The following is a 71,937-nucleotide window of genomic DNA, read 5'->3' on the forward strand; positions in this document are numbered from 1 at the left end:
GTGGCTGCCACTTCGGACACAGCAAACCATGGAGTGGAGAAGATGGTGATTTGGGATAATGAGATCTGGGAAATTTTGTGATTGGACCATGTTTCAGGAGTTATAGCCACACTGATGGCTTTTCTTGGTCGCCAATTACAGTTTTATAAATAAGAAGGGGGTTGTTTGACCCTATCAAATTTAACATGAGGTGATACAATTAGTGAATTTAGTTGCATGTTCTTTTGAAAAGTAGTAATAAAGTTTTTTTTTAATTGGGGTATAGTTGTTTTACAATGTTGTGTTAGTTTCTACTGTGCAGTGACGTAGAGTTTCCTGTGCTATACAGTGTGTTCTCATTAGTTCTCTGTTTTATACATATTAGTGTATATATGTCAATCCCAATCTCCCAGTTCATCCTACCCCCTCCCCCGCTTTCCCCCCTTGGTGTCCATACGTCTGTTCTCTACATCTATGTCTCTATTTCTTCCCTGCAAAGCGGTTCACCTGTACCATTTTTCTAGACTCCACATCTATACGTTTATATACGATACTTATTTTTCTCTTTCTGACTTACTTCATTCTGTATGACAGTCTCTAGGTCCATCCACGTCTCTACAAATGACCCAATTTCATTCCTTTTTATGGCTAAGTAATATTCCATTGTATATATGTACCACATCTTCTTTATCCATTCGTCTGTTGATGGACATTTAGGTTGCTTCCATGACCTGGCTATTGTAAATAGTGCTTGGCATAAACTTTATTACCACTTTTCAGAGAAAACCATAATTCAAAAAAACGCATGCACCCCAAAAACACATCCTCCCCCTACACCTTTCTCCTTTGTCCACATCCATGTAGAAATTGAGAAAAGTAAATACTCGCTTTCTTAGCCTCCTCTGCAACGTTAGTGGCTAAATAAAAGAGTTCTGGCCAGTGGGACATAAACAGAAATCTGTTGAGGGCTCTGGAAGTGCTTTTGCTTTCCTTTATTAGCAGAGTCACTGGCTCAGACTCTACCTCTTCTTCCTCCCTCAAATGTTGCTGTAATGTCTGGAGACAGAGCAGCCATCCTGCAACCATGAAACAACAAACGTAAGGACCAAAGGCCAACAAGTCAAGAATGATTGAGTGGAGCGCTGGAAAACACCTGGACTTTTGATTGACATATAGAGCTGCTACACTAGTACCAACAACTGCCCGTCTCTAACCTCTACTTGTCTGGACCCAACTAGTGGCATTTTTAGACGGTTATGTGCAGCTGAAAACATCCCTAAAAAATACAACTCTTACTCCCACCCAGAGGCCAGAAGAGCATTCTTTAAAAATTCAACTCCATTGAGTATAGTATATTTCCTGTCAAATTTCAGCCTCTTTGTAATGGGTTTTCTGTTTCATATTTGTTTCAGTTGGTTTTAATTTTAAGGACGCATGCAAAGTATAATGAAGTGTAGCAATTTCCCAATTAAGTTCAGAACTTAATCTGCTATGCACAGATGAGGTTAATGACTCTAAACCTTGAATGAATAACAAGGTAAGTGTCATACCTTGCTTTGCTATTAGTTTTTATTTTATCATATAATTAACCCTGTGATGAGGGTCTGGACAATCGTTCTGCCTTCACTTTCAGTAAGATGGGAATATGGTTACCTTCCCTATATCCATTCCCAGGAGGTTTATGGTTCTTAATTTAGCACTGCAAGGTGTTGAGGTCTTCTAAGAAAACTAGGTATGACTCTGACAATGCACACATTGCTGGCGTACAGTCTTCTAATAACAGCTGCCATCCTGAATGACTGGGTGAAAAGAAACCATTTCTAATGTGTATTCCAGAACCTCCCTATTTATAGTAGTCTATGGTCAATCTTGGCAAAGAAAGGATACTTTTTTTTTTTTTTTTTTGCGGTACGCAGGCCTCTCACTGTTGTGGCCTCTCCCGTTGCGGAGCACAGGCTCTGGATGCACAGGCTCAGTGGCCATGGCTCACGGGCCCAGCCGCTCCGTGGCATGTGGGATCTTCCCAGACTGGGGCACGAACCCATGTCCCCTGCATCAGCAGGCAGACCCCCAACCACCGCGCCACCAGGGAAGCCCAGAAAGGATACTTTTATAAAGCAAATAGAATGAACATCTATTCCAGGGATTGGCAAACTATAGCCCAAGGGCCATATCTGGACCATGTGTAAATAAAGTTTTATTGGAACACAACCATGCTCAGTAGTTTTCATACAGTCGATGGCTGCTTTCAGGCTACAACAGCAGACTTGAATGGTTGTCACAGAGAACGTATGACCTGCAAAGACTAAAATATTTATTACCTGGCCCTTTACAGAAAAATCTTGCTGACCCCTAACCTATTCTGTTAATTCAGATTGCCAGTGACAGAGGCGATAAATCTAGACTTGTATATTCTCTCCTTTTATTTAAAAATCAGCATTGTAAACATGTACTGTATTTACAGCACTTATTTCATGTATAATTTAATTATTTCATCCCTACATGAAGGGATGACTACTCAGGGAATTCTGAATATAATGACACGCACAAATTAGATAACATATTTTATTCAACTCATAATGAATATGACAGGTAGAAATAGTCTACACAGCCTATCCACAGACAATGGCTAAAACTGCATGTTACACACTTTGTCACCAACTGAAAATTGATTTTAAAAAATAAAAAATTGATTAAAAAAAATTTAAGCCTTAGAAACTGGATTTGACCAAGGTGGGGTGGGAAACAAAGAAAAACAAAAGGAAATTTTGTATCTGGCCGTAAAAGAAAACTTTCAGTGGCAGAAGTTATAATCAGGAAAATTTGATAAGGACAAAAGCTAATTGATTAATCAGCTCTTCGTTATAAACTCTAAACAGAAAAGAATTTATCCTGATGAAAAGTACTTTTGAAAAATCAAAATGGAAAATGTTTCATTAATTAATTTTAGAAAAATAAAAATGATTTAACCAAGTATATAGAAATTGATTAAGGAATTAAATTGGCTTAATGGATTTTGTTCCAGAAAATACATTTTTCAAGGAAAATTCAACAGGAGTCATATAAAAATGCATACAATATTCTTATTTAAAATGGCGAGACTTCCCTTGTGGCGCAGTGGTTAAGAATCTGCCTGCCAATACAGGAGACATGGGTTCGAGCCCTGGTCCAGGAAGATCCCACATGCCACGGAGCAACTAAGCCCGTGCGCCACAACTACTGGGCCCGCATGCCACAACTACTGAAACCCGTGTGCCTAGAGCCCGTGCTCCACAGCAAGAGAAGCCACCGCAATGAGAAGCCTGCTCACTGCAACTAGAGAAAGCCCGTGTGCAGCAACGAAGACCCAACGCAGCCAAAAGATAAATACATAAATAAATTTATTAAAAAATATAATAAAATGGCACATTCTCAGGTATCCTGCTTGTTCTGTGGGTGCCTCCTTAGTTCAGGAATGGCCCTGGACAGGCCTGGGGAGACATTTCTGTGTCAGTAGAGTGAGGTGCTGTGAAAGCAGATACAGAAAGTACTATTTCTAAATCCATTTCTCCATTCAGACTCTCTTGCCCTTATACTACTGCAAGCAAGGTGGCTGAATGCCAGGTGTTTGCTTTGGCACTCACGCAGCTGGGAAAAGTCTACGGAGGACAGTTCCACTCACCATTTAATAAGTTTAGATAAGACGTGGCTGTTGAAATGGAAAAATGTTGTCACCGTTTTTCCACTGAAGCGCAGCATTGTGATGGTAGAAATTCTGTGCTGTGAGCCTGAGATGCTATCTCTTATGAAACCAAGCTCCAGAAATAATATTTATTTAATGATCGGTTTCTCTTCTAGGAAGAACATGGCAGAGAGATTTGGAAAGAGACATATTAGTGCCTTCCTACTGCAAAGGAGGAGAAGTCGGAGGACTCAGCCTGGGGGAGCCCGTCACTGTGGGTCTATGGGGGAGGCTGGCGGCCACAGCAGCAGGGCGGGGGGTTCCCAGGCACCGCTGGGTGCCCCCAACCCCCATGCTGTTGTGCAGAGAGCTAAATGGTTCCTCCTGCCTGAACATCTGTGTGAGGAGAGCACCCACCACAGTCCCTCTGCTCCTCTTCACCATGAGAGGGCCCAGCTGCCTTACAACTGGTTCAATGGCAGATGGTCAAGCCAACTGGACATAAGGCTTGGCCTTACATGTCACCCTACCAGCCAAGGTGGGAGAGAGCTCGATTTGGTTTGCACTTACAATATTTTAAAAAGCAACACCAAACGAAAACAGTTAGTTCGATTGACCACTTACATTATTTTATTATATCCTTAAACAGCAGTAGGATGCCTGATGGGTGAATAAATCTCTTCTGGCATCCTTTCTAAACATCCTTGTTCCATAATTCAATAAAGAGTCATCTGTGGGTGTTCTTCAAACTGAAAGACTCACAGAGGTCCAGATGACCCAGGGTCAGCCATCCCCTTCTTCCTCCTGTCTTCAGATTTGTCTCCCCTACTCTTCCCACAACAGGGCCTCACTGAGCCCAGCTACCATGTCTCCCCAACACTTGTCTTCCCACCTCACCATTCCCTTGGATCTCAAAATATTTTCCAAGAAGACACCTGGGCTCTCTGAGTAAGGAATAAGTAATTTGGACAAAACACCTGAACGTCCTCCCTTCTCTCTCTCTCTCTCCTAGATGGTCATGTCATGGAGTCCTTCTCAAGTCAAGGTTGCCCTCTCCATTGTCTGTACCTTGAATGATGATGAATGGTGGCACTTCCAGGCACCCCAGTGGGCCTTGGAGAGCCCGAAAATCACACCAGTGGTGCCCAGGTATGATACCCAGAAAGGACTATCTCTCCTCCTAAAGATTCTAGACAATAGGAAAATACAACTCCCCTTAGCTCCCTGCCCCAGAACATTAGTGATCCCCCGTGCCAGGAACTGCTTCTCGTACGTGAACCCAACTGGGCGGTCCCCCAGGCCAGGGCAGAGAGAGCATCTGATAGCACCAACCATCCAAATTGGGAATCCCAGATGTCTTCCCCAGGAGGCAGATATCCAGCTGCACTCAGTTCTTCCACGATCATAATCTAAAACTATCAATCAACCGTTAACAAATATTTACTGAGCACATATAAACAGACCACAGTTACAGAAGAGACTGGAAAACTGGGAGCTAATACTATATACAGCTTCATGCCATGAAGGGGGAAAACCTAAATGACATGTCACATTTCTCTAGCAAAATCCACATAATCAATACAGGCTCAAGAAGAAATAGAAATCCTAAGTAAATAACGGAGAAGGGCATAAAAAGTTCAGTCAAAGTTCTACCCCCCAAAAGACACCATGCCTGAGTGGGAAAATGGCAAGTTCTCTCCACTTGTAAGGAACCAACAATTCTCCTCTTCTGTGAATAATTATCGAGCACCTACTCTGTGTAAGATCTTGACCTAATGCCGGGAGGCATATAATACAGGAAGTTCTCCAGCCTTCAGGGGTCTTACGTCAAGCTGGAGAGGTAATATTTATACACATGAAGATGTAACCAGTGAAATATTAGCAACACTAATAAGATACTGGCACTTACCAAGCACTTTTGATGTACTTGACGTCTTTACCAAGCACTTCACATCTACTTCTTCATTTCATTCTCCATAACACGGTACACAGAACAAGTGTAGCGTGTGCTATTTGCCCTGTAGCTCTTTCAGGGCAGGGATTATTTTTGCTCTTGCATCCTATATTCTTTAATTAAGGTCCGGGAACATACCTGGCACATTTCTGTATACCCTGTAATCCCCAGTAGAAAAATTCCTAACTCTGGTTTGTTCTGAGGATTAAATTAGTGAGCACACGCATGGCTTTGGAACAGAGCCTGGCTTGCAGGGAGTGTAGTTTAAGCATTAGCTGCCCTCACTCATGAAAGGTCAGCTGGTGGCGTGGTTCTCAGCCAGCAAGCTGGGGAAAGAGAGGAGGTCCCCACGGACCTAACTCGTCCAGGCTCACAGCAACGGCAAAGCCAAGGCAGCCTGACCCTCCCCCGACCTGGAGCCCACGGCTTCTGCAATTTCTCCATCAACTACCTTGCAGGGCTCCCACTGCCCTTTGGCTGCCACTTTCCACCCGCTCCCTGGCCTTTCACCCACATTCAACAGGAAATTGATGATGCTTGCTCCCTGCGCCCCTGACCCTGGTTCCCAACACGCAGCGGACCCTGTGTAAGGACAGGTAAAAGTCTGAAATTCTTCCTGTTGAAAATGGGGAAGAGAGTCCCCTCCCATCCTTCTCCTCAGGGCATTTACCTTAGAAAACGCATCACTGTAAATACCTTCTCTTCCTTTTGAAATACAGCATTAAGGGAGATGGTGCCCTATCCTCCAGTTCAGTGGGCACCTGGCTCCAAGTTGCGAAACCACTTCCTGCCATAAAGATGTGAGAGTTTGTTTTTCCTCTGGGTGAGGCCAAGTAGCCAACACAGATGGCTCTCCAAATACCAGGTAAAGCTGGGATGAACCCTGTGTGACCAGTGGCGCAGTCAGGCCCGCTCACGGGAGGACTATTTACTGTTTATCATGAGAACATATGTGTGATTGGTTGTATCTGCTCATCTGCATAAAAAGTCAAGGTTGCTTCCTGTCTTTGCAGTCCCTTAGCGGAACGCCTGTGATGCCCATCACACTCTGGTTTAAATGCTTATTCAATAATAAAAGTGTTTGCTTTCCCAGCTGCTTGGTAGAGAGGACGTCTGGGTTGGGAGAATCCAGACGTCCTCTCTACCAAGCACAGCATCCCATGCTGGCACTGCTGGCACTTTGTCCCCAGCAGTGCCCCATAACTCGGCCTCGTGTATGCCTGGCTCGTCCCGCAGGCCTCCTGACTAGGCCCCCTGCTTCCCCTGCTGCCCCGTCCATCTGTTACTCACTCAGCTCTCGGTGTAAATCAAATCACATCATATTCCCTCCCGGAGTCAAAGTCCCCAAAGGCAGCCATTCCCATGAGCCAGCTGCTGCCTCTCTGTAAGCCTCACCCTGCGCCCGTCCCTGACCGCTGGGCTCCAGCCATGCTGACCGTCTCTGTCCCCTGAACACAGACTCTCAGTGCTGTCCCGTCCCCCCGCCCCCAGCGTGCTTTCTTCCTCCGTCTGGAGCAGAGGTCCCTCACCACTTGAATCTCAGCTGGAATCGCACCCCAGGGGAGCCCTGCCCGCCTCTCCCCTCTCAGGACAGCCTTACCTGTTTTTTAAAAATTTAAAAAGATTTTTGGCCGTGCCGTGCAGCATGTGGGATCTCAGTTCCCCGACCAGGGATCGAACCTGTGCCCCTGCATTGGTGGTGCGGAGTCTTAACCACTGGATCGCCAGGGAAGTCCCAACCTTACCTTCTTTACAATCATTGTCATCACAGGAATTGCATTATTGATGTCTGGGTTAATAATTTATGTCTGAGCTCAGTGAGCTCCCTGAGGAGTGATTTTGTTCATTGCAATATTGCCACATCTAGAGCAGTGTCTGCCTAAAGGTAAGCCCAAGAACTGGTGTGCCCACCAAGTCGCGGGGCGGGTAGAGCGGGGGCAGGCAGCCTGGGCTTTCTGGTGAACTGGTTGAGGGCTAAGCCGGGTCAGCACAACTGCAGAGAGGCCCCTAAAACCAGTCTCTCATGGGCTCAAACGAGCAATTGGCCCATTAAAAGTCAGCCCCGGGCTTCCCTGGTGGCGCAGTGGTTGAGAGTCTGCCTGCCGATGTAGGGGATACGGGTTCGTGCCCCGGTCCGGGAAGATCCCACATGCCACGGAGCGGCTGGGCCCGTGAGCCATGGCCGCTGAGCCTGCGCGTCTGGAGCCTGTGCTCCGCAACGGGAGATGCCACAACAGTGAGAGGCCCGCGTACCGCAAAAACAAAAAAAAAAAGTCAGCCCCTTCACAGGGAGATCAGCTCGGTGCTTTGTGACCGCCTGGAGGGGTGGGATAGGGAGGGTGGGAGGGAGACGCAAAAGGGAGGGGATATGGGTACATATGTATATGTATAACTGATTCAATTTGTTATAAAGCATAAACTAACACACCATTGTTAAGAAATTATACTCCAATAAAGATGTAAAAAAAAAACAAAACAACCAAATGACAAAAAAAAAAAAAAAAAGTCAGCCCCTTGTTGTGAAAACTCCTTCCAATGGAAATGATAGAATATTACTATCAACTCCCAAACTCAACTCTTTACTAGATGTTTCCAGGCACACTTCTGTGACAGCTGGCATCTGTGACAAATACTGGCAGGAACTGGTACCCAGTGATCACCTTTGGTCGTGAGGCTGTTTCTCTTACTAAGCAATTTGTGTGCATTTACCTACATCCCAAAGGCTGTCTCATTTGCCACAGTTTAATAAACCCAGTCGTACCAAAATGGTATCTTTGCTTATTGTGTGAAAATAGGAAGGCTTTGAAGGAGTGACTTTCCTCTTTCAGGCAGCAAGGGGGGACGTTCAAAGGTTCTTCCTGAGTCTTTTGTGCCTTCATTGTTTTCATCTCAAAATAATCTGCAAGCCGGAGTGACACATCTTCGGGTGGCGGCCCTGAGCCCCATCAGTTCCCTCCTCTGAAACTTCCCTGGAAGCTTCACACACAAAAAGCAGAGCTGGTGGCTGTGGAGAGAAAAATGGTATATAACCAAGTGGTAAGGAATCTGCCGAGGGAGAAAAAAACGTAGATTGGAATGAGGATCAACCAGCAGAAAAGAACAGAGTTGCCACCTAAAGACTGTCCCTTGTCATCTGCCTCTACAAGGATGACGTCACCGGCCACTGCCATCGCTGACCTTCAACACCCCCCGGAAAGAGTTCAGGGCAGAGATCAGGAATGCGGCTCTCTGTGCTCTGGGAAAAACTGGCAGAGCAGGGTTTCAGATAAATATTTTCAGCAGAAGATTTTATGAGCCCAATTCTAGCATCTTCTCACATCTAGAGAAACACTAACATCACGAACAGAAACATTTGCTCCCCATGACTAACAGCCTTCTGCCGAAATGTGTGCTTAAGTGCACACACCCCCTTCACTAAAATCACATGTATATTGACTTTCTCCCCTACTTCTTCGGATCAGTTCCTCAGAGCTATGTCCTCATTTTGCCCCAAATAAAACTTAACTCACGACTCTCATACTGTGCATTAAAAAAAAAATGATTTATTTGGTTGCACCAGGTCTTAGTTGTGGCTCGCCAGCTCCTTAGTTGCAACAGGTGGGCTCCTTAGTTGTGGCATGCATGTGGGATCTAGTTCCCGGACCAGGTATGAAACCCGGGCCCCCTGCATTGGGAGCATGGAGTCGTATCCACTGCGCCATTAGGGAAGTCCCTTGTGCATTTTTTTTTCAGCCGACAGAGCACATTTCCTTACACCCCACTGACCTAGGCCTTACCCTGGGAATGGGCCAGTCCAATGAAATGTTTCAGCTTCATTTATCTAATGGAAAATGCTAAAATTTTTTTAACATCTTTATTGGAGTATAATTGCTTTACAATGGTGTGTTAGTTTCTGCTTTATAACAAAGTGAATCAGTTATACATATACATATGTTTCCATATCTCTTCCCTCTTGCATCTCCCTCCCTCCAACCCTCCCTATCCCACCCCTCTAGGTGGTCACAAAGCACCGAGCTGATCTCCCTGTGCTATGCGGCTGCTTCCCACTAGCTATCTATCTTACATTTGGTAGTGTATATATGTCCATGCCACTCTCTCACTTCGTCCCAGCTTACCCCTTCCCACTCCCCGTGTCCTCAAGTCCATTCTCTATGTCTGCGTCTTTATCCCTGTCCTGCCCCTAGGTTCTTCAGAACAATGTTATTTTTTTTTTTTTAAGATTCCACATGTACGTGTTAGCATACGGTATTTGTTTTTCTCTTTCTGACTTACTTCATTCTGTAGGACAGACTCTAGGTCCATCCACCTCACTACAAATAACTCCATTTCATTTCTTTTTATGGCTGAGTAATATTCCATTGTATATATGTGCCACATCTTCTTTATCCATTCATCTGCTGATGGACACTTAGGTTCCATGTCCTGGCTATTGTAAATAGAGCTGCAATGAACATTGTGGTACATGACTCTTTTTGAATTATGGTTTTCTCAGGGTATATACCCAGTAGTGGGATTGCTGTGTTGTACGGTAGTTCTATTTTTGGTTTTTTAAGGAACCTCCATACAGTTCTCCATAGTGGCTGTATCAATTTCACCACTATTATTCAAGATAGTTTTGGAAGTTTTAGCCACAGCAGTCAGAGAAGAAAAAGAAATAAAAGGAATCCAAATCACGAAAGAAGAAGTAAAGCTGTCACTGTTTGCAGATGACCTGATACTATACACAGAGAATCATAAAGATGCTGCCAGAAAACTACTAGAGCTAATCAATGAATTTGGTAAAGTAGGATACAAAATTAATGCACAGAAATCTCTTTCATTCCTATACACTAATCATGAAAAATCTGAAAGAGAAACTAAGGAAACACTCCCATTTACCACTGCAACAAAAAGAATAAAATACCTAGGAATAAACCTACTTAAGGAGACAAAGACCTGTATGCAGAAAACTATAAGATACTGATGAAAGAAATTAAAGATGATGATATAAACTTGTTTTTGGTAGATGTAATTTAGACACTACTTGCCCTGTTTGATTCACATAAAATCAACTTTTTCCACAATGATTACACAAGCTCCTCCTTGCTGGGCAGTGTATCTGGGGCATGCTGTTTTGGAGCACCCCAGAGGCCAGGTTGTTAACTTCGAACTGGAGTATTTTCAAAGTTTGCATACTGGTATTGAACTCTTGTTCTATTACCATGGAGAGATTTAAGATTACCTTTTCCAATTCATAACCCCTAAAGCTTGGGAATAAGACCCTCGATGCTGAAAAGAACTTGGAGTAGTGATACACAAGGAGATTCTCTACAGTTTCTTGACTGGCACATTTATGCAGCAGAACTTCATGAACAAAGAAGCCCAGGTTTGTAACTTGGCTGGCATTTGGTGTAGAGGATTTGGTGACAGAAGAAGCCAAGTGCCCAAGTCTACATCATCCAGACCATTGAGGTGGGAACACCTTATATACTTTGTTGCCACATAAAATTAAAAAACCAGTGTGGTTTGCAGACAAGGCTAGAATGGAATCTGTAATTCCCAGTGTCTGGAGCATTCTATGGCCTTTGTCATTGGTGTCCCCAAACCTCCATTTCCCATGTGCTTCTGTCAATCTTTGAGAAAAAAACAGAATGCAAAAGAGCCAGTACAAGAGGCCTGTCATCTGGTTTTGGCAGCTGTAAAGTTTGGTTCTGTCACCTAACCAAGTTAAGTCCAGGTTTTTTAAAAATTATTTATTTATTTATTTATTTATTTAGCTGTGTTGGGTCTTAGTTGAGGCCCACTGACCCACTGTGTCGGGTCTTTGTTGTGGCATGTGGGCTTCTCTAGCTATGGAGGGCGGGCTTCTCTCTAGTTGTGTCATGTGGACTCCAGAGTGCATGGGCTCAGTAGTTGTGGCGCGTGGGCTTAGCTGCCCCACAGCACGTGGGCTCTTAGTTCTCCGACCAGGGATCGAACCCGCGTCCCTTGCATTGGAAGGCGGATTCTTAACCACTGGACAACCAGAGAAGGCCCAAGTCCAGATTGTTGATCCACCCATATATAGTTTGGGTATTGGCCAGTTTAATCATGGGGGGTAGCTACAATGCCTAAGTTGTTCAAGGGTGGCTGTGAGCCATTTGGAACATGTGGTGATTTGGCAGACGTTTGTGTTAGAGTCACTCACAGCTTTCTTGAGAGGTTTGAGGATGCCACCTGTGGGCTCAAACTGCAGAGTTTGATTGCAATATTGTCCTGGAATGTCACCCAAGAAAGGTCCAGGGTCATGTTTGTTTTCAATGCAAAGGGGAAAGTTTCCACCTATGGCCCTTATCTGGGTAAGGGACAGACAGTCCTTGGGCTTCTATAGAGTTTTCTGGGGTCCAAATGACCATCCACAAAGAAGACAGAACATGACACTGGACCTCTCCTGGAGTGTATTTTCTTCTAAAGACCCTGATGTACACCCAGTCTCCTGATCTAAAGGGATGGCGAGCCTTGTCAGTCGGCGGCGGCCATGCCGCTCTTATCTGTTGGTGATGTGCTTCAAGTACACTTGTTAGTTCTTGTATCTAGCTAGTCATAGCATTGATTGTTCACGTAAGACTCCATAATATTCATTTAATCCAGGAATGGAAGGTTTACAGATGCCAGTAGGCATTGGTTGTCCAAACACTAGTTCAAAAGACATCAATCCATGCCTCCTATTTGGAGTTTTCTGATCTCTACAAGGGCCAAGGGCAAAGCTTCTGGCCATTTAAGTCCAGTTTCTTGACAAAACTTCCCTAAAGTCTTTTTATGTCTACATTTTTATGTTCCACTTGCCCCGATGATTGAGGATGATATGGGTATGAAAATTTTTTGTTTTAATTTGGTTGCACTGGGTCTTATTTGCAGCACGTGGGCTCCTTAGTTGTGGCATGTGAACTCTTAGTTGTGGCATGCATGTGGGAATCTAGTTCCCAGACTAGGGATTGAACCCAGGCCCCCTGCATTGGAAGGTGAAATCTTAACCACTGGACTGCCAGGGAGGTCCCTCATTTGGCGCCCTTTTGTATCCATTTGTCTTTTTCAGATTGCAGGGCATTTGCCCCATAGTCAATAATGTCAGTCAGGGATAAAGGCTCGTTTAAAAATTGGGTGGGGGGGCTTCCCTGGTGGCGCAGTGGTCGAGAGTCCGCTTGCCGATGCAGGGGACACGGGTTCGTGCCCCGGTCTGGGAAGATCCCACATGCCGCGGAGCGGCTGGGCCTGTGAGCCATGGCCGCTGAGCCTGCGCGTCCGGAGCCTGTGCTCCACAACAGGGGAGGCCACAGCGGTGAGAGGCCCGCGTACCGCAAAAAAAAAAAAAAAAAAAAAAAAAAAATTGGGTGGGGAAAGGATCAGGGGCTCCCTATAGAGCTGCATATTTAGCAGCTCTGTCTGCCCTATCACTTCCTAAAGATACAGCATCTGTGTCCTTAGTAGGGGCTGAGCAAGGAACAATAGGAATTTTAGAAGGCAGGTGAATAGCTTGTAATAGGGCAGCAATTACATGCGCATTAGCAATAGGAGTTAATGATCTGCGGGATTTCCACATTGTGGCAACAGCATGGCAGACTCCAAAAGCATATCTGGAGTCTGGGCAAATAGTGGCAGTTCTCCCTCTCGCTAATGTACAAGCTCTAGGAAGAGCTATGGGTTCAGTAGCTTGGGCTGATTTCACAGTCGACAAAGAACAAGCCTCAAGGGTTTCATCAGGGAAGCTATGGAATAACCAGGTATTATGTTTCCCCGGAAATTTTGCTTAGAGGAGTCCTCATGAAATAGAAGTGAGTCTGGATTGTTTAAAGGGCCGTCTGAGACATCATCTCATGGCTTAGAGACCACTTCTGTGGTTGCAGGGTGATCATATGGGAGAGAGTGGGTTCTCTGTAATCTGGGAGGTGCAGCAGAGGACTTGGGGTCAGGGGGTTACAAGACTGAGAGGATGGAGGGTTAGTTAGAAGAGCCTGCCCAGAAGTGGTCTGTGCTGTGTAGAGAGGTGTGTGTCCTATGGACGCGTAAGATGGCAGACACAGCCTGGGGAACACAGAGACGGATGCGGTCTAAGGTTACAGCACTGGTGGCAGCTGCAGCCATCATATGGGGCAAATCTGATGCTATGGGATCTAACTGCCATGAGAAATATGCTATAGGACAGATCCGAGAGGCACAAGCCTGTCCTACAATGCCTGCAGCAATCCCATCATTTTCATGGTGGTATAGATGAGGAAGTTTGTCAAAAGTAGGTAAGAGCTGGGGGTGTGGATAAAGCTTAGTTTAAGGCTTCAAAGGAGGTGCATGTCTCTGGAGGCCAGGAAATGGGCTCTGGAGTGGCATCTGGGAGGCATGCCTACAGAGGCTTAGCAAGGGCTGCAAAATTAGGCATCTATCGGCAGCAGTAGCCACCAGCCGCCCCTAAAAACTTACGTAACCATTTTTTCGTTTTAGGGAGAGGGATGGACAACAATGACTCTCCAGGTGTTTGGGGTGAGCCTTTGAATGCCCTGAAATATCTCATGTCTTGAGTAGGTAACAGTGGTTTGCACCCATTGAAGTTTAGATCTGGAGGCTTTATGGCCTCGTTCAGCTGGTCCCTTTAGGAGAACAAGGGAGTCTGTAAGAGCTGATCACAAGGTAAAAGGTTGAGACTTCCCTGGTGCTACAACAGTTAAGACTCCACGTTCCCAATGCAGGGGCCCCAGGTTCGATCCCTGGTCCGGGAACTAGATCCCACATGCCTCAACTAAGAGTCCACATACCGCAACTAAGAGTCCACTTGCCTCAACTAAGGAGCCAGAGAGCCTGCCTGCTGCAACTAAGACCAGGCGCAACCAAATAATTAAATTAAATTAATATTTTTTAAAGAAAACAAAGTAAAAGGTCAACATACTGAACAAACATTGGAGACTTGGGTAAAGACTACAGGATCTGGTTTGCCTTAAAGACTTGGGAAAATGCTGAGGGAGACACAATATCCATGAGGTATGAGAGTCCATATTAATTGTCTCCCTTTAAAGGTAAATACAAAAACAAAAAAAAAAGAGAATGCGAGTCAGAGTGCAAAGAGTTTGAGAAGAAAACTGAACAGAGGTAAATTACTGTAAAGCAGGAGTCTGCGTCAGCAGGAATTATTTCTGTGAGAATAACAGCTGGACCAGGGACCACAGGATGTCAAGGAATTGCAAAAGAGTTTTTGGCTCTTGCATCTTGTACAAATTGATAGATTTGGTTCCTGTCAGAATCAAATTTGACTTCTTTCTCTGTTGGCAAGATTGGGATGTTACAGGGTGAGGAAGTAAAGACTAGTATACCCTGCTTCAAAAGGGAGTCTATTATATAAGCTACAATATATAAGCTATATTGTACACCACAGGGAATATGGCCAATATTTTATAATAACTATAAATGGAGTATAACCTTTAAAAATTGTGAATCACTGTACTGTATACCTGTAACATATACAATATTGTATACCAACTATACTTCAATTTAAAAAAGGGGAATCTATTAGAGATTTAATTCCTTGCTTTGCATCCCTAGACAGAGGGATTAGGCTATGTTTGTGATACCGAGCAGAGCCCTGTGGGACTCCTGGACACAAAGCCTTTCTGTGTCCCCCTATTTCTTTGATTACAGGAAACAGCCTTCATTCGGCCTCCATGACCTTCCCTGAGTTCCAATGGGCAGATCCAAGCAGTTGCTAATCAGGGAAGGAAGGGGATGCAGAGACAAGGGAGGAGCAGCCAAGAAACAACAGTGCAGCCTTGGGACAGGGTCCTGGTTCCCCCTCAAGGGATTCACACAACAATATCTTTTGGACTCTTTATAGAACTAAAACTCCAATAAATGGAAGATGAAGCAATCCTCCTTCCAGAGAGAAGGTCACTGGATTGATAGCCTCGGAAAACCAGAGAAGCTTATCTGGAGACCACCTGAGGCCAGATTAAAGGAGTGCAGGTCCTGCATACACCCTAATCTTATCAGCAACCCCACCCTTGAACTATTTGCTATAAAACTCCTCACCAGGGCTTCCCTGGTGGCGCAGTGGTTGAGAGTCTGCCTGCCGATGCAGGGGACACGGGTTCGTGCCCCGGTCTGGGAGGATCCCACATGCCGCGGAGCGGCTAGGCCCGTGAGCCATGGCTGCTGGGCCTGCGCGTCCGGAGCCTGTGCTCTGCAAGGGGAGAGGCCACAACAGTGAGAGGCCCGCCTACCGCAAAAAAAAAAAAAAAAAAAAAACTCCTCACCAAAACCTCCCGGCTTGGGACACATACTTTTTTTTTTTTTTGGCGGTACGTGGGCCTCTCACTGTTGTGGCCTCTCCCGCTGCGGAGCACAGGCTCCGGACGCACAGGCTCAGCGGCCATGGCTCACGGGCCCAGCCGCTCCGCGGCACGTGGGATCTTCCCGGACCGGGGCTCGAACCCGTGTCTCCTGCATCGGCAGGCGGACTCTCAACCACTGCGCCACCAGGGAAGCCCGGGACACATACTTTTTGAGGGGCCTGACCCCGCTGTGTTCCCCTTTGCCTGGCAAAGCAATAAAGCTATTCTTTTCACCCAAAACTCTGTCTCCAAGATTCGATTCAACACCAGTGCACGGAGGTCGAACTTTTGGCATCAAATTCAATAAGCCTATTTATGATAAAACCCAGAGGTAACTTTCCAGGTTTAGAATAAATCTTTACCATGGATGCAAGGGGCATCCCTGGTGAGGGGGTAGATGTAGCCCTCGTGATTCAGAGGTTTACTCCCAGAAATAGTCTAAAAAAGTAAAGACCTTCGTTGCATAAGTGGTAAGGATGGTATATATTTGTGGTCTCTCACAAAAATGTGTGGCACCTTTGCCTATAAACCCACTATTTATATGGCACTGGGCAGGTACTACTGGAATGGGACTTTTCCAACACTAACAAGCAACAAAGTTTGCGACAACGAAGGCCCCTTTCAGACTGGGACCCCTTGTGAGAGCTGGAATGGCTGGACAAAGAGGGTGCTGTTTGTGACTTAGTGTCTCAGAGCCCCAGTCTACTTGACTGGCCACAGGATGCACCCCCGTAAATGCTCCTTCTAGATGGCAGAGACAAGAGAGAGGTTTCTCACTGGCCAACAAGCCAAACTCTTCAGGACATAGAACAAGACAGAAAGGAAAACTTCAACTTTTTCTTATCTGCACATTAACAGTTTGCCTGGGTCTTGAGTTTCTTGGGGTCATACTAATTCCTGGGAGGGTGGGGATTGGGTAACATTTTACAGAGTACTTTGTTGCATGGAAATTTTCTTGAGGTTGGTGGGTGACCTAGTGTCAACCTGACAGGTTCTGTGACCAGCTTACCCCCTCGCGGGTGTCTTCTTGAGGTGGTGGGCACCCTAATGTCTATTAAATGCTTGCCTTGTACCCACCAACGGGGCAGCTGTGGCTTCCAAAACGTCCCTTAGCTTTAACCTCGTGGGTCTATCAACCCACAGCAGTGTTTGTCTACACAGACTCGTGGTCTGTGAGGTTGGCCTGAACAACAGGATTATAGGGCCTGTGCCTGTATCCCACCCTATGGAATTTCCTTCTTATGACAAATGACACAATACAGACGAAGAAAGACAGTAATCATCTCTGGGGGGCTGAGGGGCAGGGAGGATCAACACACCAAGAGTGTGCTACCAAATTCCCAACCAAGTGTCACTGAGCCAGGGAATTAGTTCCACAAATGTTTTCTCCTGCTAATCTAAATTTAGAGACAGAAAGAAGGAGATTCTCACCACATTCGTGCCCCTGAACCCCACAGACAGATGCTGGGAGGCCGGCATGCTAAGAAGTATCACCTTCTGCTGGCCTTTGTCAGGTGTCCCAGCATCTCTTCACCTGCATCCGTCTTCAGGAGGAAGCAGCTTTCCACCCAGAGAAGGCAGTTTTTCAGCCAGATGTTCCCAGCCAGGGAAGTATCCTTCCAACTACGCCAACTGTGGGGAAGGGGAAATTTCCCCTCTTTCCCCTCCTCGTTCTTTTGTCTGGCAATTCAAATGACCTAGGGAGAGTAACAGGAGAAACTCATCTATGTTACTTGTGCACAGGGAATCCACATAAGTATGAAGAATTCCAAAAGCAGTGAGGCCAGGTGAGATAAGGAGAAGGAAGTAGGGGTTTGAAGCCTCAAGGGGAAGTAAGGTAACTCACAGAAGATACAAAGTTATGTTTGGTAAACAAATGTTTTCTGGGCCATCTTTTTTTTTTTTAAATAAACAACTTTATTGAGATGTGATTCACACAGCACAGACTCACCTGTTTCAAGTGTACAATTCAATGATGTTTAGTACATTCACAGGTATGGGCAACCATCACCAAGGTCACTTTTAGTACCTTTTCATCACATCAGAAAGAAACTCCACATCCTTTAGCTATCACTCCACCTCGCCATACCCACCCTCCCACACTCCCCCAGCCCTAAGCAACCACTAATCTACTTTCTGTCTCTATAGATTTTCCGATGCTGGACTTTCATCTGAATGGGATCATATAATATCTTAGTCCGTTTGCGCTGCTGTAACAAAAATATCAGATTGTGTGGCTTAAACAACAGACTGCTCCAGAATCTGGGGAGTCCAAGGTCAAAGTGCCAACAAACCTGGAGAATCCATTTCTCGGTTCAGAGATGGCCATCTGTTCACTGTGTCCTCACATGGGGAAGGGACAAGGGAACTTTCTAGAGTATCTTTTATTAAAGGCACTAACCCCACTCGTGAGGGCTCTGCCCTCATTATCTGATTACCTCCCAAAGGCCCACCTCCTAATACCATCACATTAGAAGTCAGGTTTCCGCATCTGAATTGGGGAGGGACACAAACATTGTCTGTAGCACATAATATGTGGACTTTTGCGACCAGCCGCTTTCACTTAGCATAATGTTTGCATGGTTCGTCCATATTGTAACATGTATCAGTATTCCATTCCTCTTTATGACTGACTAACACTCCACTGTATCGATATGCCACATTTTTTAATCCATTCATCAGTTGATAGACACTTGGATTGTTTCCACCTTTAGGCAATGAACAATGTTGCTATACACTTTCCCGAACAAGTTTTTGTGTAGACGTATTTCATTTTGGGGGAAATATGCTTAGGAGTGGAACTGCTGGGTTATACAGTAACTGTTGTGAAATAAGACTCACATTCTATGGCAAGACCAGAAAAATTTAAACATACAAAATCTTCTTTGCCCTTTGGCCTCCTCTCTCCCCATGCTGTTCATTGTGTGTCTGCATTAGACATTGACCAAACCTCCCATGGGCAGAAATACCTGCTCAGCCATAAAAAGCAACGTTCTCCCAGCATCAACGAGACAATTCCTTAAAGATAACATGCCTTCTGATCTCGTAAGGGACCACAATAACGCTTAGATCTGGATTGTGTAAACTGTGAATAATATCTCATTTTCTGTCCAGCCCTCTGTCTCAAAAAACTTACATAACTGTGCCTGGACTGCAGGACAGTTCTCGGGGTTTTCTGAGATGCTGTTTCCGGGTTATAAGCCTCAAATTTGGCACAAATAAAACTTTCCATTTCTTTCTTAGATCAACTGATTCATTCTTTTGTCAACTCTGTTTAATCATCTGAGGAACTTCCAGACTGTTTTCCCGAATGGCTGTACCATTTTACATCCCTACCATCTCACACATTTTTAATTACCTACATTAAACAGGAAATGATATTTATAAATCAGTCATACTAACTGAACTTGTTACTGTAGTAGTTCATACCATAGTACTCAGATGAAAAGCAGTCTCATCAAAAAAAAAAGATTATTATGTTCCTTTATGTCCTCACAGCTATGACTGACAGTCAGTGACTTTATAAATTATCTTTTCATAGGAACCTAAGCTAATAAATTCCTTTTGAAAGTTGGATCATAAAGATTGCTATAAGGTTTTATGAAAGCCATTAGCTTAAAGAAGACATATAGTTCTTTCCCTGAGGCATTCATCCACAAAAACACAGCGTGTTTGCTGCTTAGTGCTCCCTTCCTAAAGTAGGAGGATACGTCATTTATGAGAATCTGACAATGGTGTATCAAAAAGAGGAAATATAAAGTGCAAAAGAAAAGACACAGGAGGAGATTCTGAAGATAAACCTTGACCACAAGAAGATGTGAATTAAATCAGATATATGTCACATATCTAAATACGCAACTGTACTTGTACGGAGAGTGCCGATGAGATATTTTTAATGAAATCAATTCATTTAATAACCCAGAAGTATTATACTTGGAGAAGATAAAAATCTCTATAATGAAAGGATTTTCTTTTACGTCTCCTTCTGCTGTAGAAGAACTTCACAAACTTTGACCTCCAGTAGCCAAGAACCTGATTTGTCAGCAGTAATTCACGTTAATCATGCTCTGGCTACTGTGCCCCTGCTTCTATGCATCAATGACCTCTCCAGTGTTCCCTGTAACTAAAAATAATAAATGCCCAAACATTCATATTGTTGATAATAGGATACAAGTGAGGAGAAGGTATCTTTTTTGTTCGGCTTATCATTTTGTGTTACTGAATCTCAAAAATCACAAGAAGGTTAGAACTGGAAACCATATGGGAGATAAGTGGTTTTGGGGTTTTAAATATATATATTTATTTATTTATTTGGCTGCATGGGTCTTAGTTGCAGCACGCGGGATCTTTCATTGCGGCACACAGGCTCTCTAGTTGTGGTGCAGGGGTTTAGTTGCCCCGTGGCATGTGGGATCTTAGGTCCCCAACCAGGGATTGAACCCACGTCCCCTGCATTGGAAGGCGGATTCTTAACCACTGGACCAGCAGGGAAGTCCCAAGATATGTGGTTTTTAACTCAAGGGGAAACAATCTCATTTGGGAATCTGGTGAAAAATGTGGACTTCTTTCCTAGAAAAATGAGTAGCAACCATAAACAGTATCAGGGTTGCTAATTAGCCATCCCTTATCCTGCTTAACCAGTAGGGTTGTGAGTGACACACTTACCCACAGGATTCTCACAGAATAGATGTCCTTAGAGTCTGTTGATGGGGCAGAAAAAATCGCAGGTGGTCAGAGACTTCTGGAGATTAGCCCCTCCGGGCAGGCACGTAGATTGCCTCCAGGGGCAAACAGCAGTTGCCAGTTTAGAAAAATACGTATTTCGGGAGCTGACAGTTCCCAGGGGAGGCAGAGACTCGGGCTCAGAGAGAACAAAGCCAGAAACAACACTCGACCCCATCAGGAGGCTGCTTTAGAGAGGTGGCACTGTCACTGCCGCTCGCAGAGACCTTGCTCTCCAGCCATCCCTTCCCTCCTGCTCCTCCCTGTCACTGGCCCTGGATCAGCCTCGTACAGGAGCATCTGATGAGCAGAGCCTGAGCCAGGAGGCCGGGCCACCGGGAAGACCAGGGAGTGCGATCTGCTTCCAGCCCTGGGACATGGGGCTTATAAAATGGGAAACTCTCCAGTTAGGAAGAAGGATGCCAGGCAGCCCAAACACAACAACTTCCACTGTCTGGGAGGGGCTGGCTGAGACTTAAGAGTTGGGGAAGCGGGACTTCCTTGGTGGTCCAGTGGTTGGGACGCTGCACTCCCAATGCAGGGGGCCCTGCAGGTCGGGGAACTAAGATCTCACATGCCACGGGGCAACTAAGCCTGCATGCCACAACTAGAGAGCCCACGCACCGCAACTAAAGATCCCACGTGCCCCAATGAAAGATCTCGCATGCCGCAACTAAAGATCCCGCGTGCCGCAGCTGGGACCCAGCGCAGTCAAATTAAATATATATACATATATATAAGACTTGGGGAAGCAACTGACATTGGAGAGACCTGGCGGGAGCTCCTCATTAGGGGAAAATGTTGGACTCAGGCTGAACCCAGGGGAATGGCAATGCATGGTCCCCAGTAAGAAACTAAGATGCAAGTTACACCAGCCTTGGTCCTTCCCCAGTGGACCGGAGGTCCTGCTCCGATGCCCTGGATGCATAAGATCTCCCCCTGTTCCCATGCCGCTACTGGAAAGAAAGGGAAAGGAAGACTATGGTAGAAATGGACTATATAGGGTGTTTAAACTTTCAAGTGACTGCTAATTTACAGACAGAGAGAGAGAGGGAGAGACTAATCCAAAATAAAAGAGTGTGTCATACAGCAAAATATAAATTGAATTTTTAGTACTAGACAGAACGGGAGCTTCAGAGCAAGAGGAGATAAAACATACAGTTTAAAAAAGTAAAGATAGGATGTTTGCACCCTAAACCATGGGGCAACTTTTTTTTTTTTAATTTTTTAATTTTTTTCTGACAACCCATTGCTCCGCCCAGGGTTCAAGTCACTCTAAGAGCTGTGTGCAGGGGCTTTTAATCTCTGGAATAAGATTAAATGGCAGGGGGAGAAGCACCGGGGCAGAAGTAGCTGGGCGATATTTATCTTTCAGCAACACAAGATTTTTTTTTACTTTATTTATGTTTAATTGAAGTATAGTTGATTTACAATAGTATATTAGTTTCAGGTGTACAGCAAAGTGATTCCGTTACACATATATATGTATATACCTGTACTCCTTTTTTTCTATTCTTTTCCATTATAGTTTATTACACGATATTGAACATAGTTCCCTGTGCTCTACAGTACATCCTTGTTGTTTATCTATGTTATATATGGTAGTGTGCATCTGTTAATCCCAACACTGGAGTTTTGAAGAGTCGAGTTCCTTCTCAGGGATGCAAGGGCAATTTCAACAGTGTCATCTGGGGCCAGGGGTTTCCTGGGGAGATTAGGCCTCTGGAAGAAGCTGTACTCCACAATAGAGCCTTCAGGCAGCTTCAGGAGTCCTGGGAAATGGAAGGGAAGTTCATGGTCTGTGTGACTCCAAACTGGAATCCCTGTGGGTCAACGGAGGCCCAAGACTGGCCAGAGAGCATGGGGGGATGGGGCGGGTGCCTGGAGATGACCTCTCACCCCATGATGCGATGCCTTTGCGAGGCTCATTCCCACACAGGAGAAAGTGGGCTCCTGCAGGGGGAGGAGTGCACAGCCCGACGGGGGGGGTGGCAGGTGTTCCAGGGGAGGAAGCGAGTCCCGCGTGGTAGCCAGGTTTGCTGATATGAACTTGGGAGGTGGAGCACAAGCTCTCACCTTCTAGGACACACCGTGACACTCGTGACCACAACTGAACCTCCTATTGCAAAGCACAGACTTCTGGGGACGGCCCAGAAAGGGAGACAGAGCTCGCCTGGAACAATGACATCTTTGCTCCGCTCTGAGCTTCAGGCTGGACTTCTAAGTCTATGGTGAGGCTTTGGAAAGCTGGGCTGTCAAGTGAGAGCAAAGGATTTCTCAGAACCCACAAAATGACCTTTTTTTTTTTAAGATCAAAGCTTGGAGGCATAACTGGAAAGTAAATCATACAGCAAATCGCCAGGGGACAACAGTCATAACGTCAAGGTCATTCCCACCTAAGAGAGAAAGCCCCCTGGGGCCGGGAGATGTGAGGACCTGAGGTGGGGAGGGCAGAGACCCTCCCCCCTGCCCCCATGTGCCCCTGGGGAGGGCGGAGGGGGCAGCGTCATTGCAGACGGTGCTTACCCTGAGAGGACTCCACTTTGGCCTTGAGAGTGACTGAGACGTAATATTTAAAACCGACCGAAAACTTACTGCGTTGGACTGAACACCCTGCAGAGCGCCAGGAGAGATGTGTGCACTCCATGCAGTTTTCGGGCTCCAGGGCCACGGGGAAGCAGGTACTAGAAAAGAGGGAATTGCGTTTCTGTACATGTGGGACACAGGGTGTGGATTTTGAGACCCCAGGCCCAGCTCTTACTGTGGAAGCTGACGATTCTCAACCTGGTTATGTGGAGCTCCTTTGTATACGCTGTGAATGCCACGTACTGGGGCACAGGTGGCAGGTGATGACCAGGACAGCCAGTAAGGGAAGAGTGCAGAGTGTTCCGTGCTGGGGGAATACAGCCACCAGGATCCTATGGAGGAGGGGCTTGGAGTCTGAGAGGGGAGGACGGGACATCGGCCAGGGCCTCCTCCCTCTGTGAAGCTGCCCTGAGGTCTCACCACCACTGGGCCTTACCCTTTCATGGGCGTCTCAACGTAAAAAGAAACTCAAGCAAGTAAGTCTAGAGGGTTACAAGTAAAAACGCATTCCCTGTACTCAGTCCACCCCTCTCGTTATGCTTTGTGTAATTTCCAAGAGAACTTCATGCGGCTGTAAACGCACATCCTGGTCCCCCTTTCTCCACAAATGGGAGTGTCCTCTGCATGCTGTGCTGACCTTGACCTATTGGAGACCTTCCGTGTCAGCGTGGAGGGCTTCCTGGCTCTGCTCTGTGGCTACCTGGTACCCCACTTCGTGATTGGCTGGGCCATAATTTTTTTTATCATTCCCCCCAGGGGTGGGCACTGAGTGTTTTCCAACTTGTTTCTAAAGTGAGCAATGCTGAAACGAAATGGATAAGCTTGAACATCTTCACTTTTCAGGGGTGCAGGTTCGTCTGCAGGAGAAGTTGCCAGGAGGGCGTGGCTGGTTTTAGAGAGTGTGTGCATTTGTCATTTTGATAGATACTAATAAGCTGCTCTCCAAAAAAACTGTACCCATTTACACTCCCACCAGCTATTAGGAGGGCATCTTTAGCTCAATAGACCCAAAGTTTTGAACCTTTCTTCCAGGCCTGCCCCCCCTTCGTTCGCTTGCTCAGGCCCGAGAGCAGGAGGCCCCATCGTGCCCCACCGTGAGGAAGCCCAGGCAGTGATTCTCCAAAGACAATCTGTCCCTTCCTCTCGCCTTCTCTCCTACCACACCTGCCCTGCTCACCTGGACACCTGTGTGAGCCTCCTGACTCGCTTCCCCTCTTGTATCTTCCGCCACCTCTTCTCCACACGCAAGCAGCGGGGCCCATGCTACACCCATCACTGCAGGCAGGCTTCTGACCATCTCCCGCAGACACCAAAACAGAGCAATGCCCACTGCAGGGTCATTTGTTTTGCATACCTGTCAAAACCTGGTGCTGGTGAAGAGTCTGCTCTGCTACTGTAACTCCTGGCCCCCTGGAGTCCAGGACAAGGTCTCTGCGCCCAGGTGAAGGTTCAGAGCATTGTTCTTGGGTTTTGCCCAGAGGCCTCACAGACCCACCCAGGGGGCTTCTTGCATCCCACTGCCCTGATACACACACACACACCACACCACCCCCGGGCCTCTTCTCTGGAGAAGGAAAAACACAGCGGCCTCTGCAAGCTGAGGGTGTGGAGAAGAGAGAAAGAAGGGACAGAATGGCCCCAGGGCCAGGGTGAGGGTGAGTTAAGCTGGAGTTCACTTTAGCAGTTGTTCTGTTCAGCGGAGGAGAATGCAGCTAAAGTGATGAGTGGTCCCCGTGGGCACCACAGGGCTCAATGCCACGCATGCCTCTAGGCTGGTGACAAGTGGGCAGGCCTTGCGACAAGCAACATGCACCGTCCTGTCCTGTTTGTGAGCAAACCCACGGGCCTTGCCCTCCGGGCGGGCAGAGCGCTTCCCTGTGTGTGTGCCGGAGCTGCGCACAGGACGCTGAGATCCCACTGGGCCTCCAGAATGCATGGCTCAAGTTCCTCTAAATATTCCATCCAGAGAAGAAGCAAAGGTTTGGAAGAGTCACCTGAGAGGCTCAGGTACGGTGTCCGCTTTCCAAGTTCCCACAGCAAATGGGCAGCCAGCTCCGACCTGCCGGGCTGAGCCGGGGCCGGGCTCAGAGGTGCTGGGATGCAGCCCTAAGTCCAGGCAGTAAGCTCTGCTAAGTGCCTGCACCTGGGACGTGGCCGGGGCACGGGCGGGGGGTGTGGACAGGTGACACCAACAACAGCACTCCTTCCCGCGGACCCTCCCTGCAGATCCTTGCAGGGGCCGGCGAGCAGGCATGCTGGGGCAGGGTCCTGGCAGCTGGCCTGGCCCCCTGCGCTGGAATGAGGTCCCTGAGAGCAGGGGTGTGGGATGACCTCCAGGAGACTAAGGCATCTCTAAGCCCTTTTAGTGTATTTCCCGCCCGCAGGCGTTTTTGCTTTAGGCACAAATGACAATGCAGTCTCTGATTACCTAGTAACTAAGATGGGCTTTAAATAAACACGGGTTCATCCAGTCCACAGGAGAGACCAACGTGGCAGGACAGGACCCCTTGCCTGGAGAGGTAGGGGCACAGTATACGCACATGCATCCCTGGAGCCTGGAGAGGGTCCGGCATCACGGAAACCCTTTACGACATTCAGATTGTGCTGAATTTCACTTCAAGGTCCTTCCCCCTAGTCTCGGGGTCGTTTGAAGGGGAAATTCTAAAAAATCTGAGCTGGTGATCATTTCCCTGACCAAGGTGTCACAGAAATGGATGGCTCTCATGCTGCTGCACCTGACTCCCTGGCTGTTCTCCTTAATCACCTGGAAACAGAGCTGTCTTACAAGACACCGGCAGTTCCACTGTCTCTGGCAGAGAATTATTCCAGAATCCTTTATGGTGTGGTCAAAGACACATAAGAAGCCTTTACTAGAGGCAGCAAAAGAGGCTCAGGAAGGGGGCTCTGAGAGCCGGTGTCTAGGGCAGGGCAGGGGATAGACAGGACAGGGACAGACAGGACAGGGAAGGAGGTACCTGCAGCTCCTGACCCGGCCCGTGGACCCTGCCGGCTGCTTTGTTCCCAGCCGCCCCTCGCAGCCCTCACAGTTGCCCGTCGTCCGCGTCACTGAGGAACCAGGGCAAAGAGGCCCTGCCCAAGGTCACCCCAGGCAAATCTGGGAGTCCGACCCAGATGCCCCCAACTTCAGTGTCTGTACATCCCTGTAGACCATATGCAGGATTCTCTGGACAGAAAGTATGTGGAGGCAAGTGAACGTTCCTAGGAACTGGGGGTCATGTGAAAACTCAGGCCACAGGCTTCTAACCACACCTATTAACTCCAGACCCCTTGACTCCACGGTGAAGCCCTTAGAAGCCCCAGGGCTTCACGCGGCCGCTCAGATTTTTGTTAAACTGCTGCCCCAGAACCTCATTTCTTCTCAAACGTGACAGCCTATTTGTAGAGTTTGGCAGGGCAAGGAATTTCATTAATATGATGTCTGTTTTTGCAACTGTTTTCCAAGACCAGCTGCCAGGAAGGATGGAGACAGAGGCATCCTTGCCCTGGAGGAGGGGCGGACGACCCCTGTGAGTGCACCCTTGTCGGGGGTCAGAGCCACCGATGAAATCCAGCCCTTCTGCTTTTGTAAGTAGAGTTGGATGGGGCACAGCCTCGCTGTTTGGTTCACACAACATCTTGGCTGCTTTTGCTCTACAACCCGAAGTTGAGTAGCTGCAACACAGACCACACGTCCCACAAAGCTGGGAAGATTTACTATCTGGTTCTTTACAGACAAAGTTTGCCAACCCTGCTCTAAATCAAAATGGGAGGCTGTGAGAAAGCTGTCCATGCAACATGGACTGTTGTGATTCACTGAGCTCTCTGCCAACCACAGAACACTGCGACTCTCTGATTTACGAGGTGATTGAAGATCACCCCGTGCCCTCTCCCCACAGCAAAGCCCGCGCTGCCTGCCACTTCGTGGACCAGTTTGGCATCTTGCGCTCTTTTGCCATGAAGCCACCCTCTCTCTCCCACCGGGGTCTCCCCCGTGCATTAAGCAGAGAGCGCTGTTCCGCCCAAACCCGGCTCAGCCTCAGAGCTCCTGCTGCGCTACAGGATCCCCTGGGAGGGCAGAGGGCTCTGTGACAGTTTGCCATCAGGGTGTGCCCCGTTTCCATCTAACAGGGAGGTTCCCAGGAAAGCAGGCAGAGGCTAAGGTCCACTTAGCCCAGTGATGCCTCACTGGCTCCTTTTGACTGGCACCTGCATCTCACCTCTCCCCATCCATCACTGACCCCGAGTCCGCTGGTCCCAGGACAGCCATGCCTTACCTCTACTGGGCCCCAGGGCCTCAGAAGCCCCCCGCCCCCAAGGATGCCCGCATCACCCACTCTTCGGGCCAGAGCTTGGAGGAGCTGAGGCAGGCGTGTCTGCAGAAGGGCGTTCTGTTTGAGGATGCAGACTTCCCAGCCAACAGCTCCTCTACAGCGAGAGGCCCCAGCTCCCCTTCACGTGGAAAAGGCCGGGGGTGATCGCTGCCAGGGCGGGTGGGCAACAGACAGGGGGTGTGCAGCTCAGCAGCCCAGGAGGGGGCATCAAGGAAAGGATAGCCTGGGAGGCGTGGGCTATGCACAAACTGGACTTAGGCACATCTCCTGAGACACCTAGAAGGTATGTGGTTTGAAGGCAGGAATGATGCTCGGAGGACAACTGGCTGCTCTGGGTGGTGGCCAGGGTGTCTGGCTGCACACGGCCCCCGGCTCCATGATTCCCCACCGAGGCCCGGGACTCAGGATCAGAGAGGGTCTTGTCATAGGTGGTGAGTGGAAGTCAAAGCTTTATCCGGAAGTGTCAGGTGACATGTCCCCCCAGAGCCCAAGGGCAAGCATGCAGAATCAGGTGGGAGGTTGTTCCCCACAGATCCCTTGCGCTAACGCTGAGACAGTGCACCCGAGGTGCTCAGGGGCTCCTGGCCAGAGCCTAGGATGCTTAGAGTGGACAGAAACTCACTCAGCGAGTGCTCAGGACCTGTGCGATGGACAGAAGGCATGTGAAGCAAGGCTTCTCTCCCCAAACCACCTCCCTTCCTGGAGGGCAGCCACCATCTGTGTCCCCGCAGGCCCCCTGCCACCAGCAGTCTGGAGGTGATGGTCCCACGTGGCACCAGCTGGTGCCTGGAACCAGTAATCAATATTTGCCATGCTGGATTAGTCAGGGCTCGACCTCTGACCGGGCGCCGGCTGGCTCTCCTTCCGCCAGGGAGGGTGCTGGTCTGGGAACGGCTCCTGTGGGGACAGGACGCTGTGGGCAAGGCTAAGGGTGCCGGACCTAAAGGGGAGACCCTGAGTGCTGGTGCCACCCTGCCGCTAACGTGACCCCTGACCGTGGTCCCAGGCCTCAGTCTCCCCACCTGTAAGGTGGGAACAATAACGACCAATGTAGGTCCCACGTCCGACACACAGAAATTGCTCAACAAGTGACGGCTGTTGTTCTGACTGCGGTTGCTGTTACTGCAACAGCTCTGAATCTCATCTCACCATGAGCACCACATCGACCTCACCATCTCCCTACATTCAAATAATGTCGATATTGTAAATATATAACATGTCTCCTTTAAACAGACAAACAAACAAACACAAAAACCTCTGGCCTCTTCAGGGCCTGGCCCAAAGCACACATAAGCTGTTATTTACACAGTGGTAAGCTCTTTTTTTAAAATTAATTAATTAATTAATCTATTTATTTATCTTGGCCGCACTGGGTCTTAGTCGCGGCACACACACGGGATATTCGTTGCAGCACGTGGGCTCCTTAGTTGCGGCATGCATGCAGGATCTAGTTCCCCGAGTGTAGAGTCTTACCCACTGGACACCAGGGAAGTCCCACGCAGCCGTTAGCTCTTTATTGCTATTTCCCGTTGTAGACCATGTGTGTGTGTGTGTGTGTGTGTGTGCGTGTGAGTGCGCATCTATATGCCATGCCGCCCTGGTTCAGGTGTAAGCCACTTCTGGTTGTCCGGTATTTTCCTGTCTGACAAGGCTATCACGGAATGGCTCAGCCTTTCTTCTGAGAAATTCCAGTCACTTCCTTTCCTCCTAACTGGTCTCCCTACTTCCAGCTGTAGCCCCTCAGGCCCCCCCTACTGCCGCCAGGGGCCTTGCCACCCCCTGCTCAGCGCCCTCAGTGGGCTCAGCATTAGCCAGGAGTGAGGCCCAGGCTCCCACACAGCCCCTGTCCCCAGGCTGCCCTGCGCCCACCGCCCCTCCCTGCAGTCGGACCCTCCCATGGGGACACCCTGTCCATCTGGGAGGCCCTTCTCCGCGTGGGGAATTCGGGCTCTTGCTCGGGGGCCTCGCCCACCAAGCCGTCTTGGCCCCCTGAAGCACGGTAGGCCGCCCTGTTTCAGCACTCGTGCTGTTTTAATGTAATGACCTGCCTGTGTCCCTCCTCGGCGCCCAAGTCTTCTGAGACGCAGGCCCTCATTCATCCCATACCCCACTGCACTCTCCGCTTCTAGCACCTTCTGTCACCTTCTAAACAATGCTATCAGCCAACTGTTACTATGACCGGCCAACGCTGACCATTCCAGGATTATCTCATTTAATTTCAAACAGGCCTAAGAGCCGGGCATCGTCATTATCCCCATTCTACCGAAGGAGACGCTAGAGCCTGATGGTTGACGTGCACACGCAGTACATGACAGAGCCGGGCACCTCCCCAGGCGCTGCCCCAGAGCATCGGCCACTGGTGTGACTGGAACCCAGTGTCGTCAGCCCCGTCCAGGAGGGGCCCACCCTCCAGCCTACATGGTCATCCCCTGGCTTCAGGTGTCATTCTGGAGCCTACGGCTCACCTTCTCTCTGCCAAAGTTGAAACTGCTCCACGATAAGAGCGTGATGTGCACAGGCCAGGCTGGAGACTGCCTTTGTCCCCTCCTGGAACAAGGGCCCCCGTGACCGCCAAGGGATTCCAGTGTCCCAGACCTCAGCTCTGGGAGGTGCTCACCTTACATTGACGTCTGCTCAGTGCTGTCCTGAATGATGGGCGAGGCTCCCACCCAAAGGCCTGACACCTGGGGCCCCTCCACGCTCCGCTTTGATGTATCACAACTGGGCAGCTGTCCTTCCTGCATTGACTTTCAGAATCCGTCCTACCCTTTGCTTGGTCTGCGGCTGCGTTCACCCACTCTGTCTTCATTCCCAGAAACACACTCTGCGTGTCTCCTACTCAGGGAGGGCAGGGGCTTTGCATCCCATCTTACACACATCTCTGACATCAGAGGCAAGGACCCGGGTGGGGATTGAGGTTGCTCTGGCAGGACAGAGCGCAGGGTCCCCGGGATGGGGTCAGCCAGGGCAGCAGGGCCACGGGAAGGGTCGCGGCGTCCCTCTGGGGGCCTCCATGGCTCGGGTGCTGTCTGCCTTTCTCCTCGGCCCTCACGCGCTGCGTGTCCCAGCAATGACTGCCCGGCCGTCCGGTGGGAACGTGGGGCAGGAGCTCTGCCAGCACCACCTTTTTGGCAAACACAGCTCTGCATGGGGGCCGGGGAGTGGTGCACGAGAGCAACCAGAGCCAGGAAAGTCACGGGACGTCCGGGGGTGCCGGAGAGGCACCTTGTCCCCCCGGGAGCCCAGGGCAAGGAGGCACCGAGGGGGAACCTGGGCCTGGGGTTGGGGTAAGGAGGGGAGGTCACCCAGGGGTGAGCCCTCCCCAGGCCTCGTGGGGAGGGCTGTGGATCTGGGGGGGCATCTCCCGGCCTGATGGGGACACAGCCCGGGTGCAGTGCAGCCGAGGGCCTGCCTTCTGTGCCTGTAGCCCGAGCCCCTCAACTCACAAGCGCCTCGGCTTCCCTTCGCCCCCCGACTTCCTGTCTGCCTGCTCCCATCTGCTGTCTTCCCATGCAATTCCCTCCTGACTCTCAGGCCTCCTGAAGGCCCCGGTCCCCCCTCGAGCCTGGGCTGACGGCCCCTGGCAGCCTGCGTGCACCACGGCACGTGGCTGAGACCTCGCTGCACAGTGGGGCTCCCTTTGGGGCTGCCCTCCCCCCAGAGGCCACTGCGCTCCAGGTCCCCCTTCCCCGACCCCGTGCCCCCTTCTGCCTCGACGGCCCTGGGCACACGGCCAGGATCTGCGCACAGCCGTGGATCGTAGGGCCCAGCCTCTCCAGCCTTGTTAGAAATGCCGCTTTTCCCTTCTTAAATTAAATACTTAATAGAGAAAAGCCTGTGTGTTTGGCTGAGCCCCTAATGAGGTACAAGGTGAACCGTACAGGCCCTGAAAGCAAACATTCTTGGACGCTCGGTCCCAAGTCCTCCAGGGAAACCACCTGCTGGTGCCCAGGCCAGCCTCCCTCCCTGGGTCCCCAAGCCACAGTTTGGGGTCACCTCAGGTCTGTGGAGACCCCTCTGATCCTCCCTTCACAGGACAGTGGTTTCAGGTAAGCCTCGTCCTCAAGCCCCCAGACAGCATTTCTCACGAACAAACACACCTCTGGGGCCCACACACATATGCAGGACTCCCAGGCATAAGTGCCACGCACGGGGGTGCACATGGGGCACACGCATGGGCTCACGCACTCCACATGCCTACACACGTCACACATTCAGCAGAGGAGGCACCCACACCTGTCAGCACACGTGCACGTGGCACATGGGCGTCTGACGCTCCCACACAGCACCCCTTCACACACGCGCGCACGGAGCCCTGTGACCGGCACAGGGCTGCACCGACTCATGGCAGCGCTGGACAGACAGAGGCATCCGTCACACGTAACAATCTCACCAGCTTATATCTGATGGCTGATTGGCATTGGCTTGCTGAGAATTTCTGAGTTTTCTCTTTTCTGTATTTTTCTCCCTCAATGCACAGTTTGATGCAGTTCGATAAAATTCTCCTGGACAGAAACAACCAGCTGCAAGACAAGAGCTGGGAGGCGGGGGCACCTGCAGGGGCAGTTGGTGGAGCTGGTGAGGCGGGCAAGGCCGCATAAGTCGTGGAGGGGTGGACAGAAGGGAGGGGAGGAGGGGCCTTCACGCCCACAGCCCATCGTGGGCCAGGGGGCCCAGCATCTGGCCCGGGGCTGGGCAGCGCTCTGCCAACCTTCAGACTCCATTTTACACACGCTGCTGCTCATGCAGGCCCTGGAGCAACTCCCCGGGAGGGCCTGGGGGCCGTGCAACAGGGCTCTGGGGACTCCTGGGGTGCCCTTGCGGGCAGGGGCTCCAATACAGATTCTACCGCCAGCCAAAATGTCCCATCTGGAGGAGGGGGGTATATGTCTCACGTGACAGATAAGAACACAGCCTGGAGAAGTCAGATGGCCGGCCTGACCCGCGGGGAGGGCTGCTGCTGGGGCCACTCTCACTTCCCTGGTTTGCACCTTCCCACATGCAAACGCCCTTGGGCGCTGAGGTCAGGGAGAGAGATAGAACATGGGGGCGGGGGGGATCCTCACGGACAAGGCAGGGCATGGGCACAAAGGAGCTGCCCCTCACCTGCAGCTGCCCTTGCTGCTGTCATACTCAGCATCTCTGGTTTCCTCAGAGCTCCAAGGAAACCCCATCCCTGCTTCCCACGTTCTTCCACATCCCCAGCCGGGGCGAGCCCCGGGAGGTGACTCTTGGTTAGAAAAGGTAGAAAAACTCTTGCTGAGGGTCGCCACCTGGTGGTAGTCCTTGTTCCCTGCAGCCGTTGCCAGGCTTTCTTGCCGCCCTCACAGGCTGAACGGGAGCTACGAGGCTCTGAAGAGGGGCAGCGCCATCGAGGCCAGGGAGGACTTCACCGGGGGCGTGGCAGAGACCTTCACAACCAAGGAGGCTCCCGGGAACTTCTCTGGGATTCTAGACAAGGCCTTGAAGAGGGGCTCTCTGGTGGGCTGCTCCATTGATGTAAGTCGCTGGCTGGACATATCCCAGGCACTGTTCTAGGCTCAGATGCCAGGCTGCCCACGGAAGAGGCATACATGGCAGGGGGGCGGGGGTAATGCCTATTTATTTAAATTAAAACAAACGTTTGTGTTTAATGGTTTTCGAGCTGCAGAGGTAAGACGTCCTTGCTGTATCAGGTGGAAGAATCCTGAGATGATGGACAGGGCAAAACTCTGTCTCCCTCCCCCGTCCACGACGGGACGCCTGTCGGGTGCCCATCACACCTCTGTCCTCACTCGTGCAACAGGCACGCGCGTATATGCACAGACTTGGGGGCGGTGTTTACTGAATGGAATCTTACTATACACTTTCCTGAAACTTGTCTCTTTCACTTCATAGATCATGAAAAAATATATCCATGGATAGAAACTGAACAGCATTTTTTCTAATTTCTTTATGCATATAAACACACGCATGTAATTTTACCTCATCTATTTTTTGAAGCCTATTCAACTTTTCTATTTCCTCTAGGATTAACCTGGGGAATTTATCCTTTGCTAGTAAATTTCCTCTACTTTTTCAAGTTTGTGACATAGAATTGCATGTCATATGGTTATATGCTTCTTACTGCCTCTTTGGTGTCTGTTCCTTGCTATTGCCACATGGTGGGAAAGGTCAGGTTTTTCTGTTTGGGGCAAGAATGTAAATTCTTCTGTGAAGTCCAAGCAGAGAATGAGGGACCTCCCCCCTGGGAAGAGGCTGGGAATTGCTGGATGTCACTGCTAACCACTTAGGGGGGTTCCCGTGCACCCATTTTATATGCCCACTCACAGGGCCCTCACCTGACGGGGCAGGAGGGACTGGGCCAGACACAGAGGTGTGTCTGGCCAGCTGGGGAAGGTTTGACATAGATACTGCTCCTTTTTTGTTTTAGATCAGAAATGCTGCAGAATCTGAAGCCCAGACACCTTTTGGTCTCATTAGGGGTCATGCCTACACAGTGATGGGCGTTGACCAGGTTGGCGACAGGGACTCCTGTTGACAGGGTATGGGGACAGACTTCGTAAACCTATATAGCGCATTGCAGTTTAAACTGCACTTTCGGACATGACAGAGGATGTCTCATCCAAAGAAGAAAGGCTGGAACTCAAAACAGCAAACATGAGAGAGAGCAAGAGAGAGAGAGACCTGTGAGGCTGGCACAGTATAAACTTGGTCAGAAGCTGTGAGAACCTGGTCTTTGTTTTTTCTGTTCTTTTCTTCCCTGATTCCACATCAGTCCTGTCATAGTCATGGTTCTCCAGAGAAAGAGCACCCATACGCTAAATCTGTATATGAAGAGACTTAGTAGTCAGAATTGCTTACCTGATTATAGAGGCTGAGAAACCCTGCATTCCACAAGCTGGAGCCAGTGGTGTAGTTCCAGTCCAAGCCCAAGAGCCTAAGAACCAGGAGAATCATAAGTCCCAGCCCAAGAGCAGAGAAGGACAAAAGTCCCAGCTCAGCATTCAGGCAGAGAGGGCAAATTCTCCCTTCCTTTGCCTTTTTGTTCGTTTTGGACCGTCAGCTGATTAGATGGGGCCACGCACAATGGGGAAGGCCATCTGCTGTACTCAGTCTACCAGTTCAGATGCCCACCTCACCCAGAAACACCTTCACAGACACAACCAGAATAATGCATAACCAAACATCTAGGCACGTCATGGCCCAGTCAAGTTGACACATAAAATTAACCATCACAAGTCCTATTCTCTGCAGCTGTAGTTCAGGGTGGAACTAATCCCCAGGGTGGGGAGGGGGCGCACCCAGACCCCACATGGCACCACTGTGACTTGCGGTGAGTGCTTTGTTTGGAGGAGTGCACGGGAAAGAGGAGGGGAGAAAGTGAGATGAGAGAGGAAGATGAGAAGCAGAGGGTGGCGCCCTTGCAGGGTCAAGTTCAGTGAAGTCCAAAGCATTTCCCTCTGTGCCCCCCTTGGGTGAATCTCAAACCCAGTCGGTAGGGGACCTGGGCACCTCCGGTCTCCTCCAGTGGCTGCCATGTTTTGAGCGACATGCTCCAAATGAGTGGGGGGCACAGGGTGCAAAGGGATCCTGTCCCTCCCCCTCAGCGGGAGGCATGAGCAGTGTGCCCAAGAGGGAGATGCAGCTGGACTCTTTGGAGTGTTAGCTCCCTCCTTGCCCCTCCCTGTCTACACACGCCTTCCAGCCACTCACTTGAGCAGGCCTGTGATTCCTGATGTCAGATCTTCTAAATGTTATTCCAAGTGACGGCAGAAACCTTCCCATCGTATGACACTCTGTTCACTTGCGTTTGCTTCCTCTCCACCTGTAAGGAATTCACCTCCCCACACATTTCAATGAATGAACCTCTTTCATGGCGAACTTGGACTCTGGAGAGGTCATACTAACTTAACTGATTTTGCACTTAAAAAGAGCAAATTTATGCCAAAGGTATGAGGATAAAGTGTTCTGAGAACTAAAATTCCTGGATCATTGACGAATCGAAGTCTTTTACTCTCACCCTTCCACCCCCAAAACCTCTCTATGCATTGGTGCTCTTTCCTGCTCTGGGCAGAGCCTGAGGGCTGAGTCCTCTTTCTGTACTGGCTCAAGGGCTCTCAGTGTGGCAGCAGAGACCCTCATGTGACACCTGAAAGGGGGAGAAGATCGGATTTAGAAGACTTAGACGCGGGTTTTTGTTTATTGCGGTTGTTTAAACTCCCAGCATGTGCTTAGATTCTGATCATCTGGGAGTCAGATGATAAGGATGAAGAAAACTCAGCGTTAGACCAACTGACTGCTGGATGCTGAAGATACACGACAAATAAGACTTGGCCTCTGCCTCTGGGGGGTTCCAGTCTAGAGAGATAACTCACTCGTTTGAAGATTCCTGTGGACTCACTTCTTGTTCATTACAATTCCACTTTGTTTCCCAGATGCGATATAACCATTCTGGGGTGATTAATATAACATCGCGTTCAGTAGGAATTAGGAAATTTTGAGGGCTAGTTAACAATTGATGAGTTTTGACATGTTCTTAGTGTGTCAACAGGCTTTCAGAAAAGCCAGCCTCAGCTGGAGAGAACCCACCCTGGAGCTCACAGTTGGATTTAGCATCTCACATTTCTCTGACGCTTTTCCCTTTTAGGTAAACTTCTGAGGCCAGAAAATAGAGCTCATCAGAGTCCGGAACCCTTGGGGGCAAGTTGAGTGGACTGGGTCCTGGAGAGACAGGTCAGTCCCCGCCCCATCCTTCTGACCTATCCCCACCTCCCTACAGTTCACGGGGTACGAGGCTGGCTTGTGCACGTGTGAAGAGGGGGCAGCCTGACTACAGTTCTCTCCTGGCTCCTGTTCAGGGAGGGTCCTGTCCTGCCTCTGGACCTTACTTCTGCCCTCGGGCCCTCCATGCTCTCAAACTTGAAGACACACGGTGCTCTTTACCTTTCACATAGTTGTATTATGTCAGTGACTGTATTACCTCCCATGGGAACTTTAAATCCCATGATATGGTGAAGGCTTCATCCCAGTGATGAAGAGCTCGTGTGTGTTTGTGTGTGTGTGTGTTGGGTGCAGGTGGGGTGGCAATGAGTACTTTAGGTGTGAGAATCTCAGAAACATTGCCAAGCAGGTCGCTAAAGTGTTCTCTCTCATGGTCACTGACCATTGGCCAGAGGCCCAGTGGCCCACAGTGAGACAGAGGAAGCGGAGCAGGAAATTCATCCATCACAGGGCAGCCACCTGGGCTATTTATACGGCCCCCGATTATAAAGAGAGGGCTGCCTGTCTTGTATGTGTCCCCTTCTCGTTCCCCGGGGAACAGCCTAGGTGACTGGGATGGGGGCTGTTCTAGCTCAGGCAGGGCCCCCTAACCTGTCCCCACTCCTGCCCATCCACAGCTTGGGGGGCTCCAGGGAGCCTGGTAGCGAGTCTCGAGCTTCAGTAAAACTGAGCAGTGTTTGTTCCCGGCTCCCACAGAGGCACCAACCCCCAGCCGTCGGTGTGCTGGGGGCTTCATTAAGCTGACTCCACACCCCGGGCCTGCCTGTCAGCCCCATCGCCGGGCTTGTGCCACCGTCCCTGCCGTCCGCTGGGCTTCTGTCTCCTCAGACCCATCAAAGGAGGGAAGAGATCAGCCTCCCTCTCCAGTCGGAAATGGAGAGAAAGAGATAAACCCACATGAGAGAGACTGCTTCCTACGGTGAATAGATTTTGAGTCTGTCGGTTCAGGGAATGCGGTGTGTAAAAGGGCTGAACCCTTTTTCCCCTTCCTGGGAAACACGCAGAGGGAGAAATAAAGGAAGTGCATTTTCACTGGCTCGAGGCTGGACACCAGCTTGCCTTCTGATCCCACCCAGCCTCGGGGTGATGGGAAGCTGGTCCACAAGCCAGTCCCTGACCCTGAGCCTGACCCTGCCTGCTGTGAGAACAGGGCCGAAAGGGCTGCTTACTCCCCCAGGCCCATGAGGTGTCTGGGAAGGGCCACTTAAAAGATATCGGCCCTGGGTACTGCTCTTCCCCGGACTGGAGAGATGTTCTACCTGAGTTCTCCCCGCCCCCATCCAAGACAAGGTCTACAGGGTGTAGGGGAGGTAGACACATCACTTACAGCACCGCAGTGGTGGTGACTCAATTTGAACTATTTAGAGGTGGTCATGGGGGTCACAGAAACTCCGTGGTCCTGGAGGTGGAACTCCTGAGTTTGCAGGACAATGGGCGCCGTGCACCTGAGCCTTCAGGTGACCTTGCACCTAACGCTGGCTTTGTTCACCCCTTGTTCTTCTGAGTGGCATTCCGTTGGCCCAGCCGAGCAAAAGCGCCTGTGTCACACTGCTCTGGATGATGGGGAGTCCTGGTACGGTGCTTGTCTCTGTTTTCCTTTCCGTATTAACTCCATCACAGGTGTGAGCGTGTCTCACTGCCCTTAGGTGTAAGAAACACTGCTTTTCTTCTTCTATTTTCTTTTATTTTATTGGTAAATCAAATCCATTTGTCTCAAAACCCAGGTTGGCAGAGAATATAATGTCACGTTTGGGGGACTCACCCTATCTACAGGTTTAAGAGGCCCAGGGGAGTCAGTGTGATCCAGAAAACATGGGGCTGAGCCTCTGGTCTCCGGCCCAACCTTCTTCCTCTGAGCACTCCATCATCCCCGCTTGCACGTGAATTAGAAGACAAGCAGCCCTGACGCTCACAGGTACACTCCCTCCGTGCCCAGCTTGGTCACAGGGACCCTTGAAAGCTTCTACCTGAGAGCATCTAAAAATACAGACCTAAGTGGGAAGGAAGCATTCCTAACCTGGAGTTTCCACAGGGCTGAATCTCTGTTTAACTGAAAACTTTAATGGGCCTTCATCTCTGGAGGCTTTTTTCAATCTTATTTCTTCCCGTCGGGTCCAGAAAGAGTTGGTGCGTCCAGCCCTGCAAGACCACAAATTCTTTTTTTTTTTTTTAAGAAATACATACTTTTAAATTTTTTAAATTTTTGGCTGCGTCGGGTCTTAATTGCAGCATGAGGGATCTTTCTTTGTGACACGCGGGCTCTTCTGTGGCACGTGGGCTTAGATGCCCCGCGACACGTGGAATCGTAGTTCCCCAACCAGGGATCAAACCCACATCCCCTGCGTTGGAAGGTGGATTCTTAGCCACTGGACCACCAGGGAAGTCCCAAGGCCACAATTTCTGAATTTCTAGCTCTCTTCCTTTTCATGTGCTCAAACCAGTCCATTCTAGCCTGAACTCATCTCTTTTTTATGACACCTTATTAAATACAACATGCAAAAACTAATTAATATTCCAGTTTCTTCCCTTCTTTTCCCCTCGAGCGCAGCGTCAGTGAGCATTTGTTCTGGCTTCAGTATATTTACATATTTTACAGACAACAACTGTGGCAAGTATTTTTGCCCTTAATAACACGGATATCTATTTTCCAGCTCCAATAGTCCCTTGCACCCTCCTGCCCAGCTGCTAAGCTAGCATCACATATTTTAGATTCCGTTATGGTGGTTCCACACTTCCAGTGACTCCAGGTATCACCAGCTGCCATAACAAATAGACTCAAAATGTATAGACTCAAATGCAATCAAGTGTATTTCTCACTCACTGTAACCATCCAGGAAGACATTCCTATGCTGTGGGTGGCCCTCTCCATGCAGTGATTAGGGACTCAAGCTCCTTCCTTCGTGTGGCTCTACCATCCCCTGGAGACACAGTCACCTGCAGGAAGCCAGCAGAAGAGGGGGGAAAAAAAACCTTTGGAGAAGATATCCCCAATTCCTAAAAGCCTTGACCCAGAATTAAGACATGCCACCATTTTCATCCTCCACTCGCTGGAAGGCCCCGCCTGGTGAATGAGCTTGGTGTCCTGCTAGCCATCTGTCTCAGGAGCCATGAGTTCATAAGTAGAAGAAGTTTGTGGAAAACATACAGGGTGTTTGAGAGATCGACAAGCTGTTGAACTGGACATTAGACACACATTGACCTTGAATTTTGAGTACTGTGCAGGGTTGATGAGTTACATGAAGAGAGCAAACCAGAAGAAAGGTGAGGTCTGGAATTCGGATTCTCCCACGAATTGCCGAATAAGAGCAGCAGGTGGGCACAGAGTTTGAGAGGCTACCTGAAGTCAAGCTAGTGGAAGGAAAGTCAGGCCCAGAAGGAAGGAGAAACAGGGCAGAGGAAATGAGGAAACCCAGCAAAGGGAGTGCCCTGTGCATGGCCCACGGTCCAGCCCTGCACCACGACCACCCTTCCAGAAGGAGCTGCACCCGACACCTGGGACTGAAACTGGCCCGGGCAATGCGTGACACTAAACCTGTCGGCACTCTGAATCTGGAGCCTTTCCTCTGGGAATGTTGACACTGAAGCCTCTCCAATCTCTTTCCACTTCTATCTTTCACCGGCCCTCCTCCCAGGACACACTCCCCAGACTTTCCCTCCGCTCACTTACGAGCTCCTCTCCGTCACCGAGTCATGTCCGTTCACAGGACAGTGCTGCCATTTCACCCACTTCAAAGGACAAAAGTGTCTCCTGACCCACTGACACCACCAAGCCTTTTCTCTCCTCTTCGCTACACAAAACTCACCAGTGGGCTTCCCTGGTGGCGCAGTGGTTGAGAGTCCACCTGCCGATGCAGGGGACACGGGTTCGAGCCCTGGTCTGGGAGGATCCCACATGCCGCGGAGCAGCTGGGCCCGTGAGCCACAGCTACTGAGCCTGCGCGTCTGGAGCCTGTGCTCCACAACAAGAGAGGCCGCGATCGTGAGAGGCCCGCGCACCGCGATGAAGAGTGACCCCCGCTTGCCACAACTAGAGAAAGCCCTCGCACAGAAACGAAGACCCAACACAGCCAAAAATAAATAAATGAATTAACTTAAAAAAAGAAAAACTTAAAAAAAAAAAAAAACTCACCAGTTCCTCTCCACCCTCCCTCTCCTGACTACCCTCAGCTGGGGCACATGCGCCACCATCCACTGAACCTGCCCTTGCCAAGGACACAGCCCGGACTCTCACTTTGCTAAATCTGACCGACTTGATCCGTCAGCAGCATTTGACATAGTTGCCACTGTGCTCTCTGCATCCCAGATGCTACCCGGGCTCTTTCTCAGCGCCCTGTCCCAGTCCCTCCCCAACCCCCTAACCTGTTAGGACTGAAGGGCTCCAGGGCTCAGTCCATGGACCCCGTCCTTGCTATCTGCTCCCCGTATTTAGGGCATCTCATCCTGTCTCAGGAGTTTAAAGACTGTCTTCACACTGATAACTCCCAGGTCCTTTCCCCCGAATTCCAGATCCACACACTCACCTGCCCGCTAAATCTCCCCTTGAACTACAATTTGCTTGACTGTGACAAGATCTTTTAAGGTCATAGCTGAGTCTGTGCAAATCCGCCCCCCCAAAAAATAAAAAATACCAAATGTATGAAACCTCAGTTATGTGTGAGCATGGGCTGATTAGTCACTAACTCTCTAATCGACATCTCGGTTAACATCTCCCAAACTTGCTTCAACAACCCCCCATCTCTCTCCTTCCAGTTGCTCAAACCAAAACCTTGATCCCTCTCCTCTCCTTCCCCACATCCAATCCGTCAACAGGTCCTGTAAGATCTACCTTCAGAATGTGTCTCAAATCTGATGCCCGCTCACCACCTCCCGCCTACCAGCCTGGACCGACCAGCCTCATTTCTTCCCTGGACGATGGCGCTAACTTCCTCGCTGGTGGCGTCTGTGCCCCTGAAATCTGTTCTCAGCACAGCAGCACAGGGTCCCATCCCTGATCCGTGTAACAACTTCCAAGGGCTCTCCATCTTGTCCAGGTCAAAAGCCTTATGGTGACCAACCTGACCCACCGTTATCTTTGGATGTTATCATTTGCTGGCACCTTGGGCCACATCACTGGCCTTCCTGGTGTTCCGTGAGCACATGAGGAAGGTATCTGTGTCAGGAACTTGCTCCCTACATACCTGGAGCTCACAGAGAGCCACCTTTCCCGTCCCCCATGCCTCAGGCCTCCACACCTGATCAGAGAGGCCTCCCTGTTTAAAATAGCCCCAGGCCCGCAGTCTCACCTCTCACCCTAGTCTAACTTCCTTGTAGCACTTACCTATAATCAACCTGTATTTTTACCTGTTTAAACTTTTTTCGCCTCTATGTTTTGGTGTGCATTTTCCACCTTCTCGCACCTGAGGTCTCCCTGCTCCTTGAGGAAGCAGCCGGCCCTTGTAGCTGTTTGTTAGATGAGTGAATGAACAGAGAGCCCACGTCATCACCATCACCCCCCCACGTGCTGCACCTCCACTTTGTTGCAGGATGGCATTCAGAGACTTCCAGGCCCACTTTGACAAAGTAGAGGTCTGCAACCCCACTCCTGATGCCCTGGAGGAGGGTGCTGTCCGCAGGTGCGAGGTGTCGGTCCGTCAGGGAAGCTGGGTGCGGGGCTCCACAGCTGGCGGCTGCCACAACTTCCTGGGTAGGTAGCCCGCCTGTCACTCTCTCTGTCATTCCCAAGTGTCCAGTCCACTTGATGGACATTGGTGGATCAGGGCCAGGACCCTCGGGAAAGAGTAGAGATCGACAGCAGGATTTCAGGGGTGACCAGGAAAAGAGGGCTACAAAGATTGAACAGGAAGTTAGATAAGAATTGCTCAGGGAAACGCCCATGTTTTACCACTTAAGTTATTTTCCGTTATAAGTAATAGAAAGCACAGCTCACACTTGTTTATTAATAAAAAGGATGTATTGTCCTCTGTAATTGGAAAGTTCAGAGGAGAAGGCGGGCATCAGGCCTGGTTCTGTCAGCCCGTTTGTTTGCGATAGTCTGTCCTGCCCTCTTCCCTCTGTTGACTTCTTCCTCTGTCTGGTTTTCTTCATAGTCACAGTAGGGCCGCCAGCAGCATCCTGACCTCTCACTCACACGCACGACAAGAGCTTCTAATGGTCATTCCACAAAAGGCCTCAACGTCCCTCTAATTGGGAGCTCCTGGAGCTGAGATTGCCTGGTGAATGCTACGGCTTATTGGCTTTGTTCCAATTCTCCATGGCAAAAGGGACTAGCCCAGATTACTCAGAGCTCACCCTTGGAGCTGGGGGTGAGGTCCATCCCGCTCCAATTGTGCAACCACTAAGCGGATGCTGGGGGACGACCACAAGGGCGCTACACTCTCCTTTAAACGCCAAGTGGAAAAATAAGATGGTGCACACTGTAGCTGACTAGCACCAGAAGAATGTCTTTAAAAAACTGTGTGGGAAACGGTTGGAAAGAGGGTGGAAATGGAAGAGGGAACACTTTGCGTTCTCACGGGAGATTACAGAAAGGAGGGCAAGAGGGGGTCAGGACAGAAAGGGAAGAACTGTTTTCTCAGGTTTGGGAAATACAACCAACTAGTGAATATATAACCAAAAAGAAGCAGACTCACAGATATAGAGAACAAACTAACAGTTACCAGAGAGGGGAGGGAAGCAGGGGTGGGGGAAATCGGAGGTACAAACTATAGGGTGTAAGACAGGCTACAAAGATGTATTGTACAACAGAGAATATAGCCAACATTCTGTAATAACTGCAAATGGAAAATAACCTTTAAAATTGTATAAATATAAAAAAATTTAAATAACATATACAACTCAATGGATGTTAGCATGTTCATAGAGCTGTGCACCCATCACCACAATCAATTTTCATTTGATTCAGAGCATTTCATCGCTCCAAAAAGAAACCACATACCAGTAGCATTTGCTACCCTCCTGCAAACCCCCAGCCCCTGGCAAGCACTCATCCATTTTCTGTCTCCATAGATTTGCCTGTTCCGGACTTTTCATATAAAAGGAATCATATAAAATGTGGTCCTCTTTGGCTGGCTTCTTTCACTTAGCATGGCATCTTCTAGGTCCATCCATGTTGTAACGTGTCAGGACTCCTTCACTTCTTTTTATGGCTGGATAATATCCCATTGTCTGAATATACCAGGTAGGGTTTATCCATTCATCCATCGATGGACCCTTAGGTTGTTACCACTTTTTCGTTATTATGAATAATGCTGCTATGAACATTCGTGTACAAGCTTTTATGTGGTCATGTGTTTTCATTTCTCTGGGGTATATAGCTAAGACAGTTGCTGGGTTAAATAGCAACTCTATATTTGCTTCTTAAGAAGCTGCCTATTTTCTAAAGTGGTTTCTGTACCTTTTCACTAGCAGTATGTGAGGGTTCAAATTTCTCCAATAATTTTAAACCCTGTCTCCTAAACTTAATTTTTATGAGCATTTCCCCAGAAATGATCTTAAGAATCAAAGCATGATTCTTAAGGATTGTGTAATAATCCATCATGTGGACATAGCCTAACTGTTGTCCATACCCTTCCATTGGTCATTTGTATCATTTCTAAGTTTTTGCCATTACAAGTAACCTGGTGATAAAAATCTTAACTTATAATTCTTTGCTTGGGACTCTTGAAACTCGCATAAAGAGTGGAAGCATATCCCCATTTTTAAAGCTTTTAAAGCTTTTTTTATATTATGCAAATGTTCCTCCCCGAAGGCCATGTTCTACTCTCACCAGCATCTTAAGAGTGACTACATCACCACCCTCACCAACCGGATCTAACCACCCTACTGGACTTTCAGCAGATGGAAATAGGCTTATCTTATCAGGGGTCAGCTGAATTCTGCTTTCTTGTGTGATTTCAGAAACGGACATCAAATTCAAGAAGATAAGCCTGACTTCCTGTAAAAACATCATTTCTCTAATGGACGTACCCTTCCAAATATGCAGGCAGAAATAGATGTTAAGTGTTTTTCTCTAATGCAGACTTCCCTAGAATGTGAAGAGTCTTCTTCACAGAGAATAACCAAAGCCTGGGAGACACTGGTGCTAGAATTGGAACAAAATCAAGAGGCACAGGGGACTTCCCTGGTGGTGCAGTGGTTAAGAATCTGCCTGCCATTGCAGGGGACACGGGTTCAAGCTCTGGTCCGGGAAGATCCCACCTGCCGCGGAGCATCTGAGCCTGTGCGCCACAACTACTGACCCTGCGCTCTAGAGCTCGCGGGCCACAACTACTGAGCCTACATATCGCAACTACTGAAGCCCGTACACCTAGAGCCCATGTTCCCCAACAAGGGAAGCCACCGCAATGAGAAGCCCGCGCACTGCAAGGAAGAGTAGCCCCCGCTTGCCGCAACTAGAGAAAGCCCGTGCGCAGCAATGAAGACCCAGTGCAGCCAAAAATTTAAAAAAAAAAAAAAAAAAAAGAGGCACAGACTGGTCAGTGGGGGGAATGTTTGTGAAGAGACTTGGGGATCTTTTTGCCACTTTGGGGTGCTGTCCAGGGCAATGAAGAGTTTTTCATATGTGTGTTTTCAACCTTTCTTTTGCCATCCCCCCTCACCCCTGCCATGCCCCCTCTTCAGAGATTCATGGCTTAACAATTAACCCCCCTCCCTCAGAGCCCTGAGTCTGTGTCACACATGTCACCCATGCCAGCCCTCCTCCCCTGCAGTCCCAGGAGCCTTGGGGTGATATGATGCTCACGTCTTCCTTTCTTCCTTAATTCACTTGCACGGACCAGTGGCAATGGGAAGCCAGCCTTTGGTGAATTCAGAGTGTTCTGGGACAAGCTGAAAAAGTGGACAGTATGTAACCCAGCCAGTGTGTGGCTGCTAGGGGACTGTACAAGCCTAGAGCAGAAGGGGATTTTATTTTATTTTATTTTTAAATATTTATTTATTTATTTTGGCTGAACCATGTCTCAGTTGAGGCATACATGCGAGATCCAGTTCCCCGACCAGAGATAGAACCCAGGCCCCCTGCATTGGGAGCACAGAGTCTTAGCCACTGGGCCACCAGGGAAGTCCCAGAAGGGGATTTTAAAGGTCCAGGTGCTGCCGACCAGAGGGTTTGTGTTTGAAAAGGTGGAAGGGAGGAAATCAAGATGGAATTCCCATATTTACTTCTCATACTTATGGGAGTACCACAGGGCTTCCACCCAATATGAAAGGAAAACAAAGGGACCCACCCTTTTGGAGACCCTAAGCCTACCATTGCCCCTTCCACCTGGTGAGGAGTCTCTCCCCCGCATGGACCCCATTACTGCCATCAAAGGAGCCTCAGCGGGGGCTTCTGCGTGCTCACATTCTCAGAGCCTCTGCTCTCTCCCTACAGAAACTTTTCCTTCAGTTTGATGCTGACAAATCCGGCACCATGTCCTCCTACGAGCTGCGGACCGCCCTGAAAGCCACAGGTAAAGGAAAGCCTGGGCCGCCAGGCGAAAGCTGTCTGCGTGCCGGGTGCTGTCTGTGGCAGCCACTCACCTCTCGCGGCCCACGGAAGGGGCTGGACTTTGACCAGCATCGATGCTTCTTAAGGGCAGGGCCCAGCCTCAAATTCAGGACTTGCTCACTCTCATCAGGGATCTTTAAAGTGTAGCCACTGAGGCTGAACTCAGCCTGACCCCTGGAGGCCTCAGCCTCTGGCCAATTTTCTGGCCAAGCAGAGTTATATGCGACTCTGGTGGCAAGCTCCCAAGCCTTTAATTTCTGCTTTCAGATGGCAATTAACACAGAGAGGATGAGCATGTCCATCCCATGGTTTGGGGTCAGGTTTGGGGTACACAGAGTTCGTGTACCCCTCTGCCACGGAGGCCCCGTCTCTGGCTTTGTCACCAGCGGACTGAATCCAAACCAATGATTCTGTTGTCGTTTATACCCATTTCCTGCATGAGGGATGGGCTCCGGGTGACATTCCTAACCCTCTGGCAGCCCCTGCCAGGGCAGTCTGAGTCTCTGGGGCTCAGCTGTCCTTTGCATAGGGCGGCCACTGCAGCCTACACCCCGCCAGGCCACAAGGCATTTCTCACAAAGCAGGCTTCACACACATACCCCTGGGCCCGGCCAAAGCCTGGAATCTGGTTCCCTTCCAGTTAAAATAAACATCGGGAAACACTGTCAGCTTCATGGTCTGATAATGGGACAAAATCAGGACCAGCTTGGGTCCTGTGTGATGGCAAAGAAACAAAATTAATTATAAATGTGGAGAGTGCCACAGAGGAGAAGGGCCTGATCTTCTTAGGGTCTGGGGACCTGGTTTCTAGGGCAGAAGGACAGAGCAGGGGGAAAAGGGAGCCCTTCAGAGAGGGAGGTGTGGCCACGTCTTTCTTTTCCCGGCTCGGGGAGGGGGAGGGAATCTGCCCTCACCCTGCTCTCTTCCTGCCCCATCCAGAGCAGACGCCAAGATTCTGGGTGTTGCCCCGAGCCAGCTCCACTGTGCAGGCTCCAGAAACCATGTCCTGCCTCTGGACTGGCCCCCTCTCGGTCTGGAATCGGGAACGAGGACACAGGAAGACCCTGGGCAGGCTTCTAAGCAATACTTTGAACATTTCCTGGAAAGGGGGCGTGCAGGCTGAAATGAAAGAGGGCAACGCTGGTTAGAAATCAAAGCCTTAAGCGTTGAATCTATAAGGAGCGTTACCTTCTCGAAACCCCTCATTCGACCGATGAGCAAAGAGGTTGAATGAGCAAAGAGAAGGGAAGCAAAGCGCTCAGGCCCAGGTTTTTGCTCCATCGTGGGCGTGTGTGAACGAGCCTAGCATGGGGTCTTTCACTGAGGGCAGCGGCATAACTCGGTCTCCAGAGCCCCCAACACCTCTGGGTTAAAATGCCCATGAGAAACAGACACTTACTGCGGGTGTCCTGGCTGGAATCCCCCCAGGGCCAGCAGGAGCTGGAAGTGGAACCCTAGAACCAGAGGGTAGCACCGGGCTTGGGGCTTAAACACTGTCCAGCATCAAGTTCTCCCAAGCGAGACTTCCTGAAAAGTCAGCAAGACCCTATGGGTGATGTGAGGTCAAAGCCAAGACCCTGAACTTGGCGAACTCAGAAGTTTCACCAAGTGACACTGTGGGTTCACCAGTGTCCCGAACTCAGAAGGTTCACCAAGTGACACTGTGGGTTCCCCAGTGTCCCCCCGACAGAGGCGCACTGTCTTACTGCATCGGAGCCAAGGGTGCCGTGTGGACACTGGCTCCCTTCCTTGGTGCAGCCCTGGGCTGACTGGTGCTCCCGAAGGCGCACCCCATGGGGCTCACCCAGGGCGGCCATGCCTCTCCCTCTCCCCACAGGCTTCCAGCTCAGCACTGCCCTCCTGAAGCTGATTGTTCTCAGGTACGCAGACCAGGAGCTCCAACTGGGCTTCCATGACTTCCTCAACTGCCTGGTCCAGCTGGAGACTGCAAGCCCTAAGTGTCCAGGGGGGCTGCGTGTTCCTGAGCCCAGGGAGAGCACACCTCCCTCCATCACCTTCCAGGAGCATGTAAGGGGCAACCTGCTGAGAACTGCAGCAAAGGCGGGCTGAGCCACACACCCCGCCATCTGTGTGCCGTGTGCGGCCAGCCGAGGGGTGGGTGTGCACGTCTTCCCTGCAGTGCACCTGGTACCGTCATCCTCCATCCGTTCCCAGTGTCTTTGTGGGAGGGTAACTGGGTGGGGATGGGGCTCTTGCCGCAAATCAGAAGCAAGATCAGATCCCATCACAGGGCACAGAATTGGGAGTCTCTCTCTCTCTACCTCAGTCCCCCACCCTCCTTCTCTCTCCATCCCTCTGTGTTTACAAAAGCCCTAGACACTGACCCGATTGTCTCAAAGAAGATCTGTTACCCAGGAAGAGAGAGAGAGAGATTACGTGCAGGTGGTCCTTAGCATGTGCAGTTCATAGCCACCCACCCCTCACTGGGTAGTCACACAGTTGAAGCTGAACGAAGCACATCCAGAGCCTGTGACTCAACACCAGGGTGACTGTTGTGCAGGTATCCCCCCCGGATGCCCACGCTCTGGGGTCACCATCTTGAATCTTAATAATTAAAAAAACTATTTATTTATTTATTCATTTATTTTGACTGTACCAGGTCTTAGTTGCGGCATGCAGAATCTTTAGTTGCAGTGTGCAGACTTCTTAGTTGCAACATGCATGCGGGATCTAGTTCCCTGACCAGGGATCAAACCCAGGCCCCCTACACTGGGAGCGTGGAGTCTTACCCACTGGACCACCAGGGAAGTCCCTTGAATCTTAATAATTTTTTTTTAGGGTTTTTTTTGTTGTTGTTGTTTTTAATTTATTTTTGGCTGCATTGGGTCTTTGTTGTTGCACGCGGGCTTTCTCTAGTTGTGGCGAGCAGGGCCTACTCTTCGTTGCGGTGCACGGGCTTATAATTGCTTATGGCTTCTCTTGTTGCAGAGCATGGGCTCTAGGCGTGCGGGCTTCAGTAGTTGTGGCTCACGGGCTCTAGAGTGCAGGCTCAGTAGTTGTGGCACACGGGCTTAGTTGCTCCGCGGCATGTGGGATCTTCCCGGACCAGGGCTTGAACCCGTGTCCCCTGCATTGGCAGGTGGATTCTTAACCACTGCACCACCAGGGAAGCCCCTTAATAATTTTTTAACAAGGGGTCCCACAACAAATTATGGAGCCAGTACTGCTTGGCACTTTCTAAAGTATGTTTACTGGGTGACTTCCAGGCACTGGCTAAACAAAGGCAAAGTCTGTGCTCCTTGGTTCCACGGTGGGGAGCTCCCGCTGCTTCTTTCAGGACACTTAGAACACACGGAATTACTCATCTGAAGCTTGTCTCCACCAGACTCTAAGCTCCAAGAGAGCCGTACTGAGTGGACAAACAAGGTACATGTGATGACTGATGGGGATGATGGTCTGAGACAGGCAGGCAGGTCCTGCAGGGCCTGGCCGGTAACCTCGGGGCCCAGGCTTTCTCTGGGTGTGAGTGGGAGCTAACGAGAGGTGCATTGTAGAAACAGCCTCCTCAAAGGCGGTCGCTTATTAGACTTACAGGGCAGTCAGAGCTGACCTTGAGATAGTGAGATTTGGTAACTTCTCTTCTCTCAACTGCCCTTTTCCTTTCTGAATCCCCTCAGGCCCAGTCCTTTCCTGCAGGGGGTTCTCAGCTTGTTCTTATAATTGAGGAATCCTAGGGAGAAGGCACTCAAAACTGAACGTCACTGGTCAGTTTAGCTAAAAGTATATCAATATTGTTGATCTTTTCTAAGAACCAACCTTTCATTTCCTTGATTTTCTCTGTTCTTCAGTTTTCTAGGATCCTTATATTAGATTCACCATCTGGAGAACTTTAAAAATCCCAAAGACAGGGCTTTACCCCAGGCTGATTTTAACTTTTTATTCTAGAAATTTTTGCTCATACACCTAAGTATAAAGTGGGATACGGAGGGTGGGAGGGAGGGAGGAAGACGCAAGAGGGAAGAGATATGGGAACATATGTATATGTATAACTGATTCACTTTGTTATAAAGCAGAAACTAACACACCATTGTAAAGCAATTATACTCCAATAAAGATGTTAAAAAACAAAACAGGGCTTCCCTGGTGGCGCAGTGGTTGAGAGTCCGCCTGCCGATGCAGGGGACACGGGTTCGTGCCCCGGTTTGGGAGGATCCCACATGCCGTGGAGCGGCTGGGTCCGTGCGCCGTGGCCGCTGAGCCTGTGCTCCGCAACGGGAGAGGCCACAGCAGTGAGAAGCCCGCGTACCACAAAAAAAAAAAAAAAAAAAAAAAGAATAATAACCGGTCCCCGTGTGCCCTCCATTGGTGCATCTCAAACCCTGACCCATGACAGTCCTGAGGACAGCATCCAAAACTGTTAATGATCAGGCTACACAGACGAATTAAATTAGAATCTAGGGGGTGGCAACACAGCATCATCTTTATAAAAATTTCCCAGTGGTTCCAGCGCCTTCTGCCCAGCCTCAGTTGTCATCTTGCTCATCTTTTCCATATGACCCCCTAAAGCATACTGTTTTTCCTGAGTTATTTAATAACAGGTCTCAGAAATTTGGTCTTTTTGTCTGTAAACATCCCTATCAGAGAGACTTCTTTTTAACATAATCGTCATGCCATTTGCACCCTCACAAAATTCTCAGTGAGTCCTCAACATCATCTAAGACCCGGTCCACACTGAGATTCCCCAGGTCTCCTCAGGACCTAATCACTGCATGTGGCTGCTGGGTTCTGTCTCTTTTGTTCTGTGGCAGCCCCTCCTACTTCTTGGTGTATTTTAAAGCTCCCTGGGTGATGCTCAGGTAAAGCCAGTGTGGACTGGTTCCCCCACCTGGACTAAGATGGGGAGACTGAGGCCAGGAGAGGACAGTAACTGTCTCGGGTTATTCAACGCGGCAGACGGGCTCTCTCTTCTAGCCCAGCTCTGCCTACGGGTGGGACCACCCAGTGCTCACCTTCTCAAAAGGGACGTGTAGAGACTGAACAGCTTTCAAGACTCACGCAAACCTTTATGTACACGTGCTTTTTTTTTCTCTGGGGAGAAGGTCCATGGATTGCAAGGGCTCTGTAGCCCCCAATGGTTAAGATAGGGGAGATATTTTGGGTCCATGAGCTGGCCGGCTGACCCACATACAGGAAATGAAGAGACCCACTCCCCAGTGCTCAGGCCACCGGGTTCTGCCATCACAGGAATTCCAGAGGCTCCCCCAGTTGAGAGACACCCCGCTCAGGGGGCCTGAGTCTGGCCGCCGCCCTAGAAGATGCTCACCTCTTAGCAACAGATGGAACGGCTTCTCCACCAGCCTCTCGGAAGACCCCTCGGCCATGGGAAAATAGCTAAGCCTGTTGAAGGAACTTCTCCACAATGATACCTTTCTTGTGTCTCTCCCATCAGGGATGTTCCAGGCCCTCAGCACAGAGAACAAGGAGTTCATTCATCTCAACATAAATGAGGTATGACCCAGCCAGGGCTAGGCAGAGCCCACACTCCATAATGCTTGCTGAATGCATGATCACATGGGAGGGTCCACATCTAGCCTCAGGGTAATAATTAATAATAATAATATTGCTAATAGTTGTGAGGCAGTATTCATGTAGCAGTCAGTAGAAGCCTACAGTAGCCCTTTGAGCTAAGGACTAATACTATCCCCATTTTGCGGAGGTGGAAACTGAGGCGTAGAGAGATTAATCCCCTGGAAGAGTGAGCGAGCAAACCCTGCCCTCTTGTCCCGTCCTCCTTCTGCCACATGGGCTCCTCGGCCCCCTGCCCTCTGCCTTCCGAAGTTCACTTCTTCTTGTTCATGTCGTTGTCCTGTGGGTCTCGAGATTCTTGGGGGGTGTGAGTGTGTGTGTGTGTTTATGCGCATGCACACACACCCAAAGACCCTGAGGAATACACAACTTTTACCTGTTGCAGGGGCTGCTCACAGCAAAAATGATGGAGGGGAGAGAATGGGTCAGTTCTGGAGGCTTGGATGAGGGGTCCCAGGAGTAGATAGCCCTCCCCCACTGGCCAGAGTGTGGTCTGTGGGCCAGCGGCATGGCCGTCACCTCGGGGAGCTTGTGAGAAATGCAGAGTACCACACAGTGATCACAGTCAACAGTACGGTGTTATAAACTTCAAAGCTTCTAAGAGACGAGATCTGAATTGTCCTGACCGCAAAAAAGAAATGACGATGTGATATGATAGAGGCTCTAGTTGACGCCACGGTGGTGATCATCTTACAGTATATCAGTGGATCAAATCAATGCATTTACACCTTATACTTACACAATGTTATGTGTCAATTATATCTCAATAAAAGAAATCAACAAAATAAAAGCAAAAAAAGAAATCCAGAGTACCAGGCTCCACCCCAGACCCAGTGGATCAGCTCTCATTTTAGCAGGATACACAGTAATTCCTAAACCCACTAAAGTTTGAGAGCGCTGGTTAGACATTCTTCTGCCCAAAAGTGCGGCAGGGGGGACTACAGGACACTTTCCTTCAATCGTTCCGTAATTTTTATTTCCCTTTTTTTTTCCATTCTCTCCCTGTGCTTTCTGTCCAGCTCTGCTTTCCCCTGGACCTAAGAGCAGAAAAGCCAGGCAGCCTGTGTCTCCTCCATCTCTGAGCTCTTTCTTCTCCCCACACGTTTCCATGCTCACACTGCACACATTGGCTCACTTCCAAATTCAGTAGTAACTTTGGATGTGGGTACCATTTTATTGACTATTCCAAGGCAAAGAGTTGGATGATGGTGTGTATTAGACAAGGGATGGAACTGTCAGTCTCTGTGCCTCAGTTTCACCGTTTGCAGAAAGAGATCTAGGCCTTAATCTTACACCAGAAGTTTGGTTTCTAGTAATATCATGTAACTTAGCAATTTATTATGTTGACTCATCCTAATTTTCTCATGTGGGTCTCAGATTCCTGGGTACATTATAATTTCACCAAGAATAGAACCTGGGGGCTTCCCTGGTGGCACAGTGGTTGACAGTCCGCCTGCTGATGCAGTGGACACGGGTTCGTGCCCTGGTCTGGGAAGATTCCACATGCCGCGGAGCGGCTGGGCCCGTGAGCCATGGCCGCTGAGCCTGCACGTCTGGAGCCTGTGCTCCGCAACGGGAGAAGCCACAGCAGTGAGAGGCCCGTGTACCACAAAAAAAAAAAAAAAAAAAAAGGATAGAAACTGGACATTTTTCTTTTCTAGTATTCTCTTTCACCTTTAGCACATACAACACATTCAATAAATGTAGCTCCTTTGACTGATAACGTATAAAACACCCCAAGGATGCCAAAGAAAGACATACATACTCAACATAGTCCCTTATGAAAACAAGACAGACCCCTATGCCCATCTTTATTTCTCATTTACCTCAAGGTTTTGCCACCAATAAGTGTGAAGAATGTGTGGGAGTTGCCATGTGTCCATGGTGCAGGGGAAGCGTGAGCGGGTTTTGTATTCGATAGCTCTTAGCTGGTCAAAGGCCCCGAAGTACCAGAAACATGGAAGGAAGCATTGCATTGCTTCAAGTTCTAGGTGTCACTTCCAGCCCAAGTGTCCACAGGTGTGGGGTCTGGAATGAGCTCTGTGTCCCCATTTCCTCTTCCTCAACAGGCCAAGTCATTTTGTTGGAAGTGCTTGCGCTTGCCCCATACTTACCACCCTCTAAGACAACAGGAAAAATCTTTGAGTTCTCCCCCTCTCCTTCTCCCTTTAAACCTGCCGTTCTCAACTCTGGCTGGAAGTTAGAATCATCTGGGGAGATTTTAAAGCCTCAACGGCCTGGTCACATCCCAGACCAATTAAATCCAGATCTTTGGGGGCGGAACCCAAGCATCAGTATTTTAGAGATTCCCCTGGTGAGCCCAGTGTGCGGCCAAGTTGAGAGCCACCTTCTTAAATCCCACCCCCGGACCCCAGGAAACCATTTTAGCCTTCCTCTGCCTTGAGTTGGCCTCACCGGCAGTTACTCTGCCAAAAGTAACTTCCTCCATCCAATTACTTTCCACAGTCCTGGCCTCGTCATGTGCCATGCCCAGGAAGGAGGGCAGAGAGGAGACAAAAAACCATCCCATACAATCATGTTCCCCCAAGTCACCTTGTCGTGATAAGAAAGCTGGGGGAAAGGAGGAGGTGGATGGCTTCCGGAGAGAGGAGCAGAGGGGAGGCCCACCCACCTCTCCACCGGCTCACCTGTAAAAAGCCCAGGCACCGAGGCTGCTTCCCTTTCCTGCAGCCCTTCTCTGACGGAGGGTCACCTCTGTCCTCAGCGTCCCCGTCAAAGAGGAAAAGGCGCTTATTTGATACCGCCTGGCCCAAGGTGCCTCAAGGTGTCTCTTCGACAGGGAGAAAGCACATTTCTCTCTCTCTCTCTCACTACCTGCACTTGGCTTGAGCTCACTCAGAAAAGGCTCAGGACCTCTGGAAAACTTAAAATGCTGAAAATTAATTAATTTTTTAAAATGTTTCTTGTTGAAGTAGAAGTCCATGTTTGCAGCACAGTGATCAGGTGGTGGAGCTCCTGTGGCACAAACGTACTGGGGCTGGAAGGGAAATAAAGGAATGACCATTCTCTCTTTCTTTCTCTTTTTATTCCCAGTTCATCATCCTGACAATGAACATTTGAGGCTTCCCTGGCAGGGATGCACTTTGTCCAGCTGAATCTTGGTTTGGACCATGAACTTCAGTACGTCCCCAGGTGCAGAGCCATCATGCCCAGAGCCCTCTCCCCTTCCACTGTCCAACCCTCTCATCCCCCGCACCCCACCCTTCTGATCTTGGAAGAATGAAATGGACTCAGTATGATCTCTGATTTTGTGCTCCTTCTTTGTAAAATCCCTGCACTGAGATGGTTGATGCCAGCACCTGTGCCTTACAAACAGGTTTAGGCATCGCCAGCAATTCCTCCCCCGACTTTCCCCACCTCCTCCCATTACTAATTCTTCAAAGTGCAACTCAGTGCACAAACCCTGGCCTCCGTGTAGCTTCGATCATTGTTCTCAAACATCCTCTATGGGACAATGCTTTTGTAAATGTGTATGGGGCTTGAGAAGATAAGGAAAAGGTGTGAGGTCATAATTAAGCATTTTTCTGCATCGTAGGCATGTTTCCTTATTGGGGAGAACATCGGGGAATTCCGGATGCTTACTGGTAAGAGTAGAACAACCTCCTCCAAGAACTGGTAACTAAGACAGCCTCTGTCCAGTCCAGACATTCTTTGTGTCCAAACCTTTGGAGTCAGAAAAGCCAAATGCAATGCTGTTTCTTCTCAGGGAATCCAGATTCAGGTCAGAGTTGATCTCATTCATCTCCCCCATGATGAGGGAGGATAGAGTGAAGCCTCTCTCTAGCTCCCCTAACACTGAACTGGAAAATCCCACCAAATTGGAATAATGGAAAGACCATGATAAGATATTGGCTCAATAAATGCTAGGTCTCATTTTCTTATTAACACACTTGTGGCAGATGAGGTGGAATGGAGGGGTGAGCAGAGAGGAAAGGAAGGAGAGTGGTTGGGATGAAGATCCAGTTAGGATGGAGCTTCATCGGAACCCTATCCCTGGTTAAAGAGGCCAGGGCAACATGGTCTCCTCTCTCATTGCCAGCCCTTCTCCGAGTCACTCAGCAATGGATGGAGGATAAGAGTGTTATGTAATAACCATGTCTTCTAGTTTCTGTATTTGATGTTTGACATCTTGAGGCCTTGCTGACTCTGAAGGGATTGCCCTTCCCAAAGCTACTTAATCCCTAAGGATAGTAATTATTTTCATATGCAAACCAACCAATCCAGAGCCTACACCCCAACGACCTCCTTTATCAGGCTCTCACACTCTAGGCCACTACCCACCTGCCCTAATCGCCCCACTGCCAGATACTCAACAACCAGGGACAGACCCTGTGCCCTAGACCCTGCTGCAGTTATTCAAACTAGCCAGTCCTCAGCCTGCTTACCCTGCCTCACCTTTTCCTTCCCATGGAAACCACAATAAAAACTCTTGCCCACATTTTTCCTTTACTCTTTCTGCCTTGTGATTAATCCTGGTGCTTCCCCATGTGACGCTGCATGGCTTAGTGAACCCTCCTCTTCTTGGGATCTGTGAGTATAACAAGTTATCTTTTCTGATCTGTTGGCCTCACACCAGATGATAACTTGACTTTGCAGGAAGAAATTAAGAGCACTGGAAATGGTGTCTGGGTAAATATAAGAAAAGGTTGTGTAAATGTATTTTTTCTCTTTTCTCCTAATTTTGTTAAAAGACATAATGTTATATAAAGTAATAATTATAACACTGTACTGTTGGGTTAGTAACATATATAGAGATATGATAATCGTAGCACAAAGGAGAGGGGAGGAAATGAAGATATATTAGAGCAATATTGCTGTATTTCACAAGAATTAAGTCAGTATTAACCTGAAGTAGATGGTATAAGTTAGCATGCATATTGTAATTTGTAGAGCCACGACTACGAAAATAACTCAAAACTACAGTAAGACAACAGAAGAATCAAAATGGTACCCTAAAAAATTGTTTAGCACAAAAACAGTGAAGGGGGAACAGATTTTAAAAAGAGATGTAGAAAACAAAGTGGCAGGCCTAAATCCAACCATGTCAATAATTATATTAAATATAAGTGGACTAAACACTATAATCAAAAGGCAGTTATTGTCGGACTGGATAAAAAAATCAAGATTCGGTGGTTACTGTTTATAAGAGACACATTTCACACACACACACACAAAAACCCCACAGATAGGTTGGAAGTAAAATGATGAAAAGGGTATACCATGCAAATGGTAGCAACTAGAGAGCCAGAGGTGACATATTACTATCAGACAAAATGGACTTTAAGACAAAAATATTACTAGAGACAAGGAGGGATATTTCGTGATGATAAAGGGTAAATACATTAGGAAGATATAACAATTTAAAATGTAATAGTACCTATCAGCAAAGTCTTAAAATTTATGAAGCAATAATGGATAGAATTGAAAGAAGAGATAGACAATTTAACAATTATAGTTAGAGATTTCAATACCCCACTTTCAATAGTTGATAGAACAACTAGACAGAAAATCAGCAAGGATGCAGAAGACTGGAGCAGTACTATCAATCAATTTGACATGTATAGAACACTCTACCTAAAAATAACAAATACACATTTTTTCAAAAGCATATGGAACATTCTCCAGTTTATATCATATATTGGTCCATAAAACAAATTTCAATATATTTAAGAGGATTTAAGTCATTTAGAGCCACAAAGGGATTAGAAATTGGGAACAAAGAAATTTGGGAAGTCCTCAATTTTTAGAAATTAAAGAACACATTTCTAAATAACCCATGAGTCAAAGAAAAAAATCACAATGAAAATTAGAAATATTTTGAGCTGAACTAAACAAGAATAAAACATATCAGAATTAATGGGATGGAACTGAAGTAGGACTTAGAAGAGCAGAAAGCTCTAAAAACAATAACTTAAGTTTCTGTCTTAAGAAACAAGAGAGACGGAGAGAAAGAAAGAGAGGCAATTAAACCCAAAGAAAGAGTAAGAAAGGTCGGAAGAAATCAGTGAACTAGAAAACTGAAGAACAGAGAAAATCAAGGAAATGAAAGGTTGGTTCTTAGAAAAGATCAATATTGATATACTTTTAGCTAAACTGACCAAAGAAAAATAAAGACACAAATTTACAACACCAGGAATGTAAGAGGGGCATCACTGCCGACCTTACAGAAATTAAAAGGATTATAAGTGAGTATTATGAATAACTTTATGCCAACAAATTAGACGACTTAGATGAAATGAAAAAAAATCCTAGAAAGAAAGGAATTGTCAATACTGACTTAAGGGGAAACTGAAAGTCCTGAATAGATCCGTAACAAGTAAAGAAATGGAAATAATAGTTTAAAAATCTTCCCATGAAGAAAATCTCAGGCTTTCCTTTTCATCAGAATTCACTGGTGAATTCTAATATTTAAAGAAGAAATAATACCAATCTAATACAACCCTTTAGAGTACAGAGGAAGAGGGACGATTTCCCAACTCATTCTATAAGGCTAGTATTACCCTAACAAAGCCAGACAAAGTCATCAAAGAAAAGAAAACCACAGACCAATGTCCATATTGCAACAGATGCAAAAATTCTTAACAAAATATTAGCAAACCAAATCCAGTAGCATATAAAAAATGTTTAAACACCATGACCACATAGGATTTATCCTAGAAGTGCAAGGTTGATTTAATATTCAAAAATCAATCCATGTACTATACCATTCAAACAGAATAAAGGACAAAAACCTCATGATCATCTCAAAAGATGCAAAAAGAAAAAATTCAACACAATCCAACACCATTCATAATTAAAATTCTTAAAAAACTAAGAATAGAGGAAACTTTCTCAGCTTTATAAAAAGCATCTATGAAAACCCCACAACTATCATACTTAATGGTAAAAGACTGAATTCTTTCTCCCAAAGGTCAAGAATAAGGTAAAGATATCAGTGCTCACCACTTCTATCCAACTTTATACTGGAGGTTCTACCGAGTGTGATAGGGGCAAGAAAAAGCAATTGAACACATACAGATTGGAAAGGAAGAACTAAACCTGTTCACAGATTCATAGATGATGTGAATTTGTATGCAGAAAATCCTGAAGATTCTACATAAAATCTACATAAAGAACAAAGTAAGAATACTTAAACCACTCAATTTCAAAACTTACTACAAAGTTACTGTAACCAGGAGAGTGTGATTTTTGGCTTAAGGACAAAACATGCAGACAAACTGAACGAACAGAAATACAGAAATGAACTCTTACGTTTATGGTCAATGAATTTTTTACAAGGGTGCCAAGTCAACTTAATGGAGGAAAGGATGATCTTTTCAACAAATGATGCTGGAAGGATTGGATATCCATATAACCATATGTAAAATAAAAATAAAAACAAACTTAGATTGGTATCTCACACCATATTTAAAAAATCAACTCAAAACATATCATAGTTAAATGTAAGAGTTAAAACTGTAGTCTTCTAGAACAAAACATAGGAGTAAGTCTTTTTGACCTTGGATTAGGCAAAGATCTCTTAGATATGACACCAAAAGTTCAATTCATTTAAAAAAAAAAACCTTTAGTAAATTAGACTTCATTGAAATTAAAATATTTGCTTTTCAGAAGGCACTATTATATTAAGAAAAGCCACAAACTGGAAGGAAATATTTGCAAATGAAATATTTGCAAATCATGAACACATATCATGTCTGATAAATGATTTGTATCCAGAATATATGAAGAATTTTTACAACTCAATAAGGAAACAAACAACTCAATTTTTAAATGGACAATATTTCAATAAACATTTCTCCAGAGATGAAATACAAATGGCTAATAAGCACATGAAAAGATGTACAACATCATTAGTCGTTAGAGAAATGCATACACCTACCCATTAAAGCCACAGTAAGACACCACACATACAATGGTGTTCATGAAAAAGACTGACAATATCAAGTATTTCTGAAGATGTGCAGAAACTGGGCCTTCATCCCTTGGTGGCACTGCCAATTTGAAAAACAGCTGGTAGTTTCTTTAAAAGTTAAACATAACACTTACAATATAAATAAACAATTCAAGTTCTAGGTATCTTCCTAAGAAAAATGAAAATGCATGTTGTATACACAAAGGCTTGTGTGTGACTATTCATAACACCATTATTTATAAAGCCCCAGAATGAAAACAATCCATGATGGGGGAATGGATAAACAAAATTCTTTACAGTGGAATTATTATAAATATTGTAAAATAAACTGCTGATGTATGCTTATCCCATTTCTATTTCCATAAAGCTCCTAAAAAAGGCAAATCTGTAGAGACAAAAAGCAGATCAGCAGTTGCCTGGGGCTGGAAGTGGGAATGGGGATTAACTGCAAACAGCATGAAGGAACTTTCTGGGGTGTTGGAAATATTCTAAAAGTGGATGTAGGGGTGGCTGCACAGCTCTGTAAATTTACTAAAAAGCATTTGTTTGTACACTTACAGTGGGTGTGTTTTGTGGGATATAAATTACACCTCAATAAAGTCGGTAATAAAAAGTACGTGATCTATGAGAGAAGGGACAGAGACAAGGATATAAGAGAGAAAATAAGTAGACAAATAATGTTGAATTAATCGATGTCTAACTCAGCTCCCGGTCTTTGTTAAATCAGTCAAAATGATAATCTATGTTGGTGTTTTACTTAGTTTGAGGAATAATTGTTGTTTTCACTCATCATTTAGGGGATAACTGTTCCTATTTAGGGTAGTAGCGATCAGTTCAATAAGACACATTTGGAGCTGAGGTGGAACACATCTAAGTAGGCTAATCTATTAATTTTCAATTTTTTAATAACAGAAGCTTTGGCTTGGTTGAGTGAAATATGTATATATCTAGGCAGGTCACGGCTCCTTCCCTGACTGCTGCTGGGGTGATGTGCAAAATATTTAACCACCACATAGACCTTTGGTCAGGTGACCGTGTCAGTGGATTCAGCCTCAGTTGCCCATCCGGACCTTGGATGAGACATTTTAAAATACTGACTTGAGAGTGTGTTTCTTTCTTTCTTTTTTTTTTTCTTAAATTATTTATTTATTTATTTGGCTGTGTCAGGTCTTAGTTGCAGCACGCAAGCTTCGTTGAGACTCGTGGGCTTCTCTCTAGTTGTGGCGCACAGGCTCAGTAGTTGTGGGCTCTAGAGAGTGCGGGCTTAGTTGCCCCGTGGCATGTGGGATCTTAATTCCCCAACCAAGGATCGAACCCGTGTCCCCTGCATTGGAAGGCAGATTCTTAACCACTGGACCACCAGGGAAGCCCCGAGAGTGTGTTTCTTGACTTCCAGTGTCTGTAGGTCTGTCTGTTACCTCGGGAAGACCTGCGAAGGCCTGAGGCCTCTCCACCTTCTCACCCAGGGCCTAGTCAAGGAATTACAGTAGAAGACAAGACCAAGGTTGCTTCCTGAGTTCATCCTACTCATTAAAACGAACAGCCATACTTTCTAATTAGCTCCATTAATATTCAGACAACTTTTCAAGTCTGATTTTCTCATTCCCATAAAATAGATTTTAAAGCAACCTAAAGTGAGGCTCAGAGGGGCTCAGGAAGCAGCCAAGGAACACTTTGAATGCAAGGCTGACCGCTTCTGGTTCCAGCAGAAGTTGGACAAAGAGGTTCAAGCCTCGGCTGGAGGACACGGCATCCTTCCCAATGTTGAGATTCTATGATGCTATAAAATAACCTGAAAATCATTCTTATAATAGTATAAGTGACTAATGACACTTTAAAAAAATCTCCTCTCCTACTTATATGTTGAAGGGAGATGAAAGCCTTAAGCTTAAGGAACGGTGTTCCTCAGTGGGATTTCAGGTTCAGAGAAGAGGGTAGATGTTATTTTGCAGTGTGGACTTTCTCCCCCTTGCAAGCGGTTGCCTGTTCACCGAGGCCAGCTTAGCCCAAAGGGTGGATGCTGACTATCTGTGTATCTTAACTTTCCCGTGACCTAACTTTCCTGGACTCAAACTGTACGATGGATGATAAATGGAAATTCATGTATGTGATAGCAGTGTTTGATACACTATAACATTGTAAGTCCTCAGTAAAGTACAACCTAAGGGCAAACATTCTCGAAACAAAGACTTCCATGGGCCTTGAGATAGAAGGGGGACAGCCCGCGGGCCACTCCTGCAGCCCCATTCCCTCAGGCAACAGGAACGATGTGCCTTCCCCCTCTGTCTCCCCACGGGGCTTCTCCCCAGATCTGAAGTCAACCACAGTGCTGTGTCACATCTAAAGAGCCTGCACCCAACTCAGGGAGTGCAAAATCTTTCCCCAAAGATCCTTAGACCAAATCCCTCAGACCCTACCAGGAGCGTCACAGGCTGTAGGCGCCTTGATCTGAAATCTGGAGCCCACCCGGTTCCTCTCCACCGTGGCCTAACAGAGCCACACGGTGCACCGAAGGGCCCGGCTTCACAAAGTACCAGAGCACGTGACCGGGTTGGCAGAGACGCGGAGGTCATCTGTGCCAGCTCAGTTCAGTGCACTGGATCATTTATGATACAAAGCGCCATTCTACCGAGAGCCAAGTACCAGTGGGAAGGCTGCGTGGCACCACAGCTGTGAATCAACAGTAGGCTGTGCAGCTACGGATGCCGCCCGGGGCATTTTCCCAGCCCCACTGTGCCTTTCTGAAAGGCGGGAGGCGTTGGGGAGAAGAAAGGTTGGGGGAGGGGCAGAGGAACATCAGCAGAGAGGGAGGGAAAGAGAGAGATGGATTTAGCCCCAGCTAGCTGTGTGACTTTAACCATATCACTTAACCTCTCTGGGCTGCCTTTTTTTTTTTTTTAACATTTGACTTTTTATTACTTTTTAAAAATCCAGTTTCAGTTAGATTAACAGACTAGATTAAAACTTCAAATGTGATACATTATACACTGCCCTGGATTTCTATTACTCAAAAGCCAGTTGGAATGTGGCCTACACAAATCACGGGTGAGTACAAAAATGGAAGTAATCATTGAGCGATACCTGTTTCCTTCCACCTCGTCACCGATTGTCTGTACTCTGGGGATTTATAGATTCAAGTTTGACACAGTTGAAAAGCCCAAGTGGGACTGCTTTTCCAAAGAGTTGTCCTTCAGAGACATGTTATTTCCTCCTTGCACTGTGCAATTGTATGATTCCTTCCCTAACCCTGGGACCTCGAAAGCAAGTCAAATGTGGCTCGGTCCTGGTCCAGTAGCTGGAGACAGACTGGTAGGAGACAGCAGAGGTGGGGCTGGCAGGCCTGAGAATTCATTCATCCGATTTCCTGACAGGGCTCAGGGTCCTGGGAAGAAGGAGACAAGAGCAGTCTCTCTCGGCCACGTCAGGACCTGGCTTCTAGGAAATACTCTGTACTGTCGACATCTCAACGAGCTCAGCTTCTCCCTGTAAACACTTTCTCTCTTGTCCCTTACAGTTTGCCTTCTGGGTCCTAAACAGACAGTCATCCACCTAGACGGTCTCCCCTGTGACCACTCCTCAGCACTCTGCTGGAGCTGGCTTCCTCTCCACTTTGCTGACACCCCTGTTGGGACGCTGCCAGCTCGGGGGACCCCCATCAGTCCCCATCCTGTGTGAGGTCTCTGCAGTTCTGGGTGTTTGGCCACACCCTTCGGTGTGAAGGACTCCTTCGCTCTGGGCCCTGTTACCTCTGGCTTCCCCTGCCTTCCTGGCCACTCTTTGACCCTCTCATTTCCATGCTCTCTTCACTTTGTTCAGACTTAAACACTGGTGCCCTTTGCGAATCAACCCTCGGCCCTTCTTCATCTCAGTCTATGCCTCCTATGTTTGGTGTCCTTGTGGCCTCGATCACCATTTCTCTGCCACTTACTCCCAAACCCATGTCTCCCTCCTCCCCTCCTGGGCTTCCCAACCACACGGGTTGGAGGAGAAGTGTATCTGCACTTGCCCTGCATGAGACCTTCCACAGGCGTCTCCACTTCTGCATTCTTCAAATATTGACGGCTCAGCCAGCATGGTGATGGGTGCCGTGTCACCCTACTGCTTAAAATATGGTCATGCTTCCTCACTGCTGCCAGGAGATCCCCGCTTACCTCGAAACATCTTACCTCTTCCGATGCTTACCTCCTGGCTGCATCTCCCTTGTCCTCCGGGAAGCAGCCCAGAGCCGGCCGCCTGTCCTCCCATTTGCCCCATGCCCTTGGTCTTGCTGGATGCCAGCACTGCCTTTACTGTGCTCTTGATCCTGTCTGCTGTGGAGTACCCTGCAGTCAAGGAGCAACTTGATGGTGGGGACTGGGTCACCCACCTCTGTGTGTCCCAAGTGTCCAGCACAGCTTCTGGCCCATGTTAACAGTTGGGCCCTCTCTCTTCTGCTCAGCTAGTGTTTGTGAACCACAAGCGTTGAGGAAGGGAAATTAGACCCAGCATATGCATGCCTGCGCCCCTGTGATCCATTGGAAGAGTCAGGATAGGCTTGGCTTTGTGGATATTGGAAAGGCTGCTCACTGACCACTTCTGCTGGCCTGTGGTACTGCCTCAGTTACTGCTGAAGAGGTCCCAGCGTGTTCTGCTCCAGAGACAGCACCATGCCCTGCAGATACTAGAAATTTCAAGCATGCAGGGGGCTTGCACTGAAGCAATGAGCACTGTGGTAAAAAAAAAAAAAAAAAAAAAAAAGCCTTTGACAGAGAACAGGTGCAAGTCCCTTTTTCTAAACAAAAGAATCATGGTGCTGTCCATGGAAAATGCCTGAGCATTCAATAATTACAATTTTTAAAAAATCACCCTATCCAAGCAGCATTCAGTTGGTCAAAATTCCCTGGAAAAGTCAGAAAACATGGGGTTGAGAGTCTCACAGAAATCCCACATCATGTTTACCTTTATTTATCACTGCATTTGGTAGAGATATGTACAAATCAGTCCGTTTTTTTTTGCAATTGATCACTGTATCTACAGAAACAGAAGTTTCCTTAGCTGAAACCACAGAGGTATATAGGATTGTGGTGGCATCATATCACAGGACACACACACAATAATAATTCAAGGAGCTCTTGCAGAGCAGTTTCAAGGCCTATTATAAGCCCTCATATTTCTAAAAAACAATCCCAATTTTGTTTTGTTGTTTATTTATTTATTTTCAGCTGCATCGGGTCTTCGTTGCTGCGCACGGGCTTTCTCTAGTTGCGACAAGTGGGGGCTACTCTTTGTTGCAGTGCTCGGGCTTTGCATTGCGGTGACTTCTCTTGTTGCGGAGCACGGGCTCTAGATGTGGGCTCAGTAGTTGTGGCGCATGGGCTTAGTTGCTCCGCGACATGTGGGATCTTCGCAGACCAGAGCTCCAACCCGTGTCCCCTGCATTGGCAGGCGGATTCTTAACCACTGTGCCACCAGGGAAGTCCCGCCAGTGTTTTTTGTTTGTTTGTTTTTTTGTTTGTTTTTTGCAGTACGCGGACCTCTCACTGTTGTGGCCTCTCCCGTTGTGAAGCACAGGCTCTGGACGCGCAGGCTCAGCGGCCATGGCTCATGGGCCCAGCCGCTCCGCGGCATGCGGGATCTTCCGGGACCGGGGCATGAACCCATGGCCCCTGCATTAGCAGGTGGATTCTTAACCACTGTGCCACCAGGGAAGCCCTGTTGAACATCTTTTAATGTTGCATATCTTCTCTGCAGAACTGTCTGTTCAAATCCTTTGCCCATTTTGAACTGGATTGTTTGGTTTTTGTTGTTGAGTTGGAGGAGCTTTTATTCTGGATGTTAATCCTTTATTAAATATGATTTGCAAATATATTCTCCCATTCCATGGCTTGTCTTTTCCTTCTCTTGACAGTGTCCTTTGATCCATAAAAGTTTTAAATTTTGATAAAGTCTTATTTATCTGTTTTTTCTTTTTTGCCTAAGCTCTTGGTGTCATAACCAAGGAATAAATGCCAAAACAAGTGTCATGAAGATTTTCCCCTATGTTTTCTTCTAGGAGTTTTGTAGTTTTAGCCATTAAGTTAAGATCTTTGATCTATTTTGAGTCAATTTTTGTGTATAGTGCAAGGTAAAGGTCCAACTTCATTCATCTACGTGTGGATATCCAGTTTTCCCAGAACTATTTGTAGAAAAGACTGTTCTTTCTCTCACTGAATGGTCTTAGCATTCTTGTCAAAAATCAATTGACCATATATGTGACGGTTTATTTTTGGACTCTCTATTCTGTACCATTGATATATGTTTGTCCTTATGTCAGTGTCACACTGTTTGATTACTGTAGCTTTGTAGTTCATTTTGAAATCAGGAAGTGTGAGTCCTATAGCTTTGTTCTTCTTTCTCACAATTGTTTTGGCTATTGCCCTTGAGATTCCATATAAATTTTAGGATGGGTTTTTCTATTTCTGCAAAAAAATGCCATTGGGATTTTAATAGAGATTGTGTTGAATCTCTAGATTGCTTTGGAATTGACACCTTTATTATGTCTTCCAATTAATAAACACAGAATATCTTTCCAATTTTGTCTTCTTTCATTCCTTTCAGCAATGTCATTTTAGTTTTCAGTGTACAAGTTTTTGCCTCTGTTAAATTTATTCCTTTTTATTCTTTTTAATACTATTATAAATGGAATTGTTTTCATTTCTTTTTTGGATTGTTCATTGCTAGTGTATAGAAATGCAACGGAATTTTGTGTGTTGATTTTCATTGTGTCTTGCAATTTTGCTGAGTTCTGTTATTAGTTTAACAGGGTTTTGTGGAGTCTTTATTTTCTATGTACAAGATCATGGCATCTGCAAACAGAAGTAATTTTACTTCTTCCTTTCCAATTTGAATGCATTTTATTTCTTTTTCTTGCCTAATTGCTCTGGCTAGAATTTCCAGTACTATGTTGAATAGAGTTAGTGAAAGTAGGTATTTTGTCTTTTTCCTGATCTTAAGGGACAAGTTTGGTCTTTCACTATTGAATATGGTGTCAGCTGTGGATTTTTCATATATGTTTTTATCCTACTGAGGACGTTCCCTTCTATTCCTAGTTTGTAGAGTGTTTTTATCATGAAATTGTGTTGAATTTTGTCATATGCTTTTGCTGCAACTGAGATTATCATGTGGGTTTTTTTCCTTCATTCTATTTTTTTGTTTGTTTTGGCCATGTCACGCAGCTTGCAAGATCTCAGTTCCCCAACCGGGGATTGAGCCTGGGCCACAGCAATGAGAGCTCCGAATTCTAACCACTAGACCACCAGGGAAATCCCTTCTTCATTCTATTAATGTGGGGTATTACATTAATTGGTTTTCATTTGCTGAACCATCCTTACACTCCAGGAGTAAATCCCACTTGGCTATAAAAAATAATTCTTTTAATATGCTGCTGAATTCAATTTGCTAGTATTTTGTTGAAGATTTTTGTGTCAATAGCCATCTGGGATACTGATTTGTAGTTTTCTTACAGTGTGTTTGTCTGGCTTTTGTATCAGGGTTACACTGGCCTCATAGAATGAGTTAGAAGTATTTCCTCCCTTCAATTTTTTAGAAGAGTTAGAGAAGGATTTGGATATTCTTTAAATGTTTGGTAGAATTTACCAGTGAAGCCATCTACTTCCGGGCTTTCCATTTGTTGAGATTTTTGATTACTGATTTAATTTCCTTACTAATTAGAGTTCTTTTCAGATTTTCTATTTCTTCATGAGTCAGCTTTGATAGCTAGTGCAGTTCTAGGAATTTGTTCATTTTATACAGGTTATCCAATTTGTTGCCATACAATTATTCATTGCATTCCTCTTATGGTCCTTTTTATTTCTGTGAAATTGATTTTAATGTCTCTGCTTTCATTTCTGATTCTAATAAGTTGAGTCTTGCAATATTTCTGATGAGGAAGCTATTATCATCTTTATTTTTGTTCCTTTGTATATAATGTGCCCTTTTTTCTGGTTTCCTTTAAGATTTTTCTCTTTCTTACTGGTAGCAAGCAATGTAATTATGATTGATGTGCCTTTCTAGTTTCTTTGTGTTTTTTGTGCTTAGTGTCCATTGAGCTTTTTAAGTCTGTGAGTTCATAGTTTTCTCTAAATTTGGAGAGTTTTCAGTGATTTTTAAAAATATTTTTGTTTCCCCATCTGCCTTCTGTGTTGGACACTTCCAGGCCACTTGAAGTCATTCCATAGGTTACATACTCTATTTTATTTCAGTCTTTTTTTCTCTCTGTGTTTCATTGGGATAATTTCTTTTGCTACATCTTCAAGTTTACTAATTTTTTCTTAAATGTCTACTCTGCTGTTAATCCCATCCTGGTTTGTTTTTGTTTTTAATCTATGCCATTGTGGTTTTCATCTCTAGAGGTTCAGTTTGGGTTTTTTTTTTTTTTTATTCCATGTCTCTACTTAACATTTGCAATTTTTCTTCTAGCTTCTTGAGAATATGGAATCAGTTATAATAACAGTGTTTATGTGCTTGTTTACTAATTCTATTGTCTGTGTCAGTGCTGGTTCAGTTTCAGCTGATTGATTTTCTTTTCCCTCATTATGGTTTGTGTTTTCTTGCTTCTTCACATGACTGGTAATTTTTGACTGATCACCAAACACTATGACTTTTACCTTGGTTGCTGGATATTTTTGTATTCCCATAAATATTCTTGAGCTTTGTTCAGGAACAGTTATTCAAAATAAGTTTGATCCTTCTGAGTCTTGCTTTTAAGCATTTTTAGGTGGGACAAAAGCAGCATTTAATCTGGGGTTAATTTTCCACACATCCAGAAAATCCAGGATAACCTGCTTTTTTTTAATTCTAATGTAGGACTGAAAATTAAAGGATTTTATGGATATAACTACTGAATAAGAACTTACCTACCCAGTAATTGTAAAACAAAATACAGACAATTTCCTTATAGTGGGAATTGTCTTAATTGTCTTATCTAATACATAGATAAATTTTCCAATAAAATAATATCGGTTGGCCAGAAAGTTCGTTCGGATTTGTCCATAAGATGGTATGAAAAACCCCAACGAACTTTTTGGCCAACCGAATACAATCAGGATAACCTGCCTGCTTTAAGGTCTGTAACCTTAATTACATTTACAAAGTCCCTTTTTCCAGTTCACGTAGTATAACCAGAGTTTTCTTGGATCTGAGCATAAACATCTTTGAGGGGCTGTTATTAGGCATACACAGTTCTCCCTCTAGCGCCCCCTCCCCCAAACGCATGTCTGTTCCACACAAAAGATACAGGAGCCTATGAGCCTTCCCCTGCTGCTGCACCATCCAAAACACCGCAACGACTGACAGTGCCAAAAAGATACTGCCTTTGTGCAGGCTTCCAGAGTCCAGACCAGCCTGACTTCCGCTCTAGCATTACCCCACTCTTGCTGCTTTACAATTGCCAGCTGCTACTGAAAGGTCAAAACCAGAAATAGAAGGGTCTCCCTTCCTTCTGACTTCTGTTCTTCTCCCAGAGCCTCTCTCCTATTGGCAGCAGTCACCTTACCCAGCAGCGTGCAGTCTGGAAAGAGTGAGGCTAGCTGTACTGGCTGCACTTCCCTCGCCTGCCCTCTCGAGGTCTGATCAATGGAATCAATGCCCAAAGAGCAATAGCCGGGGGTGAACAAAGACCCAGATGTATTCATCAGTGGGCATTGCTAAACTCTGATGCAGTGGGTGAGGCATGCGTGTCATGTGGGTCTGAGGAGGGTGCTCTTTGGCTTGGCTCTGCCAGAGCTGGGTAGACAGCAAACTGGCGGCCCTTCTGCTGCTGCTGTGGGAAGGCCCTGCAGCTGGGGTGGTGCTCACAGAAACAGCAAGTGGACAGGGAGCAGACAGGAAGGAGAGAGGCCCCCTCTTCCTCCTCACATCTCGCAGCTTCTGTCTCCCTACTGGCAGAGCCCAACAGGGACCAGCTGACAAAGCAGAAGTGGGTTTTGCAGGGAACCAGCCTCATGTCACAGAGCAAGGTATGAAGGGTGAGTGTGGAGCTGAAAGTAAAACCTAATGACGGGCCTACTTTGGACACGGGTGATGCTGAAAGTGCATGGAAGATGCACATGACCCCTCAATACAGTGACCCTGCAGACACCAGCCTGAACATGTCAGACTCTGAATAATCCTATAGCCACTCTTCCAGGGAAGAGAGAGGCTGAGGACACAGGGAGGGCAGAATATCCCTCTCCAGCATGCCTCCATGTGGGGAGAGAGCATGGACATCCTCCACCCCCAGCCACGGCCGCAGCATGAGAGGAGAGACAGTGCCCTTTCCCCATGCCCTTGCCCCATGGCACTTGGCCAAGGGGTGGTTACACAAGGACCTCTCCAACCCTGAGAAAGTAAAGATGCAATTTGTGTCAGGAATATGGGCTGTCTAGAGGTAACTTGAACAAAGGGTGTTTTTAGTGAAAACACAAAAATTGGATTTTACTTTCCCATGCATGCAATTGCTAATGTTGACAATGAAATTCTTACTAAGAGAATTTCTTATAATACAATCATTATAGGAAAAACCAGAGACAATGCAAGTTTTACACCCATACAGTGTACAGAATAAATCTTTCTAAAGAATATATAACTCAAATAGTCAATCATCTTAGACATTTTTTTCTAAGTAGAGTTTTCTCTGAATTAATTCTTGCCTTTTTTCCACCAACATCAAAAGGTACCTATAGAACTGTACAGCACAAAGAGTGAGACCTAATGTCAACTATGGGCTTTAATTAAGAACACTCTATCAATATTGGTTCATCAGTTCTGTAATATGGAAGAGCCTTTGTATTCTATTACAGGTTCATCACTAAAGGGATGTTGCCTATAAGCTTAAATTATACACAATGGCCCGTCTCTGGAAACCCTGCCTCCCAGGTAATGAGCATTAAGCTAAAATACCTTTGTTTAGCTCACAGGAAACATCCTGACCAGGACCACCTGTGAATGGCTGCAGGAAGGAAGAAATGAACACATCCTGGCTGGAACCAGGACTTTAACCCCTCCCCTTTTAGTATAAAAAAAGCCTGAATTCTAACTTGGGGAAGATGGTTCTTTGGGACACGAGTCCCCCATCTTCTCGGTCTGCTGGCTTTCTGAATAAAGTCCCTAGTCCTTGTCCCAACAACTCGTCTCTCTCTTTATTGACCTGTCGTGCTTCAAGCAGTACGACCTTGGAGACGGTAACAGTTGTAACAAATGTACCACCCTAACGCAAAACGTTGATAATAGAGAAAGGGGGGCAGGAGGGGTATATGGGAGTTCTTGTACCTTCTGCTCAATTTTCCTGTAAGCCTGAAGTTGCTCTAAAAATTAAAGTCTATCTAAAAACTCAAAAGGTGAAAGAACACCTTAATCAGGCAATTCAAGAGAATACTTGCTGCAGGGGGTGGAGGGAGTAGGGGAGTTGGGGGAAGGTGAAAAATATCTTTCCTGGGGAGATTTAGGGCCAATTTCTGAGGAACTGAGTCAAGGGGATTTGGTTAATTAATCATTTCTCTCATTTAAAAAAATTTATTTATTTGGCTGCATCAGGTCTTAGTTGTGGCACGCAGGATTTTCACCGAGGCATGCGGCATCTTTGTTGTGGCGCTCGGGTTCCTCTCTAGTTGCGGTGTGTGGGTTTTCTCTCTCTAGTTGTGGCATGAGGGCTCCAGAGTGAGTGGTCTCTGTAGTTTGTGGCACGTGGACTCTCGCTTTGAGGCACCCGAGCTCAGTAGTTGTGGCACACGGGCTTAGTTGCCCCATGGCACGTGGTATCTTGCTTCCCTGACCAGGGATCGAATCCACGAACCCTGCATGGGAAGGCGGATTCTTTACCACTGGACCACCAGGGAATCCCCTCTCATGTTTATGAAAGTTTACTTGCCACTTATTTCCTATTGCTTTTAAAATTGAAATCCATTTCCTTAAAAATTGCCACCACTGTTTTCTTATCATGGCATATTGGTCAGGATTCTCCAAAAAGCTCTTGCTTTGTTTGTGAAGGCAAGCAGGCTCATCACTGGGTAGTTCCTGAGACTAGGGGGCCATCGGTCCTCAGACTTCCTTTGCCTGAACTGGCTAGCTATTTGCACTTTAGCAAGAGCTTCACTTGATTTGAAAACCTTTAGAAATCAAGACCCAGGCGGAGTAGTTTTGTTCCAGACACCACTGAGGTTGAATTTTTAGACTCCTTCCAAGGTTTGTCAGTGTTCTTCCCTGAATCCAGAATACTGAAATCCTCTCAGGATGTCTTAAGCCCTTGTCTCCGATTTTGGACCATGGTTCTGAAGGCTTTGAAAAACAACATTTTAAAAATGCTAACAGCAGAGCCACAGAGTCCAATTTCCATGTTGACAACCGTCTCTGCTTGACCAAACCCTAATCAGGCTCTTCGGAATCTTCTTCCCAACTAGGCCTCGGCTTTTGGACTCTGGTTCATCTCTGCATTGTCCAGTGTTAGCAAGAACCCACCAGAATGCCCCACCCTCAATAGCTGATCGGGTTCCTCTCCCCTTCAACAGTGCAGGTGATGTCTGATGGTCCTGCTTCAGCAAGACTCCTCTTAGGTGGGCTTAGCCAGAATCCTCCCTTACCCCTGATGCTTCTTCCCAGTAATTTTCTATACACTCACCTCCCTGCCCTGCTCCTTGACTATAAATTCCCACTT

The 71,937-nt window shown here is 47.5% G+C and overlaps 1 protein-coding gene and 1 long non-coding RNA gene across 2 annotated transcripts; one reads left to right on the forward strand and one right to left on the reverse strand.

Moving 5' to 3' along the window:
- Positions 1–441: 441 nt before the first annotated feature.
- LOC308616833 lies at positions 442–7,288 on the reverse strand. Its single transcript, XR_014015758.1, has 3 exons — positions 7,195–7,288; positions 3,641–6,381; positions 442–1,055 (listed from the first exon to the last, which is right to left on the reverse strand). It is a non-coding gene; the product is annotated as an uncharacterized lncRNA (long non-coding RNA).
- A 20,207-nt stretch (positions 7,289–27,495) lies between these two features.
- Positions 27,496–54,439, forward strand: CAPN9 (calpain 9; the record flags this gene model as incomplete). The annotated part of the gene is given in 16 exon segments (XM_081252383.1): positions 27,496–27,652; positions 27,655–27,844; positions 28,293–28,544; positions 29,292–29,356; positions 29,446–29,560; positions 32,892–33,060; positions 33,974–34,057; positions 36,191–36,199; positions 36,203–36,276; positions 41,847–42,007; positions 44,221–44,285; positions 45,097–45,165; positions 45,695–45,773; positions 47,649–47,846; positions 51,222–51,280; positions 54,413–54,439. Coding segments are annotated over 16 exon segments (1,773 nt in total).
- Between the last annotated feature and the right edge of the window lie 17,498 nt (positions 54,440–71,937).

This window comes from Mesoplodon bidens (genome assembly GCF_964165515.1).
Source record: "Mesoplodon bidens genome assembly, chromosome: 1".
In the NCBI taxonomy this organism is placed as follows: domain Eukaryota; kingdom Metazoa; phylum Chordata; class Mammalia; order Artiodactyla; family Ziphiidae; genus Mesoplodon; species Mesoplodon bidens.